Source organism: Engystomops pustulosus, chromosome 1 (genome assembly GCF_040894005.1).
Source record: "Engystomops pustulosus chromosome 1, aEngPut4.maternal, whole genome shotgun sequence".
Taxonomy (NCBI): Eukaryota; Metazoa; Chordata; class Amphibia; order Anura; family Leptodactylidae; genus Engystomops; species Engystomops pustulosus.
In genome coordinates this window covers 150,778,346-150,850,434 of record NC_092411.1, presented here as the reverse complement: position 1 = coordinate 150,850,434, position 72,089 = coordinate 150,778,346, and the positions used below count along the sequence as shown (strand labels likewise).

General features: G+C 41.9%; 1 protein-coding gene across 3 annotated transcripts; it reads left to right on the top strand.

Moving 5' to 3' along the window:
- Nucleotides 1-19,026: 19,026 nt before the first annotated feature.
- On the top strand, nt 19,027-70,837 carry SPMAP2 (sperm microtubule associated protein 2). 3 transcript variants are annotated; one of them, XM_072126560.1, is made up of 8 exons: nt 19,027-19,192; nt 33,800-33,957; nt 49,426-49,517; nt 56,829-56,875; nt 58,851-58,917; nt 59,031-59,157; nt 59,239-59,407; nt 70,402-70,837. In XM_072126560.1, the coding sequence occupies exons 3-8, from the start codon at nt 49,429-49,431 to the stop codon at nt 70,647-70,649; spliced, it is 747 nt and encodes a 248-aa protein (XP_071982661.1). In that variant the 5' UTR covers nt 19,027-19,192; nt 33,800-33,957; nt 49,426-49,428; the 3' UTR covers nt 70,650-70,837. The 3 variants fall into 3 exon arrangements, with proteins under 3 accessions (XP_071982661.1, XP_071982659.1, XP_071982660.1); XM_072126558.1 differs by lacking the exons at nt 19,027-19,192; nt 33,800-33,957 and adding an exon at nt 33,968-34,136 and having other exon boundaries at nt 70,402-70,835; XM_072126559.1 differs by lacking the exons at nt 19,027-19,192; nt 33,800-33,957 and adding an exon at nt 48,456-48,594.
- Nucleotides 70,838-72,089: the final 1,252 nt, after the last annotated feature.

Sequence of the window (72,089 nt, the reverse complement as noted above, 5' to 3'; positions counted from 1 at the left end):
GAAGCGCTGAAATAATATCCGTAAATGGTAAAAGTTTGCCAGTGTATTTTGTGGATAACACAGCAGGGTGGCGACAAAGTTAACAACTTTGATGTGGAATCCATGAAAACAACCCAACCCACGATGTATGGAGGCAGCTATATGGACGACTTTTGGAGGTAGCAATGGAGACAACGTGTGGAGGCTGCTATGGAGACAATTCAATTTGGATAGTGCCTGTATGTGGCAGTCCAAAAAATTTTTCAAACCAGAGGAGCAGGTAGGTGGCCCTCCAGAAAAATGGAATAGATTGAGTGCCTGTATGTGGCAGTCCAAAAAAGTTTTTAAACCAGAGGAGCAGGTAGGTGGCCCTCCAGAAAAATGGAATAGATTGAGTGCCTGTATGTGGCAGTCCAAAAAAGTTTTTAAACCAGAGGAGCAGGTAGGTGGCCCTCCAGAAAAATGGAATAGATTGAGGGCCTGTATGTGGCAGTCCAAAAAAGTTTTTAAACCAGAGGAGCAGGTAGGTGGCCCTCCAGAAAAATGGAATAGATTGAGTGCCTGTATGTGGCAGTCCAAAAAAATTTTTAAACCAGAGGAGCAGGTAGGTGGCCCTCCAGAAAAATGGAATAGATTGAGTGCCTGTATGTGGCAGTCCAAAAAAGTTTTTAAACCAGAGGAGCAGGTAGGTGGCCCTCCAGAAAAATGGAATAGATTGAGTGCCTGTATGTGGCAGTCCAAAAAAGTTTTTCAAACCAGAGGAGCAGGTAGGTGGAGCTCCAGAAAAATTGAATAGATTGAGTGCCTGTATGTGGCACTCCCAAAAATTGTTTAAAACAGAGGACCGGGTCGGTGGCCCTCCAGAAAAATTAAATGCATAAAGTACTATAGGTAGAGCCAGTGGGCCCTGTCAAAAAATAGCCAGTTTCCTCTGCTTTACTGTACAAAGAGCAGGAGAAGGAGGAAAATGAGGAGGAGGAGGAGGAGGAGGAGTGGATAAATTATTCAGGTTGAGCTTCCTTCACCTGCTGGAGATTGGAAATTAGGAGAAATCCATGCTTTATTCATCTTGATAAGCGTCAGCCTGTCAGCGCTGTCAGTCGACAGGCGTGTACGCTTATCGGTGATGATGCCACCAGCTGCACTGAAAACCCGCTCGGACAAGACGCTAGCGGCAGGGCAGGCAAGAACCTCCAAGGCGTACAGCGCCAGTTCGTGCCACATGTCCAGCTTTGAAACCCAATAGTTGTAGGGAGCTGTGTGATCATTTAGGACGATGGTATGGTCAGCTACGTACTCCCTCACCATCTTTCTGTAAAGATCAGCCCTACTCTGCCGAGACTGGGGACAGGTGACAGTGTCTTGCTGGGGTGACATAAAGCTGGCAAAAGCCTTGTAAAGCGTACCCTTGCCAGTGCTGGACAAGCTGCCTGCTCGCCTACTCTCCCTCGCTACTTGTCCCGCAGAACTACGCACTCTGCCGCTAGCGCTGTCAGAAGGGAAATACTGTTTCAGCTTGTGCACCAGGGCCTGCTGGTATTCATGCATTCTCACACTCCTTTCCTCTCCAGGGATGAGAGTGGAAAGATTTTGCTTGTACCGTGGGTCCAGGAGAGTGAACACCCAGTAATCGGTGCTGGAATAAATTCTTTGAACGCGAGGGTCACGGGATAGGCAGCCTAGCATGAAATCTGCCATATGCGCCAGAGTACCAACGCGTAAGAATTCGCTCCCCTCACTGGCCTGACTGTCCATTTCCTCCTCCTCCAACTCCTCCAATTCCTCTTCTTCTGCCCATACACGCTCAACAGTGAAGGACTCAACAATGGTCCCCTCTTGTGTCTCGCCAACATTCTCCTCCTCTTCCTCCTCATCCTCCTCCACCTCCACCTCCTCCGATATGCGCTGAGAAACAGACTTAAGGGTGCTTTGGCTATCAACAAGGGAATCTTCTTCCCCCGTCTCTTGTGAGGAGCGCAAAGCTTCCGACTTCATGCTGACCAGAGAGTTTTTCAACAGGCCAAGCAGCGGGATGGTGAGGCTGATGATGGCGGCATCGCCACTGACCATCTGTGTTGACTCCTCAAAGTTACTCAGCACCTGACAGATATCAGACATCCACGTCCACTCCTCATTGTAGACTTGAGGAAGCTGACTGACCTGACTACCAGTTCTGGTGGAAGTTGACATCTGGCAGTCTACAATTGCTCGGCGCTGCTGGTAAACTCTGGATAACATGGTCAGTGTTGAATTCCACCTCGTGGGCACGTCGCACAACAGTCGGTGAGCGGGCAGTTGGAGGCGGCGCTGTGCTGCCCTGAGAGTGGCAGCATCTGTGCTGGACTTCCTGAAATGCGCACAGATGCGGCGCACCTTCGTGAGCAAATCAGACAGATTGGGGTATGTCTCGAGGAAACGCTGAACTATCAGATTTAACACATGGGCCAGGCATGGCACATGTGTCAGTCTGCCGAGTTGCAGAGCCGCCACCAGGTTACGGCCGTTGTCACACACAACCATGCCTGGCTTCAGGTTCAGCGGTGCCAGCCACAGATCAGTCTGCGCCGTGATGCCCTGTAATAGTTCTTGGGCGGTGTGCCTTTTATCGCCTAGGCTCCGCAGTTTCAGCACCGCCTGCTGTCGCTTAGCGACGGCACTGCTGCTGTGCCTAGAGCTACCGACTGATGGCGCCATGCCCACGGATGGTCGTTCGGAAGAGGAGGTGGAGGAGGGGTGGGAGGAGGAGGAGGCATAGTAGGCCTGAAACACCTGGACCGAGGTAGGCCCCGCAATCCTCGGCGTCGGCAGTATATGACCAGCCGCAGGGTCAGACTCGGTCCCAGCCTCCACCAAGTTAACCCAATGTGCCGTCAGCGACATATAGTGGCCCTGCCCGGCAGCACTCGTCCACGTGTCCGTGGTCAGGTGGACCTTGTCAGAAACGGCGTTGGTCAGGGCACGGATTATGTTGTCTGACACGTGCTGGTGCAGGGCTGGGACGGCACATCGGGAAAAGTAGTGGCGGCTGGGGACCGAATACCGAGGGGCGGCCGCCGCCATGAGGCTGCGAAAGGCCTCGGTCTCTACTAGCCTATAGGGCAGCATCTCCAGGCTTAGCAATCTGGAGATGTGCACATTAAGGGCTTGGGCGTGCGGGTGAGTTGCACTATATTTGCGTTTCCGCTCCAGCGTCTGGGGTATGGAGAGCTGAACGCTGGTGGATGCTGTGGAGGATCGTGGAGGCGACGATGGGGTTTTTGTGGCAGGGTCCTGGGCAGGGGGCTGACTATCAGCTGACACAGGGGAAGGAGCAGTGGTGTGCACGGCCGGAGGTGAACGCGCTTGTTGCCACTGAGTGGGGTGTTTAGCATTCATATGCCTGCGCATACTGGTGGTAGTTAAGCTAGTAGTGGTGGAACCCCTGCTGATCCTGGTTTGGCAAATGTGGCACACCACAGTCCGTCGGTCATCCGGTGTTTCCTTAAAGAACCTCCAGACTTCTGAAAATCTAGCCCTCGCCGCAGGAGCCCTTGCCACGGGAGCTTCACTAGTTGACACATTTGGCGCTGATGCACCAGCTCTGGCCCTGCCTCTCCGTCTGGCCCCACCACTGCCTCTTCCAACCTGTTCTGGTCGAGGACTCTCCTCCGTCTCAGAAGCACTGTGTTCACCCGGCCTCTCAACCCAGCTTGGGTCTGTCACCTCATCATTCTCCGATCCCTCAGTCTGCTCCCCCCTCGGACTTCCTGCCCTGACAACAACTTCCCCACTGTCTGACAACCGTGTCTCCTCATCGTCGGACACCTCTTTACACACTTCTTCCAGTACGTCAACAAGGTCATCATCACCCACAGACTGCGACTGGTGGAAAACCTGGGCATCGGAAAATTGCTCATCAGCAACCGGACAAGTGGTTTGTGACTGTGGGAATGGTCCAGAAAACAGTTCCTCAGAGTATGCCGGTTCAAATGGCAAATTTTGCTGGGAGGGGGCAGACTGGGGGGGAGGAGGCTGAGGTGCAGGAGCTGGAGGAGTGCCGATTTCGGTGACATGGGTGGACTGCGTGGAAGACTGACTGGTGGACAAATTGCTCGAAGCATTGTCGGCAATCCACGACATCACCTGTTCGCACTGTTCTGGCCTCAACAGTGCTCTACCACGATTCCCAGTAACTTCAGACATGAACCTAGGGAGTGTAGCTCTGCGGCGTTCCCCTGCTCCCTCATAAGCAGGTGGTGTCTCACCCCGCCCAGGACCACGGCCTCTGACCCCTGCAGTAGTTGGACGCCCACGTCCCCGCCCTCGTCCTCTACCCCTAGCCCTCGGGTTAAACATTTTGAAAATGAGAGTTATAACTTGAATTTTTTTTTTAACTTTTTTTTTTTGTTTTGTTTTTTTTTTGTGTTTTTTAGTTTTTAAAACCAAACGATGCTATCCTATTGCTATGGCTATTTTATAGCCAAGTATGAAAGCACACTGCTATGCCAGATGAGATGACGCTGAGTTATGAAAAAAATAAACGTAAAATAAAAAAGGAAATGGCAGACTGTGCCTAATTGAAATACAACCCCGGGCCCTAATAAATTTTCCCACTTCGGTCTTTGCGATGGATATGTGCGTCACTAAGCGCAAAACACAGTGGTCGCAAGTCTGACTCCAAATTGCTCACAATTTGCTAGTAGATGCACTGCAACAACTACAGCCACCAGCAGATCAACCAGAAATCAAATATATATAACGCTACTGTAGGCGTAATTAAGCCGTTTGTATTCTCCTATGGCTATTTTCTAGCCAAGTATTACAGCACACTACTATGCCAGATGAGATGACGCTGAGTTATGAAAAAAATAAACGTAAAATAAAAAAGGAAATGGCAGACTGTGCCTAATTGAAATACAACCCCGGGCCCTAATAAATTTTCCCACTTCGGTCTTTGCGATGGATATGTGCGTCACTAAAACACAGTGGTCGCAAGTCTGACTCCAAATTGCTCACAATTTACTAGTAGATGCACTGCAACAACTACAGCCACCAGCAGATCAACCAGAAATCAAATATATATAACGCTACTGTAGGCGTAATTAAGCCGTTTGTATTCTCCTATGGCTATTTTCTAGCCAAGTATTACAGCACACTACTATGCCAGATGAGATGACGCTGAGTTATGAAAAAAATAAACGTAAAATAAAAAAGGAAATGGCAGACTGTGCCTAATTGAAATACAACCCCGGCCCCTAATAAATTTTCCCACTTCGGTCTTTGCGATGGATATGTGCGTCACTAAAACACAGTGGTCGCAAGTCTGACTCCAAATTGCTCACAATTTACTAGTAGATGCACTGCAACAACTACAGCCACCAGCAGATCAACCAGAAATCAAATATATATAACGCTACTGTAGGCGTAATTAAGCCGTTTGTATTCTCCTATGGCTATTTTCTAGCCAAGTATTACAGCACACTACTATGCAAGATGAGATGACACTGAGTTATTAAAACAATAAACGTAAACTAAAAAGAAACTGGCAGACTGTGCCTAATTCTACTCAAACCCCTAATAAATTTTCCCACTTTGGTGTTTGAGGTGGATATGTGTGTCACTAAGAGCTAAACACAACGGTAGCAAGTCCCCCTGCAAATTCCTCACAATATGGTACTAGCTGCAAATAATAAAAAAAAAAATGTATAACGTTATTGTAGCCCTAAGAAGGGCTGTTGGGTTCTTGTTGGAGAATCACTCCTGCCTAACAGTAAGCTAATAGAACAGCCTAACGCTTTCCCTGACCAGCAGCAGCTCTCTCCCTAGCGGCATCCAGACAGAGAATGATCCGAGCAGCGCGGGCAGCGGCTAGTCTATCCCAGGGTCACCTGATCTGGCCAGCCAACCACTGCTATCTACGTGTAAGGGTACCACGTCATGCTGGGTGGAGTGCAGAGTCTCCTGGCTTGTGATTGGCTCTGTTTCTGGCCGCCAAAAAGCAAAACGGCGGGAGCTGCCATTTTCTCGAGCGGGCGAAATACTCGTCCGAGCAACGAGCAGTTACGAGTACGCTAATGCTCGATCGAGCATCAAGCTCGGACGAGTATGTTCGCTCATCTCTAGTTGTGGGGCCTTGTGACTATATTTTCTATTGCGGGGGCACTGTTACTATACTGGCTAGTTTGGGGGCATTGTAATTATACTGGCTACTGAGGAGGCCCTCTTACTATATTGGCTACTAAGGGGTCCTATTACTATATTGGCAAATATGTGGGTACTGTTACTATATAAGCTACTGACGGGGCCCTGCAGTGCACATCTTGGTGCTGGTGCAATTTATGGTTTTGCATTTTTCATTCTGTCTCTGTTCTGCTGCTGTGTTTATCTACTGAGCTTGGTTCTGGTGCTGTATCTATGTACAGTGCTATGTTTTTAAGCACTAACCTTGATTTTGAAGCTGTAATTATGTGCAGTATTTGTAGAAAACAACTTGGTTCTGGTGTTCTGGATCTACTTAAATATTCTGTGCAGGAAAGTAAGTGAACAGTTTTATTCATAGTTAGCTGAATGTTCATTTAAAATTTTTGGCTAGAAGACTATAAGATTGAAAACATGTACCGTAAGTGTTTTTAAATTCAAAAAGGTTCATTTAAATATTATATAAATACATATTATATATTGTAAGTGTTTATTAGAGTAGGTATTGTTTTTTCACACACCTCACTGATCGACTTTTTGCTCGCAATTTGAATACCACCCCTGATATTTACCAATAAGGGGGTGTACACCAGGGACTCTCCACCTCCATGACTTTACACAACATATTTACTTTGCACTTCAAAGCTGATTTTATGAATGATGCCACATCACTGATTTTGAGCATGCCAATATGATGGTAGTGGCTTATTGGGTCAATTTCTGCTGACAAGTTTCCTTTAAGTTTAATGTAAAATAGAAAATGCCACATAAATGTCATAACTTGGGTTTCATTAATATTCAAACTGTATTTTGATGCTCATTCTATTATTGCTTTTCACCTGTAAAACTACTTGCATTTTAGAAACACAGTTAAAGTATACTTTGTGTAATAAAATGAGTGGTAGCATACCTAGAGCTTAAATTTACTGCTGTGAAATAAAACAATTACCGTAATCCTTTCCTACAGCCTAGGATTATGTGCTTTATCTGCCACTCATAGCAGAGTTATTTTTAATAAAAGGGAAAAAGCTGTTATTTCCCTTTCAGCAATATGCTCAACATGACTAGTAAATGTGGTAAATGATAATATTCTCTAAACACTTTAAGAATTAAGGTATTATTCACCTTAAAGCTACTTGTGCGTTATAGCTGTAGAATATGTGAAGCCTATAGCCTTGCCATACCATCTTCCATGTTCCCTACACAGTATATATTTACAATATGTTAGCATGTAACTTTGAACATAACTAAATGTGTTATGTATCTATGGCTGAACAGCTCGATCCCAGGCTCTGGTGCTGCGATTCTTATCATAATATAGTGTGTGCTTGGCCATCTAGTGCAGCCGGCTTGTCAGTCAGAACTGGCCTTAGTCCCAGGGACGTTGTGTTACTATGGAAACGGTTAGGATACAGGAGAGAAGAGCAGGGATGGACCCCAGAGACTGCATGAACATTAGAAAAACTGTTTGTGTGTCTATGCTGGTGTATATGTGTAGTCAAAAGTAGCAGCGTTAAAAATGAGTCCATTTCCATATGTAATAAGCCCAATTATAGCAGCTATGCCTATGTATAATTACTTTCCAAATCTGAGCTTAGAATCATTGCGAACTGTGTTACATACATTGATATTAATGGATTATTACATAGACAGAATACTTCCTGCAAATTGCGCAAGATACATCACAGACTTAATAAACCTTAAATGTAGAATATATTCTGCTACCCTACCTACAGTAATCATCATTTGATAAAATATGTTCCTATTTTTGCCAGTGCTATTAATAAATACATAGACATGGCTAAAAGTGCACTTAACCAGAAAGGTTTATAATGATATAAAAAGGTATCTCTGAGGTCCAAAAACATAATTTCCCTTTCTATTGTAAGTAAAGTGACACACAGAACAGAGAATGGACCCCATGGGGGATGGAGGGGGATGTTTCTATAAATAGATGTAGAAAGAAAGTGTGAAAGGTTGTATCCAAGCCCTTCTTATCATCTCTATTTAAGTCACTGCATCTCAATATAGCACCCTTAAATTAGCTGCCTTTGTCCACACAGTATGTGGGGCACATTGAAGCCTTAACTTCAGCTTCCACGCTGACAGTCTGCCTTATAAAGGGGTCATTCTGTGTGCACCATTTTCTTTACTGTATATAGATTTTTTTGTTTTCCTAATAAGGACAATTAATTTTTTTTACAAATGAGAATTGCATCACCTGTCGCTGCACACATTTTCTATAAATTCTACAGGAAATGAAGCTCATCTATAAAGAGTAGAAAATGTGAGCACCAGGAGATGTTGTCATACCCCTAGTGCTCTAAGAATTAATTTGCATTATGATAAATGTGTGGACTGTATCTCGGCTTTTAAAGCTCACATAATCACAAGCCTAATGTGAGGTTTATATTTATAAGATGGGATTATTATCTTTAATGTGATATCAGAAGCATTGGGGATCATTTACTAATTTACGCGTTTTTCCGACGTGTTACCCGAATATTTCCGATTTGTGCCGATTTCCCCTGAATTGCCCCGGGATTTTGGTGCACGCGATCGGATTGTGCTGCATCAGCGCTGGCATGCACGCGACGGAAATCGGGGGCGTGGCTGAACGAAAACCCGACGGATTCGGAAAAACCGCTGCATTATTTAATTCATAATAAACAATGGATTCAATGTACCATTCATTGGTCACCCCTTTTACACCACACACACTTATTTTTTTAATAAAGGAGAGCACAAAGGGGAACGGGGTTGATCAGGGCAGTTATGAAGCCAAATTTTCTATAACTAGCGCCAGAATACTGGAGGCTGTAACTGTAATACACACCTGTCCAGGGCTGGCATTGGAAATTCAGCTTTTTACATGCTTTATGCAGAACAGGTGGACAAGGCATAGTACATGTGCACCAATGCATAGGCAAACTGGTTGTTGCAAATAGCGCCCTCTCCTCCTCTCTGCTCAACTCATCCAGATGCTACCTCTAGGAGAATTTATTGATTGGCTGTAGCCACTGCCTGGTAAGGCAACACTTAACACTGATATATGTGACTGCCCAATTATGTTCTTGTAATACAAGCTTGAAGCTGATTGGAGAGGTGCTACCACCTTACCAGGGAGTATATAAACCCCTGCTGGGTGGAAGCATGAGGTTCAGTTCAGTCAGCCCTGTCTTTTGCTAGAGTTTGTAGACAGAACCAGACCTCAGGGTCTATCTGCCACAGCCACTGTCCCTATTCCAGGAACTACAGTTGTCTCAGGCCATCTGCCTAGTACCCAGAGCAAAACTGGAGACTTAAGCCCAGAGCTGAGCTCCAATACCCGGACTTAGCTCCATCTGTACAAGCCCAGCCTACATGTAACCTTCCTGTGGACCGGCTCTCCATGACTCTTCCAGCTTGCAAATCTGCTGTTAATTGTTTTGCCATTTCCTGCTGTTGAATAAAGAACTTTAAGTTGATTTTCACAACATTGCCTCTTTCTGATCCCTGGATATGGTTGCTTACCACCACGGGCTTCCACATCCATCACCCAGGGATTCATCCTATAGACACCTCCGGGGTTGCCCTGCAGGCTGTAGGTCAGCCCTCCGATCCCCATACCAAGCACTGTTACCACAGCATACTAGCCAGCCACACTGGTATTCTGGGCCCTGGTTGCCTCCAAGCCACCAAGAAAAGGCTAGGCCCTGGTGGGGGATGTTGCACATGCCCCCCTTTGTCTTCACAATAGGATTGGCTGACAAGGAAGGATGCTCAGCAAATTGCTATAAAGTTGCTACATATCCAAAAATGCTGGACAATCTAAGATCATATTCACACCGACTGGGTCAATCGGAATACAGCAACACAAAATTTATAGTATTTTTTTAATGACCTACAATTCTGCTGTGTGAGGGCTTTATTTTTGCATAAAGTCCAGTAGTTTGTAGCTTTTTGATCTTTTTTTAATGTAATTTTTTTGTGTGATGGACAATTTAAAATGTCAATTCAAGCAGTGTTTTTTTCTCTTGATCTCTTGAGTATTAATTGTAATAGGAAGCAGTATACTAAACTACCAGATTCTGAAAGGCAATTTATTAGTCTATGTCTCTTGCACTCTTGTATGGCCTAATGGAAAATGAGCACAGCCAATCTTGGCAGAGGATCTGCACCCCACAATCTCTTTAATGAAAAAAAGAGAGACTTAGAAACCATGGCCCATTTTTGACCTAAGTGTCTTAATCACCTGGGTGTTAGTGCAGGGTGATAACACTGATGAGCACCTGCTACAGCAGGATACCCTGATCTCATTAATGAGGGGTTTACTAATTTATGACTATTTTGTAAGATTTTGGTGAAAAGGTGCATTACCAGGTCCCATGGAAACCCATTTTCCATTGAGCCCAGTTAATATAGTATCATGACCATCTAAACTCAAAGGAGGCTGCAGTTATGGGAGGTGCAGAGATAGCAATCACACTCAAACATTTGCAATTGCCTGTTTTGTACCCATGCTTCAAACCCCTTAAAGTTATTTTGTCCTTAAAATGTTTGTCTTCCCTTCTCACAACTTGTAGCATCACTTGCAGACAATGCTTTGTCCTTACCTGTGTCTCCTCTAATTCCCACAGCAATGTAAGAACCTAGTTAAAATATTTAAAGTATCAATATAGATGCCCCAATAGATGCATTCTCAACTAGACCAACTGTTTCTATTGGTAAATCCAAGCCATTAGTTAGCAATTTCTCCCATTGCAATTTCCTATTATGTAACCGAAAGTTTATGAATGATGGCCTATTGTTTTATGTAGAAGATAAGTATTTTTCACTTCAAATAACCCAAAATGAAAATTCTAGCTGTTGATTTTAGCTGATAAATTTCTTTTAAGTGAACATTTTCCTTACTGCCTAACACAAGAGAAATGGGGAAACCAGTGACATAGAAAAACAAACTCTCTGGAGATTTGTAGGTCACTAGCTTTTCTCCAGACTTCCAGCAGCTTCAAAGGACAACCATTTATGCCTGCACTGAAACATGCAGCCAGCCTTGATGTGCTAAAGCTAGCTTTCATTCAACTGCAAGCGACAAAACAGCAATTATCAATACCCACAAGCTGGCAAAATAACAGCCTAGAAAAGCTGTACTGATGCCAACCGATTAAATCTAAACTCACTATCTAGCCCAAAATCCTGTGAAGATACATGTTTTATTCTTATTTGGTGTAGTATTGAGATGTTAGTTTTAGGTATTTGTAATGGCCTTTCTTATTAATTCAGAAAAGGGCGGTATTTCAGAAATCCCCACTTGACATATAGAAGGTATATATATTTTGTACACTATAAAATACATACAATATAGTATTGTATGCCATTTGGAATTCTAAAAAGAAGATAAAATAGATGCCAAACTCAAGTACAATCAAAACATCTTGTGAATGCTATGCACAATGGCTTTTGGTCTATAGTTACTTTTATGGAGTCATAGCTCAGAGGAATGTTGCCTGAGGCTGCTCTTTCCTCATTATATGCTATAGAACAAGCTCACAGTGTCCCTGCTCACCCTCCACCACCTGGTGTGTCATTCTCGCCCGTTATGTTCTTGCCTCATCAGTAGCAAAGACAGGGACATTAAAAGAGGCACCATGATCTACACATCCATATATAGTATGTCCTTGCCAGCTCTGCTTAGAGTGCTCTATAAGGATCATACACATTTCTTCACATCCCCTGCCAACAGGAATAACTGGATTAGCTTTCTTTCCAGTCTACCTGGTCAAAGGGTAGCTATGAATCCTGCAGTTAACTACAACCAGGACTGAATCTTAGTAAGGCCTCTTTCACACATCATATCACATCAGAGGCAGCACGGTGGCTCAGCGGTTATCAATAAAGCCTCGCAGTTCTGGGGTCCTGGGTTCAAGTTCCATCCAGGTCAACATCTGCAAAGAGTTTGTATGTTCTCTCTGTGTTTGTGTAGGTTTCCTCCTGGTACTCTGGTTTCCTCCCACACTCCAATACATACCTGTAGGTTGAATAGATTGGTAACCCCATGGGGACAGGGACTGATCTGGCAAACACTGTGTAGCGCTGCATAATCTGTGTGTGCTATAGGAAGGAATTATTATTGTGTGAAAAACTGACGTTTTTTGCTTCGATTTTCATCAGTTTTTTAAATCTAATTCACTAGAGTTTTGTGTTTTACACATGCTTTTTATTCATTTTAATGCATTTTAAACTTGCATAAAATATGCGTGAAAAAGACAGATGACTGCGGTCTTTCTAGGTGAGCATGCTGAGAGTCTCACATGCATAAAAAATCCAAGCATGACAAAACCAATTTAATACAATGAGACAGAGTGTAATGCCAGTTCTACACATCAAAAACTCATACAGAACAAATGCATGAAAAACGCTACCTTGAAAGGGGCCTAACTCTCTTATTCTTATCATTGGAGATTATACTTGTCCAGGAGAAGCACTGCCCACAGAGTTATTTTATTTAGCTCAATAAATCTTGTGCTCACCTTTTTTCCTAGGACACAAATTGAGAATAAGTCACACCCCAGACAGTCTTCACACTCCAATTATGAATATATGCTGCCACCGCCTACTGGATTAAAACAGAAATCAATAGGAATCACAATCTACATCCGCTCTCGCCTTTCAAGCAGTCACCTTGTTACACCACTAGACACGCACACTCAGCACTCACACAGCTAACCACACTTTACGAGGCTATGGATTCAAAGACCATACATGGACCACCATTATAGTAAAAAGCTTAAATACAAAAAGGAGTTCAGTGCTTAAAAAGATGTTAAAAAGTTACAGTGCAGCAACAGGGCCGGTGCTATGAGTAGGCAAAGTGGGCAATTGTCCAGGGTGAAAGGGTAGATTGTCCAGGTGCTGTGGATCCAGAGATATTCAGGTTTAAAGTGAGAATATCAGGCGCGATTTGTATACTTAAAAATCACTCCCAACGGAAGTTTAACAGTTATTATCTCAGTTTTCCTAATACTTGCATACAAATTCATAGATATAAAAGAGGAGACTATCTTCTTTCTTAGGAAAAAAGAAGTGAGGTTCTATGTGTCACAGAGCCAAAGATACAGCCCTCTGACTTGTCCCCCCCCCCCCAATCCAGATTCTTAGCCATCAGGCTGCAGGCAGAGTTTGCTGCACACAGGAGCTGCTGTACCTCACAGATAATGGAAATATTCACTTTATATGTTACTACATTTTGAGAAGGGATAATATCAACTAATATTTATGTTTTTAACCCTTCTCTATGCAGAACTATCTAAGAACACACTTTCTCTCTTATTGCCTTTTATTTCATGATCGTTTTTTTTTTTGGACGAAAATTGACTGATACGATGAACATTCGATCCTCTTCACCTAATGTGACTGCATGTCCATAAAGTTATATGTAACATCAAAAACACCCACATGTTCTGGAATAAAGTCTTTATTTCACACCATCCTCCATTATTTACACCTATGTTATGATGTTCTCACTCTCATTCTTATGAAGCGCGGAGGGTTCTGTTATTACGTGGCTAATACAATGCGCAAATCTAAACGTGACTTTTATTATCTCATTAGCTTGGTTTATGGATATATAGTTATTTATTTGGGTTACCATTGTGTAAGGGAACATACAATCATAGATCTGTGTGACGCTCAGTGCAATTTTCTGCAAAAATAGTTTGGTGTCCCTTGTGGATTTAACATCCCCTTTGCTGCATATTTTGGTGACTATACACATGTGGGGTCTGTATGATCTCCTCACATCTTACTGTTTTAGGAAAATATATTTTCTTTATGTCAGTATTCTAGATGTGTACATTTTTTAGAGGAAATTTTGAATGTTAATTTCCAAATACATCTCCTGGTTGTCTGCTTTCAAAATGATATATGTTTTATGGCGCCTTTACCTTTTTATTCTGTTTTATTGCTATATTTTGCAGGTTGTGACTGTCTTAAAATGTCTAGCTGAAAAGCAGATATCTAGTTACAGTTTTAGTGATATTATGTGGATTTATTCATGTGAACATATCAATAGGGCACATTTGTGAACTCTACACATGTCCATCTATTACATTTAGGATATGTGTAGGTAAATATTTTCTGTTTGGAACAAATTTTTTTGCAGTGAAATTTTAAGTATTTTTTATCAAATGTTTCAGTTTGAATCAAAATTGCATGAAGGCGCCTATGTCTATAAACTCTTTAATGCAATTTTGAAAATGGGGCAAGTGTCTGCTTTCATAAAAATTTGTGGTTTGTTGGGTATACTTTGATTCTTTTTGCTGTAATTTTGATTTTATTTTTAAACCTAAAAATTGTAAAAATTGCTCCGGTCAATAACGCGACAAAATATCCAGAAATGCCGTGGGGTGAAAGGGTTGATACGCCTTGGTTGAATTCCCGGGTGAAGATGCTTCTCATCTATCTCCTGTCTATGTATCTAACTTTCTAGTTATCCATCTCCTATAATCTGACCATTTTTATAACTCACATTTCCTCTATCTATTTATTAATCAATCTTCTATTTCTCTTCTACTGTATTTATCTATCTTATCTATCCACTGTATATATCATCTACTTTATAGTTGTTCATCTAGAAATTTCTATCATCTTTCATATTTATCTTCTATCATAATAATAATAATTAATAATTTCATTATTTATGTAGTGCACACAGATTACGCAGGGCTGCATAGAGCTTGCCAAATCAGTCTCTGTCCCCAATGGGCCTCACAGTCTAATCAACCTACCAGTAATTTTTTGGAGTATGGGATGAAACCGGAGGACCCAAAGGAAACCCACACAAACACAGAGAGAACATACAAACTCTTGGCAGATGTTGACCAGCGTTGCAAGGCTGTAGTGCTAACCACTGAGCCACCATGCTGCCCATCAATCTCCCTATCATCTATCTATCTCCTATAAAATTCTCCAATATTACAGTGTGTTTTACCATACTAAAGGGAGCCTCTTGCTGACTGTGACTGGTCATAAAATAGTTTTAATTTGGGGCCCCACTTTCAGTTTTGCCCAGGGCCCCACTTTGTTTAGAACCGGCTTTGTGCAGCAAAATAGTTAAATCTATCTATCTGACTTAATACACAAAGATGTCCATGTAATCCCTTTGTAGTGTGCAGAAATAGACTTGATGTCACAGGTTATCAAGCTGTATCCCACCATCATGTCATAAACTATGCTAACAGCTTCAGAGAGGCTAATTGCGCCATATTTGACCAATCTCTTCTTGTTCACTATTTATGATACAACATATTTGAGCAGCTTTGTGCTATTAACATGTCACCTGTGGTATTATTGTATTTACATTTGAGATCCCAGTACACTGGAGCAATAGTCTGCTAGTCAGTACAGACTATCCCTATTGTTATAGCCATGCTTTACACTCTCTGATTTCAGCTATTGCCAAATTTACAGTGTGATTTTCTCTGCTAACTATTCTGTTATGGTATGTGTTTTTCTTTCTTTTTTCTTTTACACCACTTTATTGATTGGCCACATGCAATGTCGATAAAAGTGTTTTTGTGGAATGTGAGGGGAATAGGTGAACTCCATGGCAGAGACATATGATGTTTGCCCATATTCGCCCCATATTTCGTACATATTGGTCCATTTGTTTGTAAATTGCAAGCCCTTTGTTATTTTTGGAATTTATAATCCCTTGCAGGGGCGTAACTACAGCAGTAGCAGCCATAGCAGCCGCTATGGGGCCCACAGTGTCAGGGGTCCCCATCATCCAACCTGACACAATAAAGAATGGAGGATGTGCACCATTATATCTATATTGTACTGCACATGTCCAGCATAATATGTATATATGGCGTCTGTATACACTGTATGTGAGTATGTTGCATATGGTACTGTATGCATATGGTACTGTGTACTAATATGCATATTTTTTAAGTGGGAAGGGGGGCCCCATGCAGTAGCCTGCTAGGGGGTCCTGTCTCTCCTAGTTACGCCACTGATCCCTTGTCTTCATCTCTAGATGCCCTTTATGGAAATGACTCCTCATACCACCCTCTGGGCTCTTTACCACTAAGATTTAATGCCTGCACATGCGCAAGAAGTGCGAGAGCCGAGTGACGTCACCGGCTCTTGGTCCAAGGAGGAGGAACACAACGAAGATGGGGCGTGCATAATTAAATATCAGAGGTGCGCAGAATTGCCAGGGTGACGTAAGTGAAGCACCAAAACCACATTTCTGTAGACAATAGAATACTTTTTTTGCCTAAACTATCGTTTTTTGTCCCTAAACTAAATATTTCCTGAGGTCAGTGGTAAAGAGCCGAGAGGGTCATGTGAGGAGGTTATTTCAGCTGGGATCAAGTGGTAGGTTTCCTTTAATAGTATGCTCAACCCTTCCTTGGACAAATTTTGGACTGAGGGTGCTAATACTCTCAATTTCTGCACATCGGCCCTGTGTGTTTTCCTTACATAGATAGGTTGGAGTAACCTCTGGCGTACTCATCACGCAATGTCCAAGTAATATACCTCTCATACCCCAGGTAGAGATTCCCTTTCCATATAGATTTTATTCCCCCCTCAATTTTGCAAAGTCACTGTAGATCTTTTATTTTATATAAAAGTAAAAATACATAACAATATATAACACAAACCAAACACAATATACAATATATACTATAACTTACCTGCTGGTCCACCCCCATTCACACCTAGCAAAAACAATAAGTTAAAATACACCAAAATGAATAAACACTAATTACCACAACCCCCACCAGACCGATTATCACATCCTAAACCAAACCAATAAACAAAGATAAGTCACATCCACAAATAAACATAAATGACCATAAATAGACATAAACCCACCCAACACCATCTAATAACAAACCACCCCAAACCATTTAAAAAAATTGTAATATATAAAAAAAAATTGTGACTGCGGGTGCTAATACTCTCAATTTCTGCACATCGGTCCTGTGTGTTTTCCTTACATAGATGGGGTGAAGTAACCTCTGGCGTACTCATTACACAATGTCCAGTTGGCAGATTAGCTCAATTCCTGTTTGTGTTTCCTGTGTGTGAACTGCGACTTAGTCTTTGCTGTGTTTTGATTTACTGAGCCACACCATGCACTATGCAGTTCAGCTCTGTGTAGTAAGGGTTACCCCATCATGATGCCAATAAAAGTACAACTCATCCTGCAAAAAATAAACCCTATAATAGGAATACAAAAATAAAAATGTTACGCTTCATCCATTAGTGTACCTGACTAGCTCACATAGGTAAATGGAGGGACCCCAGTGCCCACTATTTACAGAGCTAAGAAAGAACTACCCCTTGGCTCCTCCAGTGGATTTCTTTTGCTGCCATCAGCCTAAAGTGCCAAATGCTGCAACCAAGCTGGTGTCCGCTCCTCTTGTCTCATCCTATAAGGAGTTTGCAATCACCTCTCTCCTGGTTACAGGGAGCTCCCTGTCACCAGTGGACGCCTCCTGGGACCTGTCCTATCTTTTGGGGCCTACCACCAGATGCTCCACTGCTACAGAGGTACGACAGCAACCTTCAGCGAACCCTCCAGATGCTCACCAGATTAACCCCCATCCTGGGGAAACTTCAGGAAGTCACATAGTATTCTCCTTCAGTCTTTCAGGCTCACTCTCACTCTCCTAGCCTTCTGCCATTTTGATGTTCTCTGCATGGATGGCACCACTCCACCATCCCTCCTCACCAATGCTACAAAGCTAGATACAGGGGAGCATATCATCCCCCACTCCATCCTTATTTTGCCCCAAGCCAGGAATCCCTTCCATGCCCTGTCTCCTCATTCTCTGGCACCCGGATGTTCTATGGCCACCTCAGAACTTTTTGAATGCAATCTTTTTTTCTTGTGTTAGTCTTTGAATGCACTCTTTTTTTCTTGTGTTAGCCTTTGAATGCACTCTCTTTTTCTTGTGTTGCTTTCATGTTGATATTTGTGCATTGGCTCAAAAATTATTATTCTTGGCTGTTCTACACCCACCTTTGTCATTACACCTCAGAACTTTCCTGATCTTATTGCTGAAGTGAAAGATGCCAACAAAGATGTTCAACTACCCGCAGAGAGGATCAGAGGACTTGGGGCATAGACACAACATCAGAGTCCGTGGTATACCAGAACAGCCTGGTGAGGAGGATGTCAAGGGCTACTTCAGCAACTATTTAACATTCTCCTGGACTGACCTCCATGTACCCCTATCCAGCTGGAAAGAGCCCACCTTGCTCTGCTTCTCAAAAGGAGTGGCCCAACCAGAGATGTCATTGGCTGTGTGACCGATTTCGTCTTCAAAGAAGAAATTATGAAGAGGGCCAGACTTCATAAAACAACGGACTCTTTGGGTGTTAACATCCAGCTCTACAAAGACTTGTCCTGGATAAAATTGCAGCAGGAAATTGAATTTCTTACTGCTGGGACTTCCTGTTCCTGCTCACAGCAGAATAAAATCATGACAGATCAGCTTCACTACATTTCCCTGAGTAAATGCCAGCTTTCTGTGAGACTCTTGATCTCTTTTCTCCAGATCTCCCTAATTGGCCCCAGGCAACTCCCCCAGCTGACCATCTGCCGATGCATATGTTAGGTAGGTGTTAAAGACAAGGTAAAGTGCCCCTCTCCTTGTCAGGACTGTCTGGTGAGTCTGTGCAACTCATCCATGGGCTCTAACATGGTAAACTTATTAACTGCAGCTTTAAGCCGCTGCGTGAAAGGTTAAGAGTACTATCCAATTTTATGCTCTGTAATTACTGTGAAGGAAGGAGTGTGCTGGTTGGACAAGTGCCTGCCACCTCATAAGGGGGAGTTGATAAAACTCCTTGTGGGAGCATATGGTCCAGACTCCCAGAGAGTCTTCAGTCAGACAAGTCCATTCTTCGGTGAGATGAAGTCAGAGTGCAGCACATGCCTGTGCTGCAGAAGTTAGTGTTTATCTTCATCTGTACAAGCCCAACCTGAAGCTGGACTGCACTAAGTTGCCTGCTGATGAAGTTCCAATAAAGAACTGTGAGTTGATTTGCACCAAAGTGCAAAGTGTGATCCCCACAGGTTCAAGCTGGGAGGCCCAATGGCTGTGCTTCTATGTGTGTTACAATCTTGGGGTATTTCTGATTTCGATCCGTCTATAGATAATTCCCCCTCTAAACGTGCAGGAGTAGCTATTTAAATGTCCTGACATTGCCCTTTCAGGATCTTTCATGTTGGAGCTGACCCCTCTGAATATTTTTTTAAACTTATTAATGACATTTCTGTTTCTCTTATTCTACTCTATCCAGTATATGCCCCTTATTCACACTAACTTCCTTTTCTCTCTTCCTTACTAATGAAACTGTCCTTAGGTGGTGGTGAAATGTTAATTGCTGGGGCAGATTTCAGCACCCCTTTAGCTGAGCGCATGGATAGATTTAATGTTTCTCCCAGTCTAATTCCCCTGGGCTGGGAATTCCCTTGCTATAGGTTTTTGTAAGCTTGTGTGTAAATTCTCAATATATGATCTGTGGAGGGTCAACAACCCTTATGCATGACAATACACTTTCTACTCTCCCAACACTGCACACAAACTTGCATTGATAACATCCCTACACTCCCTTCTCTGGATTCCGCAGATATTGTTGGTTGGATCATGCCACACTGGTCACATTGGGGAGGGGAGACCTCATTATAACAATCAGTGAAAAGCCATGACTGAGGGGCTTTGGAAAACCCCCCGAGTTCCCCTTGTGCTCATTATCATAATTGTAGAAGTTGATTTTAGAAGAAAGGAGGCCATGGATAACAAATATAAGATTACCTCAGTCACAGTGCCTGGATCTATGTGTAAGTGCCCCTGTTTTATCCTGATTGACTTTGATGATAGATTTTGTTCACAGACTCTAAACATAGTTTCATTTCCCTTCCTGATCTACAAATCGGGTACAGCAGCCTTCTAATCATTAGTACATATGGCTGTTTCTTACAGAGGTATTTTCCACTACAATGTATTATTAGACCTTATTCATAGAATATTTATACAATGTATAAAGGGGGAACTACTGCACTAGCTGAACTCTTCCACTAAGGCCCAAGAGCCTTTATCTGTAAGGAAATTGCTTTTTATGGTTAGTGAATTTAATTTATTATGATTATATATAAATAATGTATTAAAGCGCCAGTCACTTCTATTAGAATTTCTTTAAAGATGAAGGAAAATACCAAACTTCAACTATTAAAGAACAACAATTAAAGTTTCTGGGTTGAGAAACACAAACCTCTTTTTGTAATCTCATTCAGACTTGCTCAGGTTTTGTTATGTACAGTCATTGGGTATGATTGAGTTTGGTCTTATATTTACGGTAGAATTTTAATCATTTTTTTAAAGCGCCTGATTACAGTTGGGAGATTAGATTATAATAAAGAGTTAATATCTTGCAAATATGACTATATTTATGCAAATGCCCTGTAGTTCTGCCTTTACGGCATTGGGTGTATAAAGCTTTATTTAGCTGACCATTACACAGCAAACTGCTCACACCCTAAACAAACAGTAAATCGCTGTTCTCATTCTTTATTCTTCTGCACCATAACCTATAGACTGCTGTCACCTAATGGTTTAAAAGTACATTGCATTCTTAGGCATTTTGTATATACTGTATTATATATCCAAAACCGAGCAATAAAAATACAAAATAAACTGAAAAACAACCTCAATTCTACCATATGGAAGTCCTTTGCATCTTTTATATACATCCAGCCTAGAAACTTGGCACAGACCAAGATCTTTTAACCTCTGCCATGAATGTCCCAGATTCAACAGGGTTGGAAAGTCCTCCTTACATAGACCACCAATTGTCTCGTAGATGTGTGGAGACTTATAGCCATCGACGCTCCACTAGGGTATTCTGGGAAATATGTGCAACACCCCTGCCAATGCATAGGCTAGGCTTGTCAGGAGCTATCTGGTGAGCCTGCACAACTCAGAAGCTACTGCCCCGGTTAACTCTGTGTTGCAGCTGAAAGTCACTGCCTGGTAAGGCAAGAGTTAACATGTGAAATGTTATTAACCGATGATATTCTTTATACTATTGTAAAGCAAGCTGGAAGATGATTTGAGAGTGCTGTCACCTAACCACGGGAGTATAAGTCAGGCCACTGCCTGCAGGATTAAGCCCCAGAGCAGAGGTCCACTGTGCGGACTCGGCTCCATCTACCAGCCCAGCCTGAAGCTACTATGAAGCTGTGAGTAACCCTTCCTGCAGACCACCTATCTCCTACCAGCTTTCCAGCCTGCTGAACCCGCTGTTGATGTTAGGCCGTTGCCTGCTGTTCCAGTTCAAATAAAGAACCATGAGTTGATTCGCATAACATGCCTCCGTGTGATCCCTGGATCAGGCTGCTTCCTTCATAACCCAGAGATTCCCGTATACACCTCAGGGGCTGCCCCAGGGAGAAACCAATGCTTCAGCCTCTTCCTCTACTTTTCTTGAACACACCACCTGACCAGGCTGTATGCTCGTCCTCAAGTGCCAATACCAAGCACCGTGACCATAGCAGGCCCAAGGCACATCACTCCGCTTTCTTGGCCCCATCTGTCTACAACCACCAAAGAAAGGCTAGGCCCCGGTGGGGGATGTGAAAATAGGTTTTCCTGGATGACATAAGGAAAACCCTGCCTCTTTAAGCTACAAAGTAGGGTAGCTCCCTTACCGAAAAGCATGACTTTCAGGAAGCATAATGACATGATGCAGGATTAATACCAAACCAGTATATCTATTCCAGAAGGAACAGATTCCCAACTGTAGACAGCACTGTTTCAACAGGAGAAGTGTTACTTCCCGGCTAAGTTAAAAGCCAAACCAGATCCCTACGCTGTACTGAAGATACCCAAACAGGTCAAAACAGTTCTGGAATAGATATGCTGGTTTGGTCTAAATGCCACATCATGTCATTAGGCTTCCTGAAGGTCATGCTTGATGTCAAGGGAGCTGCCCTACAAGCTATAAGAGGCAGGGTTTTCCTTATGCAATCCAGGAACACCTATTTGCGGACAGCTGCAGCTTTTGGATGGTGTCCCGCTCTTCTAAACTAGTGCTGTGTGCCCCAAGCTCAGGACCCAAATACAGCTGGGTAAAAAAAAAAAGGTGAAGTTTGAGGTCATAACTCCCTCAATTCAACCATCATACAGCTTTTATTGTAAGTTATAAGCATAACAAAATATACATATTTTGATATTTATAATGAATTATGGTTTTCTAATAGGCCTCTATAAATGTTCTGGAATGGGATGCTGCTTTGCAAAAGGCGATTTGAAACTTGGGCCCCTACTGTGTTTCATCGGGACAGTTTTTGTTCGGCAAATCGAAAGCGTTTTGTCAAAGTTAAAGCAACTAGATTTTGTTTTGCAGCTTCCCAGTACATGGCTGAGAATATTAAATGGTTCCTCTAGGAAGTACGGATAAGATACTATATTAAGCATGGGACTGTATTTGGACTAAGGATCTTACTCACAGCCAGATGTGTTTTTTTGACCTGAAGAATATGCTGCTTTGGTGTTGAAAAGAACTTCTTAAATAAAGTCCCTTGATCCTAAAGTTAGCCCCTTTGTTTTTTTATTATCTGAGAGCTGGGCACCCCTGTCATTGTCTTCTGGAATCTTCCAAGCTACACACGTGGACAAAATTGTTGATACCCCTCATTTAATGAAAGAAAAGCCCACAATGGTCACAGAAATAACTTGAATCTGTCAAAAATAAAAATAAATTAAATATCTATGAAAATGAACAAATAAAAGGCAGACATTTCTTTTCAACCGTGCTACAACAGAATTTGAAAAAATAAAACTAATGAAACAGACCTGGACAGAAATGATGACACCCCTAATAAAAAGGTGAGCAAAGGGACATGTTTTTTTTGGCCATACATATTTTAGTGGGTATCATGTAAATCAAGCTTAATATCATCTTTGGAAATGGAAAAATCCTATAAATACATTGCAGGCCAACATTCTAGAATCTGCATGGAACTAATCGTAGAATTCTTATCACTACAGCTGGGCTCCAATTGATACCAGCATCTTCTCTAGCTCTTCACTGCCATCTAGGGGTACCAGGTCAGAACAGCCTCCTTTGCATTTTTCTCCAATGAAGTAATCTTGCACAATGTTCATGATATCCAGATTAGTCATTTTAATGATCTTCAGATTTCCCTCCTTGAACTTGCATTTCTTCAGAATTCCTATCACTCTGACATAAAAAGGGCAGGAGTTCTTCTCGAACATGGTCACTTTGGAGGCAGAGAGTTTGCCCTGGACAAAATTCTGAGCCATTGTTACAGAAGGAGAACTCCTTAGTTAATGAGTGAAGACGAGGTGAAAGCAGAAGACTGAGCAAAGGGACATGTTTAATTGTGGTGTGTCCACTAATTAGCATTACAGGTGTCTACAATATTGTAATCAGCCACTGTCCTGTATATAGGGCCACTGTGCTGTTTGGTGACTTGGTCTGTACCTCTCTCAACATGGCCCAGAAGGAAAGAGCTGTTTCAGGAGCTTAGAAAAAAAATTAAAGACAAGCATGTTAAAGCGAAAGGTTATAGGACCAACTCCAAGCAACTTGATGTTCCTGTGACTACAGTTGCCCATATTATTTAGAAATTTAAGATATATGAGACTGTAGCCACCCTCCCTGGATGTGGATAAAAATTGATGACCAATCAAAAATATAAATAATATGCATGGCAACTAAGGAGCCCAGGAAAACTTTTAGAGATTAAAGGTGGACAGTGTCAGATCGCACCATCCGTTGTCGTTTCCCCCACTATGGACTTAATGGGAGACAACCAAAGAGGACACCACTGCTTAAAACAAATCATAAAAACTCAAGACTTGATTTGCAAAGCTACATGTTAACTGTCAGGATCAGGGGTAGTGGACCCTCTGTACCACCGCAAGCGATGACATAAGCCGGCACCTTGGAGCGGAATCTAAATGGCACCTGGTTTTCACCAGAGCCCGCCGCAAAGCCGGTTTGTCTTGCTGCAGCAGGATACCACCAGGTCACTCCACAGGCGCAACTTTGCTTGCAGTGGTAGCCAAGGCAAAGTACAGAGTCGTAGAGCAGAATCGAGATTGGGGACAAGCAGGAGGTCAGGACAGGCAGCACACGATCATAGTCAATGGCAAAGCAGAAGGTCAGGGCTGGCAGCAGAGGAGCGTTGTAAGGAATGGAACTAGGGTCACAACGGGAAATCAGGATAAACACACAGAGAATCAAATACAGCTTTTCACTAAGGCACTAGGCACAAAGATCCAGCGGGGTATGTAGGAAGGGGGCGGCTATTTATTAAATTAAGGGAAGGCCAGTGCTCTGGTCCTTTAAGATCCAGAAAGCCGACACACATGCGCCCTAGGAGATAAGGGGCATGTTCGCCGAACAGCATGAGACACAGCAGGAACGCGGACAGGTAAGCTAGACTGCCGTGGAGAAGTTGGGGAACAGCTGGGTGTACAGGTTTGCCTGCGACTAGGGACATGAGTTGCAGGAGCACCCGTGACAATTACAAGTCATTAACAAGTCACAATACTTCTTGGAAGAATGTCCTATGGACAGATGAGACTGAAATCTTACTTTTTGGCAGTGCTCATTAGCACATTCACAGATGGAAAAATTGCCCCTATTGTGAAACATGAAGGGGGTGCTGGAATGTTCTGGGGCTGCTTTTCTGCATTTAGCACAGGTTGTTTTGAATCAGTGCAAGGTACAATGAAATCAATGAGACTTGGTCTCAGTCACAGGTCATGGTTCTTGGAACAGGATAATGACCCACAGACTTCAAGCTCAAGGAACATCAGTGTCAGTAAAAAGACCCAATAACTCCTGAAAGGGAAACATTGGCCTATTCTGAAGTCGCCTTCTAAGAGCCCTCACCTAAATCCTATTGAGCATCTTTGAAAGGAGCTGAAACATGGCGTCTGAAAAAGGCACCCTTCAAACCCCAGACAACTGAGAGCCGCAAAAGTCTCATTGACAGTTACAGAAATCATTTGATTGCAGTGATAACCTCAAAAGGTTGTGCAACAAAATATTAAGTTAAGGGAACCATCATTTCTGTCCAGGTTTGTTTCATTCATTTTATTTTTAAAAAAATTGGTGGAAGCATGGTTGAAAAGCAATGTCTGCATTTCATTTCTTCAATTTCATAGAAATGTAATTTAGATTCAAATATAAGTTATTTTTGTCACCATTGTGGCTTGTCATTTCATTAAAAGAGGGGTACCAACAATTTTGTCTACGTGTGTTTATGTACTGTACCATACACTCTGGAGTGTAGGCTGGATTGCACGGAAGATAAGAGCTGCCATAATATTCATAGTTTTAACAGCTCAAGTACCTAATCATTATCTCAAGGTGTGAACAATAACCACCATGCTTTTAATAGTTTTTTAGCCTTAATATATATTACATTATATATTATATTACACCAGGGTCTGTGCCTTTGTCTTTTCCTTTTGACTCAAAGGGCTATTTCAGCTTGGAAGCAGAATGGAACCAGTGTCCCATTATAGCACCTGTCCATGTAAATGATGATGCCCTTGTTCAACGCCTCTTGAGTCGCCTTCAAATATGTATGGCATTTATATTGCACCTTGGAAAATATGTATTTGGATTTTTGTTTATTATTTTCACATGTAGATGAAGTGGATTTTAATGCTAAGGACCCTAATTCATCCGCTATGGCACAGTTAGCAAGTTGCTTGACACATTTGGTGTTGGATTAGCCAAAATGTGTATGTTAAACACTTTTATAGCAAAGCAAAAACAAAGAATGTTCTGCTGTCCTTCAACAAGAGCCCACATAACAGTACCAGGAGTCATTCACAGGGGGGTCAGTGTAGATTGAACCACTATTAGGTGGATACTGGTTATGCAATAATGGTACCTGAGCAAGTTGTTGCATAAACTCTATGGAAGCAATCCCTATCACCAACAGAAATACACATTGAACTGATCCCTCTAAGATGGTTTGCACTCTGAAAGACAGCAATTTCAACAGTGCATCTGTGTTGTCCAAAATTGCCGGGTTACATCTATGTCTTTAGCCGCTAATAAAAAAATAAACATTTGTACTTTTCTAGAGGTGGGTCCAATAAGGCATATCTGACTCATCTCTGGTTCTCTTAGAAGCTGTGCAGTGACCGAATGAAGCCAAGATAGTACATGCCGGCTTAATTGCACATGTGGCTTCTAAAATAGTTTAGAAGTTCAGGGCAGTTTGGAGTTGCAGTTTTACTAAATCTTGAGAGAATATTATGTATTATTTTGACAGCAAGTTTTCCACAGATTTTAATGAGGGAAATTTTCTGCAGACTACAGTGACTTGTCTCTTTTTTAAAGGTTTAATTCATGCATTTTCACAAATAAAGATAAAACAATGAATCTTGTGGCAATAAATCAGTACATAGCACGCACAGTAGGAGCAAAATATCTCAACGAGGGAACTCCAATTATAAAGGGAGAGCGAATAAAGTCAGGAAAACCAAATTCACCGGCAGCAAGGTGGATACAAACCTGATACATACCAACCACATACATATCACCACTGATACATATTACCACGCTCCTGCCAAGCCAACCCAACAACTTAAGGAAGGGCTAAATCACAGTGGCCTGCATCTCTAAATATCCTGCCCTTATCTTGTCAGATTTATGGGGACATTATTAAGGAATTGAAATTGGCATACCAGATGAATTAATATACACATTTATTAAACAACAACAGCCAGCACTGCAGGGGATGTTTCCTTCCATTTCCTTACAGAGCAGCGTCACATGTCCTGATGCCATTACAAACAGGAGACAGAGATAGGGAGAGGTTGATACTATTCATAGAGTCTGTGAGATCAGTAGGGACTTCTCAAATACCAATGATTTCCTTATTTCAGGGGACTTAGACAGGAGGCTGCTACGATTAGTGACAAGTGGAAATCTGAAATGCCCTTTTTAGGGCACTTAAATTACAAAAAACAAAATCACCAGCATCAAGATGTATACAAACCTGATACATACCCACCACATACATATCACCACGCTCCTTCGACCCACAATTTCCCTTTTCAGGGCACTTAGGGAGAGAAGACTTCTGTAATTAGAGACAAGTGGAAATCTGATTTGCCCTTTTTAGGGCACAACTAAGAACTAAATTGAGCTACTGATTAGTTGCTGTAGTGCAGGACCAGACTTCATACAATGTGCCGAGGTGCAGTGGTCAACATGTAGCCAGGCTGTTGCCAGCTATTGTCCAGCATGCCTAGGGAACTAAGCAAATGTTGTCTTCATTGTGTCTTCAGCATGGCCTTTTTTCCTCCGACAGTGAACACTGTTCCACAAGTCCATAAAGCATGCCTAAAGCCTTAAAGGGAACCTATAACCTCCGATCAGCTAAAATGAAAATAAGGAAACTTACAGCAGAAGAAGAGTGAAAAAATCAGGCAATACCTTTTTGAGACCAACTTAGTATATTTGATGAGCTTTTGAGAATACTAGTTCTCTTCTTCAGACATGATGTTATGCATGAAACATAAAATTCACAGCATTTTAAACACACTATGCGGTGATCATCGCTAGCTTCATGACCGCTTATCATGACCTGGAGGCCACAAGCAGATAAGAGTCAGGGCTCTCTTGTCATGCTTCACAGGTTAAAAGAATCTAAGAGGTTCTCTGCTCAAGGACTAGACAATTCCTCTAGTTTTTTGGCTGCATTGGCCTTGATTAGAGAAAAGACAATCAAAGAGGGGATCTCCATATTTTCAGCAGTCAGTGGTCTATAGGGGCATATGGAGAGTTTTCTTGCATCTGCCACCCATCAGTATCACAAGGACCACAAGCCCAGAACAGCCTGCCATGCTAGAAAATAAATTACAGGAGAATTATCATTGTCACAATTTAAGGAATCACAACTGAGGGCCAGGTAAAGGAAAGTAAGAAACAGGTGAGTGTCCATAATCAGAAGAAATTCCCCCAGAGAAGGCAGCAGACGGCAGCATTCCCAGAGACAATCCATGGACAGGCACCCAGAGACAATCCATGGACAGGCAGTGAAGATGGTGGACAGGAAAACAGGGTAGGAGGGAGAAGAAAGATGACAAGCTTATTTCTGCACCTAGAGGGTGATTATATCCAGCAAGCAACATTCCGCTCTGTAGTATCAGTCCAGAGGTGAGATCACATTTCAGGAGCAGCTGCTGCAGTGCAAGTGGTTGGGGCCTATGCTCATCACTCCACCTCCATTCACAACCAAGCTCTGAAGGGCCAGTCAAGAAATTATCAACCGCAATGTAGGGTCCACAATCACTAGTCTAATGTTTCCCTTGAGATGCCAGGTAGTATGGTCAGAGTATCGGGTGCCTTACAAGACACATCTGATCAAATGAGATGCATGAGGAGGAGCACCATAGATTTTGCGGAGGCTACAGCAAGATGGCAATATACAATACACCAGCAGGTGGGGTCAGAGCTGGAGTGAAAGCATTGCTTTTGATATGAAAATGAACCCTAAAAAGGACATTTTAGGGCTAATTTTATACAGATTTTAAAAACAAAAGGCGATTGAGATAAATGTTGATATAAAATTGTATACAGGCCTAATAAAAGGACCTGCTACTTTATGACCATATATTAACACAGTAAGATCAAATCTCTGGCTAAGGTCCAGTTACACTTGTAAATGCATATTACAGTTACTTTGGTAGCAATATTTGCTATAAAAACAAACAAACAAGGACCCAGTGGAAGATAGCAAGTAAGACACAACCTGTTTCAACAGCTGCTGTTTTATTGGACTCCTTTATACTATCATTAAACCTTACACAAAAAGACAATTTACAACATATTACATTGTAGTTTTATTTTTATTGACTCACTGGAGCTCTTTAATGGCAATAGCAAATGCTATTAAGGCTAATAAAATCAATATGAAGCTTTTAAGACCAACATACGCCTCTGGTTTTTTTCTTCATATTTTTTCTTCTCTAACATTACTTTGCAGTGGTCTTCAGCTGTTTAATTAGAACGCCATTATGGTTGGATACATTCTTTAAGACGTCACTCTTCGATTTGTTTACACCAAGCATGATGTCATAAAATTAACCTATAACTGTGCACCCTTAAAATCTAGCACACATAGGGAAGAGGAAGTGCTCCTGTTCAGGGTAAACAGCCTACAAAGCTACAGTATGGAGGGGCACTAGTAATGCCCCTCAGAGCCCTGCTGGCTCATTAGTTTTAAAAGTTGATTTTGGAGGAAAGAAGGCCATGGACAACACATATAGGAGGATTATCATAGTCATTTGTGCCTAGCTCTATAATTTTCAGGGGTGGATAAAGACTGCCCAATGATTCCAATACAGCTGTTATTCAAAATTCCTTCAAAGATCATCAATTATATTCTACCGATGAGGAAAGTTTTGCAACAAGATGTCGGTCACTATTCAGAACGTCCTTAAGGTGCAGTTTTCTCCTTAAAGGAAACCTACCACCTGTAGTGGCAGGTTTCTGATGGAAATACCGGGCACCAGCTCAGGGTGAGCTGGTGCCGGAGCTTATTTTCGTTAGTGTTTTAAATCGCGGTTTAAAACACTTTTTAAACTTTATAGCCGGCGCAGGCAGGTACGCGCTCGGCGCTTACCATGCGCGCGGCTCTCATTCACTTCCTATGTAGCCGCGTGCACGGTAAGCGCCGAGCGCGTACCTGCCTGCGCCGGCTATAAAGTTTAAAAAGTGTTTTAAACCGCGATTTAAAACACTAACGAAAATAAGCTCCGGCACCAGCTCACCCTGAGCTGGTGCCCGGTATTTCCATCAGAAACCTGCCACTACAAGTGGTAGGTTTCCTTTAAACTCACTCAACCGTGTGGTAGCAAAAACGAAAAGAGAAAGTAGGCACCAAATTGCATAGTACGTTCTTAAAACTTTGGATTTTATTCTTAAAAGTTATACTCACAAGAGTATGTTTAAAATGCGCATAAAACAGTATACAAAACGGGACGCCAGCTCTGACTGTGGTGTTAGCTCCTGTGGTATGGAAATGTGCTGCACTGTGTTTTTATAATTTTTGCTGGGATAGAGAAGAGTTAAATATTCATGTAAATAGTAAAGTTTCAGGCCCAATTTGTAATATAAACATCCTGTTAGATGAACAGCCATTTCTGTATTCATACATACCAAACAAATGTTTGTCAGCCCAAAAAGAAGCATAAAGTTACAAAGATCATGGATCAAGTGTTGTCAGGGTAGCTACAAGGAATTTTCAGTTACCTATGTAATGTTTATGATGTGGTGTAAGACTATCACAGGCCTGGGCAGACTGTGGCCTCCCCATTGGTCTAGATTTTTTAAATGATCTGACGTTTAGTGCATAAAAACAGTAATGTAACAAAACTTGTTGTACAAAAGCTATAACAACTAAGCATATTACATGTGGGTAGTACCAATAACATTCTTATTACATAGCAATTGCAGTGGAAGGTTATTACATAGAAATGTTACCAAAATTAATTCCTACACAGATAGTTTACTAGAACTAAGATTACAACAGATACAGTACCAAAACCAAGAAAACTACATAGATACAGTAACAGAATCAAGGTTACTAAATACATACATCACATATAGCCTGCTACATAGACACAGTCCCAAAGCCAAACAGGGTGAGACAGAAAGCTACATACTACATAGATACAGGGCCGGCGCTATTGGTAGGCAAAGGTGGCAATTGCCCAGGGCCCCTGGGAGAAAGGGGAGAATCTCTTCTTTCAAATGAATCTTGAATTTTGTTTCTAGGTGCTCTGGATCCAGAGATATTCAGGTTTAAAGTGAGAATATCAGGTGCCATTTTTATATTTAAAAATCACTCCCGATGGCAGTTTAACAGTTAATATCTCCGTTTTCCTACATTTTAGAAACACAAATTTAGATTCATATAAAAGAGGAGACTCTCTTCTTTCATAGGAATAAAGAAATAAGGTTCTATGTGTCACAGAGCCAGAGATACAGCCCCCTGAAGTGTCTCCCCCCCTCCAGATTCTTAGCCATCAGGCTGCAGGGAGAATTTGCTGCACACAGGAGCTGCTGCTCTCACAGATAATGGAAATATTCACTTTATATGTTACTACATTTTGAGAAGGGATAATATCAACTAATATTCATGTTTTTAACCCTTCTCTATGCAGAACTATCTAAGAACACACTTTGGGCCACATGTATCAATCGTTTTTTTCTGTTGTTTTTGCGCCTTTTCATTCAGGCGCACCGTTTTTGTGCCATTTTTGTGACTAAACGCCAAACTAGCTGCGCAGCAAAAATAACCAGCTTTCCCTCATTTATCCTAGCAATCCAGATGTTTTGCTGCGCCTAATGATATTCATCACTTGCGACTTTTCATTTAGGTGCAAAAACGGGCACAAAAACACTCCAGCCCGAAGGTGGCGTTAACTGAGAAGAAAGCACTGAGCCCCTTTGCAGAACAACTCATTTCTAGTAGCAAAGCTCAGCCAGACACGGCAGACACTAGAACAGATCATACAGACATGAGATACTGTGCAGGCAGGAGCTGCAGACTCTATTTACAGTTCATTACCTTCTATTTACAAAACATTCTGCAGAATCCTGAGCTCACAGCAAGAGAGAAGAGAACGTTACAGAATGTTGCACATTGTACTGACAAGTGTCCCCCATGTAATTCTGCACAGTATCACCAGTGTGTCTGAGGGGGATACTGTGCAGAATTACAGGGGTGCAGCAGGAGACCAGCACTGGGGGATCCCCTCCAGGAGAAGCCCCTGCTGAGGAGGTCACTGGGTGCTGGGTGTCACACACCTGGGTGCTGCTGTGAGTGTTATCTTCATTCTGGGCTGTGGGAGAAGCAGAGAGGAGCTTGTAGCAGGATCACATGTAACTGCCCGAAATTGCGCATAAACTGTGTTAAAGTAAAGTGATTAATAAGAGGCAGGAAATTAACTTATCACAGATGGTTGTAGCTTGTGATAATTCTGGAAAACAGTGTGCCAGAATGTAGGCGCAACTACTACACTTAGGCGCACAAAAGTGATAAATGTGGCCCTTTCTCTCTTATTCCCTTTTATTTTGTGTTATTTTTTGTTGGGAAAATTGACTGATACGATGAACATTCAATCCTCTTCGCCTAATGTGACTACACCGCGTCCAGAACATGTCCATAAAGCTATATGTAACACCAAAAACACACACATGTTCTGGAATAAAGTTTTTATTTCTCATCATCCTCCAATATTTACACCTATGTTATGACGTTCTCACTTTCATTCTTATGAAGCGCGGAGGGTTCTGCTATTGTGAAGCTAATACAATGGCGCACATCTAAAAGTGACTTTTATTATCTCATTAGCTTGGTTTATGGATATATAGTTATTTATTTGGGTTACCGTTGTCTAAGGAACAGACAATGGTACATCTGTGTGAATTTTCTGCAGTTCCCTTTGCGGCATATTTTGGTGAATATGCACATGTGGGGTATGTATGATCTCCTCATATCTTACTGTTTTAGGAAAGTAGATTTTCTTTATATAAGTATTCTGGATTTGTACATATTTTAGAGGAAATTTTGAAGATGTTAATTGCCAAATGCAACACCTGGTTGTCTGCTTTCAAAATTATAAAGATTTTATGGCACATTTATTTTTTATTCTGTTTCATTGATATATTTTGCAGGTTGTGACTGTCTAAAAATGTCTAGCTGAAAAGCAGATATCTAGTTATTACATATTAGTGATATTATGTGGATTTATTTATGTGAACATATCAATAGGGCACATTTGTGAACTCTACAAATGTCCATGTATTACATTTAGGAGATGTGAAGGTAAACATTTCCTGTTTGGATCAAATTTTTTGCCATCAAAGTCATATTTTAAGTATTTTTAATCAAATGTTTCAGAAAATATCGGGCCCTCTCCCCAATGGGCCGCACTGTCTAATCAACCTACCAGTAATTGTTTGGAGTGTGGGAGGAAACCCACGCAGACACAGAGAGAACATACAAAATCTTTGCAGATGTTGACCAGCGCTGCAGGGCTGTAGTGCTAATCACGGAGCAACCATGCTGCCCATAAATCTCCCTATCATTTATCTATCTCCTATAAAATTCTCCCATATTACAGTTTGTTTTACCATACTAAAGGAGCCTCTTGCTGACTGCGACTGGTCATAAAATAGTTTTATTTTGGGGCCCCACTTTTAGTTTTGCCCAGGGCCCCACTTTGTCTTGAACCGGCCCTGCATAGATACAGGACCAGTACTAAGCTTACTACATAGATACAGGACCAGAAACAAGCACAGTGAAAAAGAAAGTCTTATACTGCACCAGATTTATTATAGTGTGTGATGCTGAATGATACATCTGACATAGTATGAGACTGTCTCTATGTAACTCTCCCTAATAGGAACAGATTACAGATAGTCACAGCACAGGTGAGATGCTGCAGAACTGTGTGATCATGGGAACCAACAGAATTTCTGGAACAGGTCATTTAAACGTAATTAAAGATGCCTGCAGAAATATTCAAAGCTGGCAAAGCTGTTTTATCATCAAAATCTATTTCTGCAGCTTGCTAGCACAGACCACCGAGTCAAGCGGGTGTCTCCGTTCTGCAGGCAAGTTAATGCACCACCAGGAAAACATTTTGCACAGCACCGACTTCCCCCCCTCTTTTCTGGTCATGGATTTTGTTCATAAATGATTCATAATCTGCCAGTAACATAAATGTAAGTATAAGAAAGCAGAGTGTTACCAATTCTGCGGTGTCACCTACTCATTACACAACGCCCTCATCCCTGCCATGTGACACGCTTTGTGAAACTCTCCTGGAAACCAGAGCATTCTGAGTATCCCAGCAACAGTGAGGTCTGAGACATGACATGAGAGCTGTGCATTGATGCAGGAGGTAAGTTTACATTACTATCTATTATCATATAGGTTTTTTGGACACTGTATCGATGGTGGTTACCTCTGCATTTTCTGTCATGTAGTGCTCATCTTAGAGCACATGATGTGTTGCAAGATAAGGAAGTTACTGTGCAAACACCAATATTGTTTGCTTTCTGCCTCAGACAGCTGAGCAAACAAACTCTTGTAATGTGGATTATATATACTGAGAAATGTGAAGGTGCCGAGTTGTGTTTTGGTCAAAAGCAGCACATAATAAAGCAAATATGATTGGTAAAAATACTTTGTGTAGACATGAAGAGAACAATACATGTTTTGGTTAACACTACAGAAGGTGCTCAGGGTAAAACCCCATTCACACATTCATATTATATATATTGCTTGAGAATGGCTACATGAAGTTAGCTGAAACGTTGCAATATTCCCAAGTGTGAATAAACTTGCTGGATCCGTTGGATTTTATGGGTCTTGAGCCAGACCTTTTTAAGCTTGCACCCACATTGAAATTTAATCCTCCCTTTCACAGTGCCACCCTTCATTTTTGTATTTATATAAACAATACATATATGTATATATATACACTCACCTGCCACTTTATTAGGTACACCTGTCCAACTGCTCGTTAACACTTAATTTCTAATCAGCCAATCACATGGCGGCAATCAGTGCATTTAGGCATGTAGACATGATCAAGACAATCTCCTGCAGTTCAAACCGGGCATCAGTATGGGGAAGAAAGGTGATTTGAGTGCCTTTGAACGTGGCATGGTTGTTGGTGCCAGAAGGGCTGGTCTGAGTATTTCAGAAACTGCTGATCTACTGGGATTTTCACGCACAACCATCTCTAGGGTTTACAGAGAATGGTCCGAAAAAGAAAAAACATCCAGTGAGCGGCAGTTCTGTGGGCGGAAATGCCTTGTTGATGCCAGAGGTCAGAGGAGAATGGGCAGACTGGTTCGAGCTGCTAGAAAGGCAACAGTGACTCAAATTGCCACCCGTTACAACCAAGGTAGGCAGAAGAGCATCTCTGAACGCACAGTACGTCGAACTTTGAGGCAGATGGGCTACAGCAGCAGAAGACCACACCGGGTGCCACTCCTTTCAGCTAAGAACAGGAAACTGAGGCTACAATTTGCACAAGCTCATCGAAATTGGACAGTAGAAGATTGGAAATACGTTGCCTGGTCTGATGAGTCTCGATTTCTGATGCAACATTCGGATGGTAGGGTCAGAATTTGGCGTCAACAACATGAAAGCATGGATCCATCCTGCCTTGTATCAACGGTTCAGGCTGGTGGTGGTGGTGTTATGGTTTGGGGAATATTTTCTTGGCACTCTTTGGGCCCCTTGGTACCAATTGAGAATCGTTGCAACGCCACAGCCTACCCGAGTATTGTTGCTGACCATGTCCATCCCTTTATGACCACAATGTACCCAACATCTGATGGCTACTTTCAGCAGGATAATGCGCCATGTCATAAAGCTGGAATCATCTCAGACTGGTTTCTTGAACATGACAATGAGTTCACTGTACTCAAATGGCCTCCACAGTTACCAGATCTCAATCCAATAGAGCATCTTTGGGATGTGGTGGAACGGGAGATTCGCATCATGGATGTGCAGCCGACAAATCTGCGGCAACTGTGTGATGCCATCATGTCAATATGGACCAAAATCTCTGAGGAATGCTTCCAGCACCTTGTTGAATCTATGCCATGAAGAATTGAGGCAGTTCTGAAGGCAAAAGGGGGTCCAACCCGTTACTAGCATGGTGTACCTAATAAAGTGGCCGGTGAGTGTGTACAGGAAGTCCCCGGGATACTTACAAGATAGGTTCTGTAGGTTTATTCTTAAATTGAATTTGTATGCAAGTCAGAACTGTATATTTTATAATTGTAACCCCATACAATTTTTTGTCTCTGTGACAAATGGATTTTTAAGAATGTTGCATTGTCATAAGAACCGGGATTTACAATAAAGCGTAACTGCTGACACCTTTGATACCTGTTATAGCTGTTTATTGTGGCCTAAGTTTAAAGTACAGTAAATTACCATCCAGAGGTTCGTTTGTAACTAGGGGTCGTCTGTAAGTCGGGTGTTCTTTAGTAGGGGACCGCCTACACACAGTGGGGTAGATTTATCAAGCTGTCAAAATGTCAGAATATTCTCAGTTACATCTCAGCTTTCATTTTACCAATGCTCATGAATATTTTAAAGGGGAGCTGTGATTTGTTGCAATCTGCAACTAAGATTATTCTGACATTTTAGACAGCTTGATAAATCTGCCCCAGTGGGTATGAAAAGTATTCAGACCCCTAAAAGTCTTAACTCTTTTTTTCATTACAGCCAATTAGTAAGATCAAAAAAGTTATTTGATTTTGCTCATTAATGTATGCTCAGCACCCCATCTTCACAGAAAAAAACATAAATGTAGATATTTTTGCTAATTTATTAAACTGAAATATCACACCCTGTGACACTCATATTTTACTCACATGTTGTCCATTTCCTTTGATCCTCCTTGAGATGGTTCTACTCCTTTATTGGAGTCCAGCTGTGTTTAATTAAACTGATTGGACTTGATAAGGAAAGGCACACACCTGTCTATATAAGACCTTACCGCTTACAGTGCATGTCAGAGCACATGAGAAGCATTAGGTCTAAGGAACTGCCCAAGGAGCCCAGAGACAGAATTGTGGCAAGGCACAGATCTGGACAAGTTTACAAAAGAATTTCTGTAGCACTAAGAGCAAAGTGGCCTCCATAATCCTTAAATGGAAGAAGTTGGGAACGACCACAACTCTTCCTCGATATGGCAATCCATCCAAACTAGGCAACTGTGGAAGAAAAGCCTTGGTGAGAGAGGTAAAGAAGATCACCAAGATCACTGTGGATGAGCTCCAGAGATGCAGTAAGGAGATGGGAGAAAGTTCCATAAAGTCAACTATCACTGCAGACCTCCACCAGTCGGGGCTTTAAGGCAGAGAGTGCCAACGGAAGCCTCTCCTCAGTGCAAGTCATATGAAAGTCGAATACAGTTTGCAAAAAAACACATGAAGGACTGTCAGACTGTGAGACAAAGATTGAACTTTTGCTGTTAAAACCAGACACTGGTCATCATCTGCCAAATACAGTCCCAACAGCTAAACATGGTGGTAGCAGCAACATGCTATGGGGGTGTTTTTCAACTGCAGGGACAGGACGACTGGTTGCAATTGAAGGAAAGATGAATACGGCCAAGTACAGAGATATCCTGCATGAAAATCTCTTCCAGGGTGCTTTTTGCCTCAGACTGGGACAAAGGTTCACCTTCCAACAAGACAATGACCCTAAGCTCACAGCTAAATTAACAAAGCAGGGGCTTAAGAACAACTCTATGACCATTCTTGAGCAATGTGGCGTGCCTGATCACATATGTGTTTCTATGGACATTTATCACAATTCTGGAAACGTGGAGTTAACACATGCATTTTGAAATGCATTATAACAGCTAAGAAGAGGGGATTTGGCTGATTACATTGCTGTTAACATATTGTCAACAAAGGCATGTGTTACTATTGCATTAACACATGCATATTGTAAACGCAATGTTGACAGCAATGTTATCAGGCAAATCTCCTCTTCTCAGCTGTTGTGATATGCTTGAAAATGCATATGTTAACGCCACGTATGAACGCACCCTCCTGGCTTGCCTGAGTTGTCTTAGTGGTTGATAAACGAGGCATGTCGGACTGTTGCTTTTTTGAGACTTTTGTCCAAAAAGTCGATTAAAAGTCTCAAATATTTAAACCCTTTCTGACATTGGACATAATACTACGTCATGGTCGGCAGTGACTTGCCTACACATGATGTATCCAGGACCCCCTCGGTGTTCAAAAGACAAAAGAGATTTTGTCTATATTAATTTTTCTTCAGTAAAATCGTTAAAATATATTAAAAACTATATAAATGACAGATCATCATAATGGTAGTGATCTACAGAATAAAGATAGCAAATTATTTTTATGGTACAGAGAACAGACCCCCTCAATGAATACAAAACCAGAATTGACAATTTTATTTTCCTCCATACATTCAAGAGTTAATAAAATCTCATCAATAAGCTAAAGACCCACTAAAATGAAGTATTTGTAAGGTGCTTCTAATCTTGTGGAAAATAAGCCCTTATATGTCCAAATTGCCAGAAAAAAATAAAGATTGTATAGACTTTACATATTGACAATGCAAATCTGCTCTGAATGACGCACCTTCCCTTCTATGCCCTGGTGTGTGCCCATAAAGCAGTTTACTACCACATTAGGGGTATTCACATGCTCAGGAAAAATTGGGTATCAAACTTTGTGGAGCATTTTGCTATTTTATCCACTGAGAATGTGTACATTTTTTGAAAAATTTAATGAATCTCTAGACCGCACTCACAACCTATTGGACAAACCCCTAGTGGAAAGTGTGCCCCTCGGTAAATTTAAAAGAACTAGATAAAAATGTGTACCATGCACTACTTACTGTTTTTACTCAACATGTGTTTTTTGCATAAAATAGCACATCAAAAACAATTGTTCTGCATATCATAAAATGAACCATAAAATCATATTGTTATGTAAAATATCAGTGGGACATCACCATAGATGGAATTGGGTAAGTAATATGAGATCTGGCATTGTATTGTTATAGTATTGGAGTCAAATGGAACCTTTGGCAGAGTGTCTGGCTGTAAGCTGCACCGCTACTAATGCTATATATGGCTGCGTGTGAACACTAGATAGCGCAGTACATAAACAGTTGGTGTCACCAAATAAAACCAAATAGATAAACAAAAATAGTCAGTGAATAATTGAGATCCAGACCAGGATATGGGACATATTACTACAGTACTTCCAATCGTTGGTAACAATATAGATTGTTTCACACAGCTTAGCATTTGTCTCTTAGGTCACTTGTGGCTATTCCAGTTGGGTAATATCCTTATAGGTTATGTATTACCTGCATCAGGTTTTTTTTGCTGCCACAATGACTCCACTGTGCTATGTTACCACTACAGACTTGGGACGCTGTGTACTCATGCTCTCCTTCCTATTCCTGCGTTCTGATAGACTGCATGTGTGTTGGAGCGTGCTGCAGCATACAGCTGAATTCCTCCAGGTCCTAGCGCTGGCTTCCTTTTGAGATAATTGTCTCTCACTTGATTTACCACATCCACCGTTACTCGGAAACGGTAGGTAGGTCTGTCTGTATTCGTTGCTAGCCGCGTTTCGGATACATTTTTGCATCCCTTAGTTAAATTGACCCCTAGTTACATTCGGCTACAACACAAATCGTGGATATTTTGGTGAAATTGCATTGGGAGAGGGAGTGGCATCTAGGAACACTGGATGTCAGTTCCCTCTACACATGCATAGATCATGAAAAAGGACTCATAGCTATGGAATATTTCCTAATAAACAAGTGTAAATTAAAAATGGCTCAAATTAATTTCATTTTGGAGGGTATAAAATTTATACTCACCCATAATTATTTTTATTTGAAAGGAGATTATTATTTACAACGTCTTGGAGCCGCCATGGGAACCAGGTCAACATCAACCCAAAACTGGGTGCGGGCCTGGTTTTCTGGCGTAGGTTCATAGACAATATCATTTTTGTTTGGAATGGATCAGATGAGTATCTTACAGATTTTGTAGCTAATTTAGATTCCACAGAATTTGGACTTAAATTCACTCCCACAATCAGTAAAAAACAAGTGGAATTCCTTGATTTATGTGTAACACCTTTGGAAGACCGCATTATTTGTAGTACATATCATAAACCAGTAGCCAAAAATGGATACATTTTGTTCAACAGTTTTCACCTGCCAAGATGGTTACTTAACATGCCCTATGGGCAATATAGGAGTTTGTGTAGGAACAGCACAAATATAGAAGAGTTTGAGAAAGAAGCTTGTGTCCTTACCCAACAATGTAGGGACAAAAATTATCCAGAGAAGAAATTAATGGAATCTTGGGAAAGGGCAAGACAATTTTTCAGAGATGCAATAGAAGCAGGAAGACCCACCAATATTGTACAATCCACCATAGACCAAACAAAAATAATACTCCCATATAATTCAAAATACAAACAAATAGAACGAATCATGTCACATCATTGCCATTTCCTCCTAGAGGACAAAACAATAGGTCTGTTACTGCCGTCAAAACCACCTATAGTACAGGCGGTCCCCTACTTAAGAACACTCGACTTACATATGACCCCTAGTTACAAACGGACCACTGGATATTGGTAATTTACTGTACTTTAGTCTTAGGCTACAATAATCAGCTGTAACAGTTATCACAGGCGTCTGTAATGAAGCTTTAGTGTTATTCCTGGTTCTTATGACAATCCAACATTTTTAAAATCCAATTGTCACGAAGACCAAAAAAGTTCTGGCTGGGATTACAATGATAAAATATACAGTTCCAACTTACATACAAATTCAACTTAAGAACAAACCTACAGACCCTATCTTGTATGTAACCCGGGGACTACATGTATACACAAAGGCACCAAACCTCAACAGCAAAATAGCTCCTACTATTAAAATGAATAAAAACCAAACATCACACACTTGGTTGAATCTAAAAGGGTTTTATAGATGTGGACAATGTGGGGGATGTCAAAGTTCCAATTTTGCACGTAAAACAGACAAAGTCTCTTCAACGTTGAATGAATTTACAGTGAACATTAATGAACTATTAACATGTAATTCGGTTGGGGTTGTGTATTTAATTAAATGCCCTTGTGGCAAACAGTATATAGGCGCAACATGTAGAGCACTCAAAGCAAGAATAGGAGAACATATTAGGAACATAACTAACGGTTTCCAAAATCACACCCTCTCAGATCATTTCTCAAAATTTCATAATAAAGATCAAAAAAAGTTACAGTTTTTTGCGCTTCAGTCGTTCAAAAGGGAATGACGGGGAGAAGATTTAACCTCTAAAATGTCCAGGATGGAATCTAGATTCATTTTTGAATTTTACACACTCGTCCCAAAAGGAATACCTAAATGCTGAACTTGAATTATTTGGTTTTCTGTAGAAAGGACCATGAGTGGATATCCACTACATTCCCATCAGGCTGCATACCCAGCACGGGAACCACTGGATTCCACTCATGACCCCGGATCTAAACATTTCTGTAAACATTTTGGGAATTTCTTCTAAACTTAAGAAAAATGACTCTGAACAGTGTACAATAGAAATATAACAGTAGTTTAATAAGTAGTATGTAACAATGTAAAGGTCATCTGAATGTTATTTAAATTGTTCAAAGTATCCAAATAGTTCAAATACCTAAACAATCATTCGAAAAACTATATTGATATATATCTAAACAACACATATTGACATCGACTATAATATATTCATATAACAACAGCACCCATCTCCTTAAAGTTATCCATTCGGTTAAAATAGATTTATATGGTAGCAGGTACTACTATTCGAGAGGTGGACAAGACATATCAACAATCACAATGTTGAAACTGAGTACGTCAACTCTCTACATATTATGGACAATTGGGTTATATATGTTAGAACCACACTAAGTATATAGAACTGAAACCCCTTTAAAGATTGAAAGTCATAAGGGAAAATGAATGTTTTATTTAATTTGTTTTGTTGCAATAACCCAGGATGCACATAGCTATTGAAAAAAGGGGTTCGGACATCTGGCCGGCATGACGCGTGGAGGAAGAGGAGGAGCCACGTAGAGTCCGGACCCGACTCCCCCCCCCCGCGTCCGCGTGCCAGATGCCGCGAATGCTGCTGCCCCTGCCGCTACTATCCCACCTCGTACCCTGAACGTCCCCTGCCGTTACAGGGGGGCTGACCTCTCTGATCCGCAACCAGGGGGTATTGGGTATTGAGAGCAGGAGGGGATCAGCCCTCCCGCGTGGTGAGCGCCGTATCGGTGCGCCAGAACGTTCCTGCCGCTGGCCGGTCCTGTGCAGCCGAGGGGACACATGCACTCAAGCAGAGACGGAGACGATCGTTGCTGATCACAGTTTTGGAACCGGAGGTAGGCGAGCAGGAAGGCGAATATGAGGGTGTCGTGGCCGGAGACGGACCTGAGTGTGGACCGCTGAACTGGATGTGACATCGCTCCGCTGAACGACACACGCTTAAGCAGGCACCATGTTTCAACTAGGCATACTGGGATGGTCCTTTTTGCAGTCAGCAACCCCCTGCCGGGGGTGCTAAAGGTATCTGTGTATCACAGGGACACTGTTCCCAGAAGGTGGCACTCTATAGCTGGCTGGCTATGGTAATTTGCTTGTCTATAACCAACTAACATCTCTGCGCTGGGTGATAGAACTGCAATTTGGTTACACTGCATTAACCCTTCTAGTGATGCCATGGTGCTTATGTATTGATTTATCTGCCTGATTAACTCTTTGAATCTTTTGCCCTAACGCTTCGGACTTGGGACTAATTGCATGAACTATCTGTCGCTCCCCCGCCTGCCAGCGGTAGCATCTTTAAAATAACTAATATTACTGCCCAACATTATCGGACAGTGTATAACCAACTAACAATTCTGCTTTGGGTGATAGCGCTCTGGTCTCTGGACTAATTGCATGAATTAACTTTTGCTTCCCCGCTTGTCAGTGGTATCATCTCTGAAATTACTAACATTATTGTCCGACATTCTTTCTCTGAACTGTTTGCCCTACGCTCTGCTTTTTGGACTAATTGCATGAACTATCTTTTGCTTCCCCGCTGGTCAGTGGTATCATCTCTGAAATTTATAACATTATTGTCTAACATTATCTTGGGGTTTTTGCGGGCTTCTCTAGTATGTTCATAATTCTTTGTCTGGTCATTTAGAGAGTATTGTGCATTGGAGTTTTGTGAGGTATTTTCTTAAGGTTTTGTTGAAATGCCACCGAAAAATTCGGGCCGGAAATCCGGCGGGGGAGGAGGCTCTCCTAAGGAGGGGAAAGAACGTGGTGGCAGTAAAAATGACCCTGCTGGGAAGTTGGAGAAACTATGGAGCTCCCCTATAGTTAAAACTCGCCAAACTGGTAAGGCAGGTAATCCCCTCCCCACTGTGCCTTCTGATATACTTGAAAGGCCCCCGCAGGAGGGCGAGTCGGAACACTCTGAGGACTCTAATACACCAATTTGGATAGAGATACTGGCGACTGTCCAAAAGACCAGTGTGACAGTGGAGGGGTTAGATAAACAGGTGGCGGCCCTTTCCTCCGATATAGCCCTGGTTAAGGAGGATATCTCTAAAACTAGGGAAAAGGTATCCATGGTGGTCGCTCAGGTAAAAAGCCTTGAGGGAGAGACCAAGAGTTTAAGGAAGGAGGTTGGCGCACTGTCTAAGGCTCAAATGTCCCTTCGGGACAAAGTAACGGATTTGGAGGATCGATCTAGACGCTCCAACCTCCGTATTATAGGCCTTCCAGAAGAAGTAGGGGAGAATTCCCTTACAAAATGGATCCAGGAATGGTTAATAGAGCAGGTGGGCACAGAGTCCTTATCATCTGTCTTTATGATAGAAAGAGCCCACCGTGTCCCCAGTAAACCTCCTATTCCAGGGGCCTTACCCAGGGCCATACTTGCTAAAGTACTCTGCTCACAAGACCGTGATGCTATTATTAGATGCTCCCGCTCTAGGCAGGACATGATGTATAATGGGGTAAAAATTTTTATATTTCCGGACTATTCACAGGCCACGCAACAAAAGCGAACCAAATTTAAAGATGTAAAGTCGCGCCTGAAGGAGGCAGGCCTAAAATTTTCACTGTTATATCCAGCAAGACTGAGAGTGATTCATAATGAACAAACTGTTTTCTTTGATAATTCCATAGACGCCTCTGAGTGGCTGGAATCTAAGGGTTTCTAGGTGGTGCATCGGTAGGTGGGGGTAGTATAGATTTTCTGGAAGTTTATAATTTAGTGCACGCGGACGTGGGACGGGCAGGGGGGACGGGGATGTAGGAGGTTAGAGGCCTGTTCAAAGTGATGGGCCAAGAAGGGGTCAAGGTAGGGGGAGGGGGGGATGGGGGAGTGGTGGGGGAGGGTAACTGCCGTGGGGAATTTATTATTGTTTTATTTGTTACCATCCTCGATTTCTGCTTCTGCTTCGCTAAAAAATGGTTACGCAAATTTTCTGCTGGAACGTAAGGGGGCTGAATGACCGCCGAAAGCGGTGCATGGTTAACGATGTGGTGATTCGACATCTTCCGGGGATTATTTGTTTAACAGAGACACATTTAACTCACGATACGATTGGTTGGCTAGATAGACGCTGGGCTTCTATGTCATTTCACTCATACGGGTCCGCATTTTCCAGGGGGGTCTCGGTCATTATTCATCAGAAGGTTGATATTAAGATTTTATCACAAAAGATTGACCGGCAGGGAAGATATATTTTTTTGTATTGTGTATTAAATCAGGTACAGTGCATCCTCGCATTTGTATATCTTCCTCCCCCATTTTCGTTTCAGGTATTGAATGCCTTAGTTAATTTTGTTATCGATAGGGAGGACAGCCCAATGATGATCATAGGGGACTTCAATACAGTGCTGGATCCTGCGCAGGACAGACGCAATATGCGAGGGTCTGGCCCTCAGAATCAACGGGGATCCTCTGGATTGAGATCTTTTTGTGAGAACTTGGGCCTGAGGGATGCCTGGAGGATTAAATGTTTAGATAGACCTGCCTTTTCCTGCTTTAACCGCACCCATTCCACATTATCCAGGATTGATATGTGTTTGGCCAATGATGCTTTTTTGGGATTCATAGTGAAGATTAAATATGAATCTATTGTAATTTCTGATCATGGACCCATCTCCCTTCAGATAAGGACAGAGCGGGGCCCATATCTAGATAAGAAGAGCTTTTTCAGGCTCAATCCTCATTGGCTTTCAGTCTTGGATAATGAGGAAAAGGTTATAAATTTGGTTGAGGAATTCTGGAGGAATAATGTTCCCGAGAGGGACCCGGGCTTAGCTTGGGATGCGCTGAAGGCCTTTCTCCGAGGCCTGCTCTTTTCTGAAATTGAGTGGGCCAAAAAGAAGTTTAGATTGAGAGAAAATATTTTAAAGAAAAATTTGGCCACTACACAAGAGGCGTGGGCGGTATCAGCTACAATGGAAGATAGGGAAAGATTTCTCGAAGCACAGGCTGCATACAACTCTTATGCGTCCGAGAGGGCGCAACACAAAATTTTTTTTGCTGGGCAAAAAAATTATGCCGAGAGAGGGAGACCGGGTAAAATACTCGCGAATCTTCTCAAAAAGAGAAAAAATCATAACGGGATTCATTTGATTATAAATGCGACAGGAGAGAAGATACAAGGTCAGGGGGCAATTCTGGAGAACTTTCGGCTTTTTTATCAGTCGCTATATAACTCAGAAGTAGTGTTTTCAGATACTCAATTGGAGAATTATCTGGAATCAGTCTCGTTTCCCTCTTTGTCAGTGCCACTCTGAACCACCCCATAAGGGCCAAGGAGATTATGGAGGCGATAAACAACTCCTCGGGGGATTCTGCTCCAGGGTTAGATGGCCTGCCAATGGCATTCTATAAACATTATAGTAAGATGCTTTCTCCTATTTTAGAAACGGTTTATTCAGCAGCTCTCACTGCAGGGACAGTCTATGGATCAATGACGGAAGCCTCTATAGTGCTGTTCCTCAAAAAGGATAAAAACGAGTCAGAGATGGGTTCTTATAGACCCATCTCTTTGTTGAACTCGGATGTCAAGATCCTGGCCAAGATCCTTGCGACGAGGCTGAAGAAGGTTATCTCTTTTATTATCCATCCTGATCAAAATGGTTTTATTCCGGCCCGGGGGACAGCCTACAATCTTCATAGACTGTTCTCCGATATGCAATTGGGGGTAGGGGAGGACCGCTCCATTCTGTCCTTAGACGCTACTAAAGCGTTTGACAGGGTGGAGTGGCCCTTCCTATGGAGGGTGCTAGAAAGATTTGGGATCGGAAGGGAATTTATAGATTGGATAAAAACAATGTACCATTCCCCAAGTGCACGAATGTGCATAAATGGAATTTACTCAGAGCCATTTCGGTTATATAGAGGCACTAGACAGGGCTGCCCCCTCTCCCCCCTTCTATTTGCCCTCTTCGTAGAGCCTTTAGCAATTAAAATCCGCGAAGCAGAATGGATTAAGGGATGGGGTTGTGGAGGGGTAGCAGAAAAAATATCACTTTATGCCGACGATATCCTGCTGACTATTCAGAATACAGGTAGCTCAATACATGACGTGATACACTTGGTAAACGAATTTGGCTCTTTCTCAGGTCTGAGTATGAACTGGGAAAAATCCATTCTCCTCCCTTTAGATAGTATTGTTCAGGAGAGAGGGGTTCTGGTTAAGGTCCTCAGGAGAGATGAATCATTTAAATACCTGGGGATTTATGTCTCAGCGGATCTGGGACGCTTCGCTGAGTTAAATATTATCCCGCTTATCACTAAAATTAGACACAGTATTAATGGCTGGCTTAAAATGCCCCTTTCCAGAGCAGACAGGGTAGGGATTGTAAAAATGATTCTACTCCCGCAGCTATTGTACCCTCTTTCGGTCTCCCCGGTCTGGCTACCCAATAGACTATTCAGATTAATGGAAGGATTAATTAGGGATTTAATTTGGGGGAAAAAATGCCCCAGGATTGCGCTGGCGTCTCTCTATTGCCCAACAGAAAAAGGGGGGCTGGGGGTGCCATATTTTTTCGGGTATTTTATCGCAGCCCAACTTGCATTCTTGATTACAAGGAGGGAGTGTAGCGCCTTTGCGAAATTATTACAAATAAGCGAGGTTACTAGGGATTCAATTTTTAGTCTTTTGGATAGTGGGGAACTTGGGCACGATAGGTATAGAGGCACGTATATGGGGAAATTGTTGGATAAGAGTTGGATTGCATACAAGAAAATTAGAGGTATTCGAGGGATATTTAATTTCACACCAATATGGGGGAATTATTATTTTGAAGAGTTTAGGTCCATTCCGGATAGCAGATATTGGATGATAAGGGGGGTAAAATTTTTCACACAATGCACGAATTTAGATAATTTACGGAATTTATTAGACTTTTGCAGACTTTTTGCATTAAACAGAAGAGTTGATATATGTTTTTTAAGATTTTTTCAACTACAGCACGCATATAACTCGGTTGAGGACAAAAACAGGTTTAAAGTATGCACAGATGCAGGGGTAGAATTTTTATTGGGATCTTCCACTGGGAATAAGGTGGTAGCACATGTGTATAGATATTTGATTCAAGGTCTCGCAGAGGGAGTTATTCATCCTTGTAAAAGAAAGTGGCAGGAACATGTGGGTGCTCTATCGGAGGCGGATTGGGAAAAATGCTATATGAGTATTGGGCTGTCCTCCCCCTCCTGGAATCATAGAATGATACAATTTAACTTCGTGCACCAACTGTATTATTCCCCGTATAGTTTATTGAGAATGAAACTGAGAGACAATGGGTGCTGTCTACGGTGCAACCTGGAGAATGCGGATTTCGTTCATGTGTCCTTTTTATGTAATAAAGTATATGTCTACTGGTCTAGGGTATTCTTGTATCTAGAAGAAATGTTTAAAGTAAAATTACCCCGCACTGTCCGGGTTGCTCTGCTTAGCCTTCACCAGCTTTGTAATAGGGAAAGGGGGAAAAAGTTGGTAATTAACAAGGTTCTCCTGTTGGCAAGAGTGGTTATTGCTCGAAAGTGGGGGAGTCCGACTGCCCCGTCCCCGGAAGAATTCTTAGGAGAAGTGGAGAAGTGCAAAAAATTCGAAAGATTGATGGCAGTTAAGGGAGGACATTTGGAGAAATGGAAAAAGATCTGGTGTATAGAGACTGAGAACTAGAGGAAAACACTAAGACAGTAAAAGATCAGGTGTAGGGACATCAGAGTATGTCACTTCCTTTTTTCCTCACGGCAGGGGGGATGGGTAGGTGGGTGGGAGGGATGGATGTGGGGATTTCGGGGTGGTCAATTGGGTCGCAAGCTCTTTATTTCATTATACCATGACTGTAAAATGAAAATTTTAATATATAATGTTTTGTAACCCACGATATCAATGTAAATTTATTGCTATTTTCATAATAAAAAATTAAAAAAAAAAAAGAAAAAGGGGTTAGACACCCCGAAATGCGTTAGCAACGAATACAGGCAGACCTACCTATCGTCTCCAAATACCGGTGGATGCGGTAAATCAAGTGAGAGACAATTATCTCAAAAAGAAGCCAGCTTCCATTACACCAGACACCAGCACTAGGACCTGGAGGAATTCAGCTGTATGCTCCAGCACGCTCCAACACACATGCAGTCTACCAGAACGCGGGAATAGGAAGGAGAGCATGAGTACACAGCGTCCCGAGTCCGTAGTGGAAACGTAGCACAGTGGAGGCATTGTGGCAGCAAAAAAAACCTGATGCAGGTAATACATAACCTATAAGGATATTACCCAACTGGAATAACCACAAGTGAGACAAATGCAGATAGCAAATATATTGTTTACCAACGATTGGAAGTACTGTAGTAACATGTTTGTTATTATTTATTTTTGTTTATCTATTTGGTTTTATTTGGTGACACTGTTTATGTACTGCGCTATCTAGTGTTCACAGGCTGCAATATATAGCACTAGTAGCGGTGCAGGTTGTAACCAGGCACTCTGCCAAAGGTGCCATTTGACTCTAATACTATAACAATACAATGCAAGATCTCATATTACGTACCCATTACCATCTATGGTGATGTCCCACTGATATTATAAATAACAATATGATTTTATGTTCATTTTTATGTTTAATTTTATGGTTCATTTTATGATATGCAGAACAATTGTTAGTGATGTGCTATTTTATGCAATAAACACATGTTGAGTAAAAACAGTACGTAGTGCATGGTACACATTTTTATTTTTAAAAAAATACATTCATACATTTTTGCCAACAAAAATAAGAATTGCAACAGATTGTGCTTTAACCCTTGTAAAACAATTAAAGGGTTAACAAACTTCATAAAAGTTGTTTTACATACGATGAGGGGTGTAGTTTCTAAAATTGCATAATTTATGGAGATATACTATAATTTAGGCCTCTTAAAGTGACTTGAAACCTGAGCAGGTCCCAGATCGCATGCGTGGCATACCCCTGTGCACTTGCATTGTATTGCTAAACGTAACGCAAGCGGCATGTGTGACTGTCTATGTGATCATTTTTAATCAGAAAAAAATAAATTTTATTCATTTATTGTTACTTATCAGACCATGTGTGAAGCTGAGATCTCCTTGTCACCAGGAAGTCGACTTGATCTTCTTGCTAATCCTAAGAGGAATTTCTTGCAACACAGAGACAGGTTTGTACATTCAAAGACAGTCTCAAGCAAATTAAGAACACAATATAAACAATAATAATAAACTGATTAAAGATACATAAAAAATTCTCTAAATAGTATTCCCTACCTATGTTTTGTTACTTTTTGCTCCACTCATGTGTAAAACCAACAGGTCTCCTATGAGCAGAGAAATATTTTTTGGGAAAGGTCTACGATGATGTTCCTGCGTAGTGGCTTCTCTGAAACATATTGGGGCTCATTTACTAAGGGTCCGAATCGCACACTTTCTTCGAGTTTCCCGACGATTTCCAATTTGCTGCCGAATTTTGGCACACACAATTGGATTTTGCCGCATCGGCGCCGTCTTTCACGCAAAAGAAATGGGGGGCCTTGCCGTCGGACAACCCGGCGGATTCGGGAAAACCGTGGAATTTAAAAAAGAATTTGTGTCGTAAGATCAGCACTTACATGCACCGGGACAAAGAAGGTGAACTCCGGTGGACCTCGGTGCAGCAGCGACACCTTCTGGATATCGGGCGCACGGACCTTAGTGAATCCTGGCAGACTCGAATCAGCGTCGGACAACGCCCCGAGGGATCGCGACTGGTAAGTAAATGAGCCCCATTGGAGCAAATAAACAGTTTTATTCTTTCTGTAGAAGTGTTTTGTCCTGGTGTCATATGTATTCATTATGCCAGTGTGACACAATTGTGTCAAAATTGCACTTTGTCCAACACTTTTTAATACTGTGAACCTAAAGGGGTGGTAGTGTATGTTCATAGCTCCCAGTGTTCCCCAGGATGGTAAATAACAGCTTTTAGCTTTTTAGCAGTGTTCCCCTGAGAAAGTCCTCTTTGACGACGATATGTGTGGGTAGCCTCCCACTTCCTGTCTTGCCTTCCCTCTGCCTGTATGCCAGCTCTATAGCCGTTTCTACACTTTATCCATCTACCTACCCAGTAAGATTTCGGGGAAACTCAGCAATGTTTACACATTGTTTCACATTGGCACTTTATTGATTGATTACTGGATACTTGTATGGTTATTTACCGAGTTTGGATTGGAGCACTTGCACTTTGATACGACATTTGTTTTCCTATTGATTCTATATTTGGAGTTTATTATTGGGACAAGAGCAATTAGCAGCTCACTTTTGTGAATGCTCCTGTAGGCCTGTTACCTAAGGCTATTTATATCATCCACTTTGACATGACTTAGCACTATCAAACTACTGTTGTGGTCTACATTGAGTGAGGCTAAAAGACATTATCCAGTGTCTGGATAGAGGTGTTATGCACATAAGCACAGTGAATAAAATCTTTAGCATGTTCTCAAATAAGTAAACATATGTAATGCCCCGCCCAACATGTACAGCGCAGAGAAAGAGACTCCTACCGCCTCCCTTGTACAGGAATAAAGCTTCTTTTTTAAAAGAACACAACTTAATACTGCTTTATATGTACAAAAAAAGACTACTACTATAGTATTGCCCCTAAGTAAAATATATTATAATACTTCATTTTACGTACAAGAACATAACTGTATACAGCCAGCCTGCTCCCCAGTATATAGCCAGCCTGCTCCCCCAGTAAATAGCCAGACAGCCCCCAGTATACAGCCAGCCTGCTCCCCAGTATATAGCCAGCCAGCCCCCTCCCCCAGTATATAGCCAGCCAGCCCCCTCCCCTAGTATATAGCCAGCCAGCCCCCTCCCCTGGTATATAGCCAGCCAGCCCCCGGCAGTATATAGCCACTCAGTACCCCCACTATATAGCCAGCCAGCCCCCTGTATATAGCCAGAAAGACCCCCAGTGTATAGCCCGACAAGTATATAAGCATCCAATCCCCCCAGTATACAGCCAGCTCCCCAGTATGTAGTCAGCCAGTCCCCCCAGTATATAGCCAGCCAGCCTCCTGTATATAGCCAGAAAGACCCCCAGTGTATAGCCAGACAAGTATATAGCCATCCAATCCCCCAGTATACAGCCAGCCCCCCAGTATATAGCCAGCCCACCTCCCCAGTATATAGCCAGCCAGCCCCCCAGTATATAGCCAGCTAGTCCCCCAGTATACAGCCAGCCCCCCTGCATATACCCAGCTAGTCCCCCCAGTATACAGCCAGCCTGTCCCCTGTATACAGCCAGCCTTCTCCCTGAATAAAGCCAGCCTGCGCCCCCCCCCCATGTATATGGCCAGCCTGCCCCCCCCCCAGTATAAAGCCAGCCAGTCCCCTGACCAGAACATAAAAATAATAAAGGCTGTACTCACCTTTCCGATGCTCACCCATAGCTGCGCTTCTTGATGCAATCAGTCCGTTGAGCAGTACCAGCTCCGTGCATTCTAGCGGCTCAGACTATGACATCAACTGCTTGCCATCATCATAGTCTGTGATACACTGGGGCGTACAGAGTTGTCACTGCCAGCCGGACTGACTGCATCAAGTAGTGGAGCTACGGGGGAACATCTAAAAGGTGAGTTCATGGCTTTTTATTTTTCGACTGACCGGGATTTACCCCGGTGGGTCATATGGCCAGTCCGCCCCTGCCAGAGCCTTAGAGCATTGCTATAGCAGTTCCTCATCTCTCCAGCCTGAAGATACCAAAACCAGACTGTAAGCACCCTTTTCCAAACACAATGGAACCAATGACCTGGGACCCAGATCAGTTAGAATGTTACCTTGGACTGTTGCCTAAGTCAAGTTGATGTTCTCAAATAAAAGAACTGTGAGTTGATGTTTCACATCCATTGTCTTAGCGTGAAGCCGCATAACAACATGGGCCTCTCCTCCACCAACTACCCAGGGATTCTCACATACATATATATAGGGAGTATCAAGGGAGAACTGTTTCCATCAATCTTTAGCATCTTCCTCGTTTTCTTGCAAACCACCTGTCGGACCTACTTGCCGTGGACAAGGCCTGTTCCACCTGGACCAGGCGACTGTGACCCAGTCAAACACAAGGCATCAATCAAGATAGACAATCAGGTACCATGAGTATCCAGCTGCCCCAAGGCCAAAAGGTCAGAGCAATATGTTATGCATATTACAATATAAAAGATAATACCCCTAGAAGACCGCTTTAGTTAGTGCAACTTGAGATATCCAGCAAATAAAGTGCTACAGATTTGTAGTCTTGTAGGTGCCTTTGTATGTTTTGCTATGCTTTACACGCTTTATTTAGCCAATGTGAGACAAAATGAAAACTGGGTTTTATAACAGAGCCACAAAACAGCTATTCTTTGGGTTGGTAAGATTACGGGGATACCAAATTTGTATAGATTTTATAATGTTTTTATACATTTACAAAAATTGAAACCTCCTGTACAAATTTATTTTTTTTATTTTGCCATCTTCTGGCGCTAATAACTTTTTTATACTTTGGTGTACAGAGCTGTGGGTGGTGTCATTTTTTGCGACATTTGATAATATTTTCAATTATATCATTTTTTTAGGGCTGTACAGCCTTTTGATCACTTTTTATAGATTTTTTTTAAATATTTTTCAAAATGACAAGAAAGTGCCATTTTCGACTTTGGGCGCTATTTTACGTTACGGGGGAAAACACAGTGAAAAACCGTTAATATATTTTGATAGATCAGGCGTTCTCGGATGCGGCGATACCTAATGTGTTTATGATTTTTACTGTTTATTTATATTTCTGTCAGTTCTAGGGAAAGGGGGGGTGATTCGAATTTTTTGTTTTTTTATTATAATTTTTTTTTTAAACTATTTTTATTTTTATTTTTACTATTTTTCAGACTCCCTAGGGTACTCTAACCCTAGGTTGTCTGATCGATCCTATCATATACTGCCATACTACAGTATGCCATACTACAGTCAAGAATTATAGCATTTTTTGAATTTACACTTTTAAAGTGATACATCAATCTTAATACATTGCAGAAATTATGCTAGAATAGCGCCACCTGCTGCTTTTATTGTACAACTTTTCAGTGTTCATATGAGTTAAATTCTAAAGAAAATGCTACAAATGCTCAAATATCAAGTAAATCAGAAGGATATGTTTCTCAGGATACCATGCTGCACAAACAATGTTATATTTTCTTACCCAGTGTCAAATTTTATAGCTTTTTCACCGATGAAGCTGCATTATGGCGGTGAAACGGCTGTAGGGTATCTTTAGGGCAAGGTGCAATATGTGTAAAGAGGGATAGTTAGATGATCAAATCTATGTTATGTGGTGATTCATGTGTGTGATGCATACAGCAACACTGATGTGCTTTGAGAATTTGTAGCGAGATCAATAAGTAAGGGATGCTTACTACTTGGCATGGCATACATGCTTATGATAAATGTGTAAATGTAATATCGTAAGGCAGCCTACGTACATAGACATAACCACAGATTGAGCACAATTTTCATAGCTAGTGTGAATAAAAACTGTAAAACAATAGCTTCCATAGCAAGTCCGAACCCAACCTACTAAGCAGTACCTTAATTCTAACATCGCAATGTTGAACCAGAAGTATAAAACAGTTACCGCAGTAAGTCTGAATAGGATGTAAAAATCTGAACCTCTCGTACAGACACTGCATGCACAGCACACGAGCTGTCTATGCTTATGTTAATATGTAACACTGTCTAATTAGTGAAATGTAAACAAAAAGAGCTACAAGCACAAAAGTTATAAACACACTAAGTGTTACGATGATACGATACGATGTGATACGATGTGCAGAGTCTAACACACATCACCACAAGGAAACAGATGAGTAGCGCTAGTACTCTAATGTTAATGTGTAACAGTGTCTAATGAATGTATTATAAATAAAAAGAGTTACAAGCAGACAAGCTAGATCTACACCAAGCTGAAAACTATAATACCAAGTCACCTGAGTGAAGTTGGCCCCCCCACCTTCTTCAAATCAAACAAAATTGGTGTCAATTGGTGCATTAAAAATTTTCGTTTATGACACTATAGTTTTTAAGATATTAATGAAAGTTTCCAGAGGTCATCAGAGGTCAACCAGCCCCCCCCCCCCACATTGCCCAAACCAAACAAAACTGGTGCCGTACAATTCTGCTACATTTGTGCTGGTTTGTGCTGCTGAAATTTTTGTTTTGAATATATGAACAAAAAATGAAAGGTCAAAACTTCAAGCAGCCCCCCCCCCACATTAACCAAATTGAACAAAACAGGTGTCAAACGTTAGTGCTAAGTTTGTGCTGGTTTGTGCAGCAAAAATTTTCGTTTGTGCTGCTTGACACCAATTTTGTTTGCTTTGAACAAGGTGGGGGGGACAACTTCACTCAGGATACAAAGTCAGCTAGACTGACACAGTGCTGACTCAAGCAATTACATAGGATCTGACAATCTGACTTATCCAGAACTATACCCTCTCACAATTCTCCAAGAAACTTGTCCAGAAAGAATTATCAGGGGTCCATTTCTGCAAATGAGGGGAATAACCCTCATCCCTTGCCCTTTTAATTCATATTTTATTTTACTGTGTGTATATATAAGGATTTTTTCCTTTTTTTTAATTAAAAGTTATATTTTATTGCTCCCTGCTGTGTAGCCTAACATGTATCTGCTGAGCCATAAAGGCCCCTATGGTCCATGGAGCTCATGTAAATTATTCCTGGGATGTTGTTAAAAAAAAGAGAAGCAATTGAGCAAATATTGCTACTCCATAGTCAGCAAGGAAAATTTACAAAACATAAACTGTCCGAGTATTTTATAATAATGAATAAATATATAGGCAACACATTCCCTTTTATCTTCTAATTACATCTAGTATTTATTGTAATATTTATACTCCATTTTATCATTATGATCCTGAACTGTTTGTTTCCTTCATGAAATTCTTTGTATTTTTCACCCCAATTTTATCAGTATTGTTCTTCACACTATTCAGCGCTAATCACATTTAGAAGCTGTGCTTGTAAATATAAATAACAGCTTCCAGATTGACAATGGCACTTATTATTTGCCATTTAATTGCAAACTATTAATGGCAAATCCCTTGAAGAGCACAATGGGACTGTAATTACAGGTGACCCTCGCTAACAAGCAGTCAAATGTCAGAATGCTGGGAAAACTAGTAATTACCGTGCCAATCTCTTATGTCTATGACTACCTCCACATCGCTCTCAACAAACACACACAAATTGCTGTTAGCACTTACTGGGAAAAAAGCAACAAAGAAATATCTTTTTATTTTGTGATCACCATAGTACCAATAGTTTAGCAAACATTTCCTTGCACTGTTACAGACAGGACTTCAAGTTACTTCTAAGGCTTTATATACTACAATCATGGAACGTTCCAGAATTATTACAGTCTGTAAACTTCCATGATGTCCGCTGATATTACATGAAGACACCCCGCTAGCTAGTTTCATGTTAACCTAGATTAATATTTTTTTGGAGTTGGGATCAGTCAAAGCTCAAGTAATTAACTGCATGAAATAATCATATTCAAAATAAATAAAAAGATCCTGAAAAATAGGAGGGCACCATATACCACAATATACCAACTGGCTTGCTGTTAAGTTGCATAGTTATATCATACAAAACTGTAGAAGAAGAGAAAGCATGCAACCATGAATGAGCCATACCTTAAAGAAGTATCACCAAAAATATAATAAGGAAATACAGACAGAAAATATTCAAGATTACCCCTCAGGGCTTTTTACCCCTTAGGAATCCATCAATAAAGTAATACACATGGGGACACATGACCACCCTGGACCACCAATTTAGGTTGTTGTGTACCAATACATTATTGACTTATCTAAGTTATCTAAAGATTTTTAACTCTATCTATTTTATATGCAGTATTAATGTAGTCTTTGCTACTGCTTGCAGTAGTGGATTTTTTATTATTGATCTGAACCATATCCATTTTAGATTATTATATTTTGAGCTCATACTGCAATTTAAGTGCTTATTGCCCCTTCATAGACATTCTTAGAGATACAGCTTTTTATCTATGCTATCATAAATAGTGGCTTTTACGAGTATATGCGTTAATATTTTAAAAATAGGGTTTTTTTTAATAAAATTTGCTGTCTAATAGACTGTCCTATTACTAAGGCCATGACTTAGTCTTAGCTCGTTAAAAAGGTCGACACGAGCTCCAGACCACTATTCTGTAACCCCCACCACCACTAGGGGCACCAGAAAGAGGGTACAATGGTTTTTAAATGCATAAAGGTGTTATCTTTGTGTTATTAATGAATGTTATTTTTATCTATTGAATTATGCCATTATATACATTATGCCAATATATACATTTCACCCTACTGAATTTAGTTTATGATTTATATCATTATATTGTGACCAGAATGTCACTTTATGTATTTCAGGCCATCTGTATATTGGCTGGACAAGGCAGACGTAACATCTACTTGTAGTAAGTTTTTACAAAGTTTTATCACTCATGTTACAGAATTTATTTTCAGGTGCAAGATATTTTTAGAGCTTTTAAAGCACATTGGGGCACATTTACTAAGAAACTGCACTAAAAGTGCTCTGCCTGTATATAATAATATGGTGCTTTCCTGCACTGGCGCAACAGAGTTGACCAACTTTTTGTGGTGCACCTTTAACATAGAGCGTGTGACAGACTTTGCATCTTAAATTTGGCGCATGGTCCGACTGTGCACCAGAACTCCCCCTAATATGTGCCAGAAAACGGTTACGTTTGTGGTGCAGGCACTTCTTAAATATATACCTGTGCAAGCAGTTTCCACTAGAAAGAACATGCAAAGTCTGAAAGAAAATTGGTGCAAAGCCCTTAGTGAATGTGTCTCATTATATATATGCTTGTTATCTATGGCTCAGCTAATCTTTATGTACATGAACTAAGGGCTGGACATATATTTTTGCTATTATAAGCAAGTATAGCAGGGCAAATTGTGTTTGATCTTATAGAAGGCTGTAAAACATTAAAATAAATGCTTACCTCCCCAAACTTCCTCTTTCCAAAGTCCCCAGCTACCTACTAATCTTTGTAGGGTACATTGGAAATTATAAATCAGATAATCACTGGCTGAATAGGGTGACCTGTTTGTAAACAGAGACTTCCAGGGCCAGATTATAGGGTTGGTGTTTGCCCCCACTGCTTTTCCCTTAAATGGGCCTCCACCAAGTATGGGCGATTTGGGTGGTTGCATAGCCATCCAAATCGCCCCTTACCGAGATCAGGTCCCCGCACAGGGCGGTAGCCGGTAGGCTTGGAACAATACGTTCCCTGCTCTGCCATAGAACACAGAGCGCACAGGACATTGGTGTGCTGGTGGCGTAGCGATGTCATACCCTGCTCCGCCTGTGCCAGAAAACTGTCATCCCATAAAAAGACGAGATCAGTGCCCATTGGGTATAATTTTATTATTTTACAGGGGGCTGCATATTTATCAATTTATTTATAAATATGTCAATGCATTGTATCCTGGGGGAAGGGTGGTGCTGTATATATCTATGAATTCCTGGGGGTTGCGCTGTTTGTATATATATATATATATATATATATATATATTACGACTTAGAGGTGAGGCGGCACTCATAGGAAAGCAAATAACAGTTCAGGTGCACATCCCAGGACCTAGATCTATCCTCATGTAAAACAAATAAACAAGTACCTTTTTTGTCACATTCAAGCCTCGGAGCGCTGCCATTCTTTGCTGTTTTATTTATATGTGTGTGTGTGTGTTACTGTTGGTGTCTCTGTCTATATATCTGTGACTGGGGGTGTTGCTGTTTACAGGCGGTCCTCTACTAAAGGACACCCGACTTACAGACGACCCCTAGTTACAGACGTACCCCTCTTCCCACTGTGACCTCTGGTGAAGCTCTCTGGATGTTACTAAAGTCCCAGGCTGCGATGATCAGCTGTAAGGTGTCTGTAATGAAGCTTTATTGATAATCCTTGGTCCAATTACAGCAAAAAATTTTGAAACTCCAATTGTCACTGGGGCAAAAAAATTTTTGTCTGGATCTACAATTATAAAGTATACAGTTTTGACTTACACATTTGATGTACACATTCAACTTAAGAACAAACCTATGGAACCTACATTGTACATAGCGCTGTATGTATGTATATATATATTAGTGTGTTACTAGGGGTAGCAATAGAGGACCCCACAACCCCTAGTCTGACCATGGAGACTACTAGTGTTGTTCAACTAGTATAGAAACAGGGGGACCATAGAGTTCAGAATAGAAGTGGCAGGGGATGGATAGGGAGGATCTGTTTCTTTTAATGTAATTTTGACAGCATTTTCAGTATGACAGATCTATTTAAGTGATGGAAGGTATTATTGTAAATATGTGATTAATGAAATATGCAATATGCCTAACTCTTTTCATTTACTTCCCTTTAACAGGTCTTACTGAAAGGCAAAATGAGTTGGCAAGGCACAAAACCGTGAACAAGATGTACAAGGAAGACAGGTGACTAGTTGGGTATTTATCAGTATAACTGGGGAAAGGTGTAACGATTTCCATTGGAATAGAACAATTTATGATACTAGGCAAATGCTGTTTATTATATAATTTACTTTTAGGCCCTCTCCAATTTGGCCAGTCAAACAGAGTACTCTACAGGCAATTCCATCCCCTCGGTTAAAGAAACTGGCAGAAGCAAAAAGTGTTAGCCCGGACTGGGTGGAAGACCGGCCTGTATACTCTACAGTGAGTTGTAAACCTTGAGATCTAAAAAACTGTGAGAACAGGTTTCACAGATGAAAATATAGCATTGTCTCTGCATTTCAGGTGTCTGAAGCAGCTAAGAGAGCTTCTGCAAGTCCACGCACTGCACAGCTAGCTAAAGCTAAAAAGGATCACGCTGTCCATTTTATATCCAACCAACTTAAAAGACCCCAGGAGGACAGCATTTCTGAGAAAGTAACAGCTCCCACAGCTAGAACAGAGGCTTTAGCAGGTATGGACAGCTATATCCATGAGATGCAACATTACTGTGGCATTATTGTGAAAATTATACGCTAACTTAACCATCAATAACAACAGAACCAAGAAGGTAACAGAGTAGCCAGAAATCTGCTGCTGGTGTTAAACCTACCAAGATGAGTCATACTGAGAGGCTGAAGAAGCAGATCCCTGCTTTTGGTATCATATTAAAGATAAGATTCTCATCAGACTTGTTGTGCTTTGTGCTTAACCTGTTGATGCTCCATGATGCAATATTACGGCATGCAGATTGACAGATAGCGTTCCAAGCCGTAATAGTACGTCATGGAGTTGATGTATCAGAAAAAATGGGGGGCCAGCTGTAACTTACAGCTGACATTTCTGTGTAGCACCCACAGACAGATTGAGCTCTGATCGAGGGTGTTAACCCATAAAAATGCTGAAGTCAACGCAACCATGGCATTTAAATGCTTCCAGGAAGATTCCCTGCCCTATCATTAGTATGTCAGCCCCTGGGTCTGATATAAGACCCCAAGGCTGTCCGTAGTCAGCTGTCCGCTGTCAGCCTGTGTGATATGCGAAAGTGATAATACCCTGCAATAGATGAGTACTGCAAGGTGTTTTAATGAACAAGAAATCAAATGATTGTTTGTTCATGTACCAAAGTGGAACAAATAAAAAAGGGAAAAAATGTTTTGAAATTAAAAAATAAACTAATAAATTAATAAAAAGCGCCTATATAAAAAATGTTCATATAACATAATGTTAGAGATTTTTATCCAGGCCCCCAACAAGTTGTAAGGTGATCTCCAAATTAATTGTTACAGGGGAAGATAAGACGGCCGCCAATACCGGGATGACAGAAAGACACAGACACTTGGTCATAAGCTCAACACAAATCACCCTTTACTTAGGGCGTGCAATCATGTATATAGAAACCAGAAATGCTTTGCAAAGGGCATGAAAAGGTTATAAAATACTTAAATGCTATAGGATACCTTGAATAGACCAGAACCTCCCATTAAGCTATTTTCCCAAATGAATAAATGTTATCATCAAATGTTAATGTGCAGGCTCCTCAAAAGTCAATACATGACCTTCGAGTGCTGTAGAGAAACACAAGAAAAACAACAGCAAGGACAAAGTATTTCTAAACAGATTACACAAAATGGTGTCTGAATCATGAGATGGCTGACAGTGAACAAGATGGTGTCTTACAAACACCACATATATGGTATCATTTTGTCCGCATTGACTCCCGTACAATAAAACGCAATCATTATTGAGCCAACAAAAAAAAAGAGAAACTCACTATTACACAAGAAAGATGAGTAAAAAAAGCTGTATCTTTATGTAATACATATAAAAGATGTTAATGGTAATATCACAAAACATTATCAAAGGGAGATAAAAACCTACATGGGACACAGCCCAAAATATCGGCACAGCCGAATAGGAATCCACACAGTAGCTTGTACACAAGTATAGTAGTTAAATATAAATTTGATACATCCCATGCAAAAACGTCTTGTGTAATATGACAAATGAATAAATAATCAATCGGGCAGGAGTAAATAAATACACAATAATGAGTCTAAACAAAGATAACATGCGGTTTACACCAACATCCAATCCAGCCACAAACAATGGGGCGTAAACACGGTCCTAAATAAAGCGCACCACCCAACGCACGAGAAACTCCTTTGTCACATTGCCCATTACATCCTACAAGGCAAGACTAGCTTATGCACGGAGCTCCCTCCGTTCTGCGCTTTGCTGTACACCCATACAACAGGTAATGTCCACATGTGGGGTGTCTCCGTACTCGGGAGAAATTTCCCTTTTTATTTTTTGTGAAAGTGTACATTTTAGGGCTAAAATAACTTATTACTGACAAAATCAGACCATTCTAGATTTCACCTCCATTTTGTTTAAATTCCGTGGAAGATCTCAAAGGGTTAGCAATCCTTCTAAAAGCTGTTATTAATAGTTTGAGTGGTGCAGATTTGAAAATGTAGTGACATATAGGGGGTTTCAAATACTGATTTGGCAAAAGCTCTGTGTAGCACTGCGAAGTCTCTGTGCGCTATATAAATTATTAACAAAACCCCTGTCTGACACGGGTGACCACGCGACCCACGTCCCGGTTGGGTTCCCAACTTCCCCCCATACTGCCTTACCTCTATAAGCTCCTGCTCAGGATTCTGCTCGAAAATTTAAAGGGCCAGCACACTGCTAATTGGTGCTGGCCATTTCAAGGAATTTTATAAAAGCCGGCGACTTTCTGCATTCCTGCCAGATCTTTGTGCTTCATGCCTCTGGGAAAGCTCCCCTGCGATATTCTTGAGTGTTCCTGCTCCTGGTCCTGTGTTCCGTGTTCCTGGACCTCCCGTCTACCCTGAATGGTCTAATTTCCATCTGGCTCTGGTTTTCTAAAGATCTCCTCTGTCATCTCCTACGTTTGCTACCGAAAAGCCCTTGCAGTTGGGTAAAACCCGGCTAACACCCCAAGAGCGCTCCAGATGTAGACAGGGAAATCTCTGCATCTACTGTGTCAACCCAGAACACTTTCTCAAGTCGTGTCCAGTGCGTCCACAGCGTCTAGAAAATCATTCACACCTAGGGTTCCTAGGAGGCACATCCCTAGGTGAGAGTAAAGCTTCTCCATGCCTTTATCTTCCAGTTCTGCTCAGCTTTGGAACCCGTGATCCTGTTCCAGTCTCGGCCTTTCTGGACTCTGGTTCTGCAGGGCATTTTGTGGATGCTGCTCTGGTCTCTCGGCATCATTTCCCTGTGGTTCGTCTGCAGAAACCTCTAGTCATCTCGTCAGTCAGTGGGCAGATCCTCTGTGACCCAGTCCAGTATTGCACCAAACCACTGTGCCTACAAGTTGGTGCCTTGCACAAAGAGAGACTGTTTATCTATGTGCTATCCCCGCTCCACATCCTATGTTCTTCCGTGGTTGCAGCAACACACACACCTGTCCTCGACCGGCAGACTGGGAAGGTTCTTCGCTGGGATCCTGAGTGCCAGTCTCGCTGCCTCGAAAGCACCCCGACCAATGCCTTCTTCTGAGTCTTCCAAGCCGTTGGTGGGTCTTCCGGCTGTTTATATGGAACTTCCTGAAGTTTTCTTAGAGAAAGAAGCCGAGATGCTACCTCCGCATCGTCCTTACGACTGTCCTATAGAGATGCTACCAGGCACATCTCCACGTGATTGGGTATATCCACTCTCCGTGCCCGAGACTGCGGCTATGTTGGCCTATATCAAGGAGGATCTGCAGAAGAGGTTCATTCGCAAATCCTCTTTTCCTGTCGGTGCTGGATTCTTCTTCATGGCCAAGAAAGATGGCTCCGTCTGCCCGTGTATCGACTACTGCGGCCTCAATAAAATCACGGTAAAAAAACGCTACCCGCTTCCCTTGATCACAGAACTTTTTGACCATTTACGTGGTGCCAAAGTTTTCACCAAGCTGGATCTACGGGGGCATATAACCTCATCCGCATCCGTGAAAGCGATGAGCAGAAGACCGCCTTCAATACTTGTGACAAGCACTTTGAATACCTGGTTATGCCCTTTGGACTGTGCAATGCACCTGCAGTGTTTTTGTGGAATTTGTCTACATGGACTCCCAATGCATATTGTCTCGGACCGTGGGGTCCAGTTTGTTTCCAGAATCTGGCGTTCCCTCTGCAATCAACTACAGGTCAAGCTGGACTTCTCCTCCGCATATCATCCCCAGACTAACGGGCAAGTCGAGAGAGTCAACCAAACTCTGGGGTGTTACCTTTGACACTTTGTCTCTGCTCCTCAGGACAACTGGTCCACCCTGTTACCATGGGCAGAGTTCTCCTAAAACGCTTTGGATTCTGAGTCTGCTGGAGCTGCCCCGTTCTTTATTGTCTTTGGACAAATTCCACAGCCACTGCTTCCTCTGTCCCTGTCCTCGGACGTCCCTGCAGGACCTCAAATTAATCTGGGAACAGACACGTCAGTCTCTGCTTCAGGCGTCAGTCCGCACCAAGACCTAAGCTGATAGGAAGCACAGGCCTCCTCCAGTTTTCTCTCTGGGTGACAAGGTGTGGTTATCATCTAGATACGTCCGCTTGAAGATTCCCAGCTACAAGCTTGGTCCACGTCTTCTGGAGCCATTTGAGGTTATAAAACTCATAAATTCTGTGACTTATAAACTCCTTCTTCGTCCCACTATGTGAATCCCAAACTCCTTCCACGCCTCTTTCCTGAAGCCTGTCATCTTGAACCACTTCTCTTGGCTATCTACTCCTCTGGCTCCTGAGGCGGACTCCACTGATGTCTTTAGGTAAAGGAGGTTCTCCACATGTAGACAGTGAGTAGGAAGCGGTTCTTCCTTGTTGACTGGAAGCAGTCCGGGCCTGAAGAGAGATCTTGGGAACCCGAGGACAATATCTTGGACAGTCGCCTCCTACAGAGGTTCCTCCAAACCAAGAAGAGGGGGAGGCCAAAGGGGGGGGATACTATTAAGGGTGTCCCCACGACCCACGTCTCGGGTCGCGGGTACACCTGTGCCTCGCTCCGGTCCCCGACACCTCTGTGGCCCCCATCTTACCCCCGTACTGCTTCACCTCTCCACGCTCCTGCTCAGGATTCAGCAGCCACCAAGGGTGCGCGTGCGGCAGCACTTGAAGATTTAAATGGCCATCACACAGCTAATTGGTGTTGGCCATTCCAGGAATTCCGGCCACTTACTGCATTCCAATGCCGGATCTTTTCACCATCCCGCTTTGCGTCGGGCTCTTGTAATGATCAGGTGCCTCTTAGATTCTGGTCCCAGGTGTCGGCTAGTACCACCTCTCGCGGTGCTCCAGAGGATCCACTGTTCCTGAATCCTGACAATGTCGATCGCTGTGATTGGCCCTTCTGTAGAGACTGGCCAATTACAGTGATCAGTGACTGTGGGGGGCAGATTCAAGCCTCTCCATGCTCTCCAATGCCATTCAGCGTTTGGTAGTGTTGGAGAGCAGTGTCTCTTGTGATCTATCCATCATCCATCCCCCTCCCAGTGTGATCCCACTTCCCTGCACTAACCCCCCATGATCTGTATTTCCTTTCCCTCCAACCCACACTTTTAAGTGCGAATCGTGTGGAGGGGTAGTTCTGTGGAGTAGGAGTAGGCATTCTGTGGAGTAGGAGTAGGTATTTTGTGGAGGTGTGGTGGTTCTGTGGAGGAGGAGGCGTTATGTGGAGGAGTAGTGGTGCTGTGGAGGAAGAGGAGTTCTGTGGAGGAGTAGGTGTTCTGCAGAGGAGTAGGTGTTCTGTGTATGTTTTGTACTATCCCCCCCATCATCTCCCAAAAGACATATACTGACTTGGAGGTATATAACTGTATGGCCTCCAATACGGAGTCAGCTAGTCCCCATGTGTGTACCTCATCTTCCCAAAGTGACTCTGAGGAACCCCCGAGAAGGCGCTTTCGTATTAGTGCTGGAGTGCACAAGACTTCTGGTGGAGTCCCTGGGACTTCTGACCCCACATAGATGACCCCCAGTAACTATGCCACTCGCCACTACGGCCAGTCCTGGGATACAAATAGACACGGTATGAAGGTATCCCAGATCTCTACGCTGCACAATTTATTTCCCCAAACCCCACTTTTTATGTGCAACCCCACAGCTGGTCCCTGTCAGTGCAGCAGAGAATTTTTGGGGCAAAGTACTTCTCATGGGACTGGTCAAAAAGCCTGCTATCAAGGACTATTGGAGCACAGGCATACTGTACCACACCCCGATGTTCCGCATGGCGATGAATAAGATGCGCTTTAAAGTCATCCATAGGTTTTTGCAATTTGCTGACAATGCACAGTGCCCACCCAGAAATGACCCCAGTTATGATGATAGTCTAATATGGGCCGGACCTTATACAACCTATCTGAGCGCCTGATTTATGGAAGTGTATACTGGTACTTTTCAAAAGGAGACTTCAGTTACGCCAGTATCTGCCCAGTAAGAGGGCAAGGTATGGCGCAAAGATGTATAAGCTGTGTGAGAGTGCATCAGGGTATACTTTTAGGTTCAGGGTATATGAAGGGAAGAATACCCCCAGAATACCCCCCCTTCCTGGGAATTGCTGGAAAGATATTTGGTGGGGATTAGGTGCAGCCATTATTGGACCAAGTCTACCACCTCTACCTGGATAATTTTTATACCAGCACTACCATGTTCAAGTGCCTCGCATCCAGACAAACTATGGCATGCGGCACTGTTGGGAAAAATCAGAGAGGTCTCCTGAAGTCGCTACTAACAACAATACATGGAAACACCACCACCCCTGCCCCTGTGTGAGGTACCAGTGCAGAAGCCTCCAAGCCAGACTGTATTCTGGATTGCAAAAGGTACATGGGAGGTGTGGATTTGTCAGACCAGGTACTTCGGCTGTATAACGCCATGCAGAAGTTGAGGGCGTGGTAGAAGAAGGTGGCCATGCACATCATGCAGATAGCACTGTATAATGCTTACGTGCTACATCGATGTGCAGGCCAAAGGGGAACTTTCATGGAATTCCAAGAGGTGGTAGTGAAGCAGTTGATTTTTGGAGACGAAGGGGGGATGTGCTAGCACTTCTGGAAGCAAGGCCATATCACACATTGAACCAGGGCAGCACTTTCCAGGAGAAGTTCCCCAAACTGCCAGCAAGGGAAGGATTAAAATAATGTGCAGGGTGTGCTCCAAAAGGAGAATAAGGAGGGAATCCGTATAGCAGTGTGATACCTCCCCCTGAGAAACCATGGTTATGCATGAAGGAGTGATTCAGGATTTATAATTGTACCCTGGTGCACTCACACACAGCTTATACATCCCTGCTGAGCTCTGCCATGTGCCCAGACTGTAGATTATTGCCACATACCCGGGAGAACCTTCATCAAGATTCATGTTTGTCTCCCTTGGCAGGAGCTGGGCACAAGTTGTCATAATGGATATTTTGTACTATGCACTATCCATTATGCATCATCCTTGGGGTCCACCTGTGGGATTAAAATGTTCACTACACTCCTAGATTTATTCATGGAGGGGTGTAGTTTCTAAAACAGGGTAATTTTTTAGGGGTTTCTACTGTACTGGTCCATATTGGCATCTACAAATGTTTCATGATGCCAAAAAAGATAAAAAATGTAAAATGTCTGTGCTCCAAATGCTATTCTCTTCCAAACCCTGCCGTGTCTCCATCCTGTAGACTATTGCCATACATGAGGTATTAACATACCAGTAATAACCCTCAGAATTAGTTTTGGGGTGTTTATCCACAATGGAATGAGTTGGTCTGATTTCATTTGTCACTACAATGGCACATTTGAGAAAACAATGCAATTTTTACACTGCTCCATTCACTTTGTTTTACATTTGGGCCAGCATCTCGGGGTTTAAAATGATCATACAACTCTAGAGGGGTGCCCTTTCCTAAAACGGGGTCACTACTCAAGGGTTTCTGTTGTACTGGTACCTCCGGGGCCGCCAGTCTAGTGAAAAGGGTGCTCCAAAAGCTAAATTTTACTCCATCCCATCTCAGCCCTGCTGTGTGCCCAGCCTGTCAATTATTAGCACATGTGTTGCATTGTCGTACTCGGAACAACCCGCAGAATGATTTTTGGAGTGTTTGTCTAAAGTGGCATGGGTTGGGCACAACATATTAGGCACTAAAATGACATTTTTGAGATAAAAACCCAATTTTTACTCTGCACCATTTACTTTGCATTAGATTTTGGCCAGCATGTTGGGAGTTAAAATACTCACCACAACCCCAAATAAATTCTTTGAGGGGTCTAGTTTCCTAAATGGTGACATCTTTGGGAGTTTTCTATTGTACTGTTACTTCAGGGGCTCTTCAATGACACTGTGGCACCACAAAACATTTGCAGCCAAATTTGCCTGCCAAAAACCCAATAGCACTAACTCTGTTCTGGACACTGCTGGATATTTACCTCAAATTCCTTCTCAATGGGGCAATAAAGCTGTCTGAAAGTCAGAATATTTCCAGTTTCCCATGGCAATCAATCACAGCTCCCCTTTAAAATATCCATGAGCACTGGTAAAATGAAAGCTGAGCTGTCATTGGTTTCAACTTTTCTGATCCCTGAAAAAGTTGAAAAACCCGACGGAAATGCGGCCATGTGACCTTAGTAAATAAGCCACAATGGGGGTCATTTACTAAGGGCCCGATTCGCGTTTCCCCGACGTGTTACCATAATATTTCCGTTTTGCGATGATTTTCCGTTAATTGCCCTGGGGTGCATCGGCGCAGGCATGCACGCAACGGAAATCGGGGGGCGTGGCCGAACGAAAACCTGACGGATTCGGAAAAACCGCCGCATTTAAAAAAAAAAATGTGTTGCGAAAATTGCACTTACCTTCACTCAGCCCGGCTCAGTGTATTCCAGTGCGTTCCGATGCTCTTCAGCGCAGCAGCGCCACCTGGTGGACGGCGGAGGAACTACCTTAATAAATCCCAGCCGGATCCGAATCCAGCGCAGAGAACACGCCGCTGGATCGCGAATGGACCAGGTAAGTAAATCTGCCCCAATGTGTCCATTTTAGGGCTAAATGAGAATAATCTTAATCAAAAATTTTAATTTCAAAATTTCTAATCCCTTTTTGTTTGCTTCCAGAGAAAGAATTAAAGGGTTAACAGACTTCCCAAATGCTGATTTTAATAGTTTGAGATGTTAGGTTCATAAAATGGTGTTATTTGTGGGGGTATATAGTACATAAGCCTCTGTAGGGCACTTCCAAACTGAATTGGTCACCAAAAATGTTGCATTTTTTCTACTAAAACTTGAAACTTTCTCACATCCGTAAAAAAAAATGGAAACGTAAAACAAATTATGGAAATAAAAAGAAGACACAAAAATTTGTGTTGTGACTTTTTGTCTAAAAAGTAGAACATTAATTAGAACAAACTGATCACTGAAATGACACTACTAACATAAACTACAATGTCTCACGAGAAAAAATCTCAAAATCACAGGGATATCTTAAAGTGTTGAAAAGTTATTACCACAGGAAAAGACACTGGTCAAATTTTTTTTAAAAAGGACTGAGCCTTAACGCACACACAGGCTGCGTCCTTAAGGGGTTAATATTACTATATATTTCACAGCTCGTTAAAAATAATAATGATCACCTAAAAAGCTAATTCTGAAATCTCTTTGAAAATACAGGAAACCGATGTTGATTTGTAAGCTGTGTGACATCAAATAAAATATCGAGACATTTTAAAAATGATGAAAACATAAAGCAAACATATAGGAAATGTTCGTTAGTAACTAACTTTAACCCCTTAGCCAGTTAGTCAGTTTATAGCTTAAGGCTTAGCCCCATTTTTTGGATTCTGACTTTATATGGTTATAACTTTTGGCCACTGTTGCTTATCAAAACGATTCTAAGCTTGTTTTTTCCCCACATGTTGTACTTCATTTTAGTGGCAAATTTTGGCTGATAAGTTTTTAGCCTATTTACAAAAAAAAAAGGAAAAAATTATGATTTTTTTGAAATTCAAAATCATCGCACTTTCAGGCACATAGATTTACCACTTAAATAAATTACTTTACATTTTCATAATTTTTGAAAAGTCATGCTGCTTACAAATCTGTTTTCTGTATTTTCAGAATTGACTATTTTGGGGATAAATACTGTTTTGAATGAAATTTTAAATATTTAACATTTAAAAAAAACCTATATATCAACCTATTTTCCAATCTGCACCCCTCAAACTATCAGAAAACCTTTTAGGAAGATTGTTAACCCTTTGAGATCTGGAGAAATGGAGGTGAAATTTATGTAATATGTCTCTTTGTATGTTATGGGGCTTATGGGCATTTTTATTGATTTATCAATTTATTTTTTATTGAATAACTTTTTTTTTAACTTTTTTATTAGATCCACCATGCACCATGGGACATCAATTGATTGCTTGTTCATGAAAATACCCTGCAATACTGATGTATTGCAGGGTATTAGCTGTGTCAGCCTATGCACATGCATAGATGGCATCTTACAAGCAATGCCTGCGGACAGTCCTGGGGTCCTGATCAGACCTCAGGGCTGCCATAGTAACGATCGGCGCCCCCCCCCCCTCTCCCCACAAGACGGCACGGGGGCTGATCAGGCAGTTTAAATGTCGTGGTCGTGCACCCACTCTGACCATGCGTGTTACTCTGGAATGTCGGCTGTATATGTTGCTGAGCGGATAGATCTGCTGCGGAGCAGGAAGGAGTTTACGGTAAAACTATAACCATATAAAGCAACATGTCAGATTACAAAAGAAGGAGCTGAGCCTCAAGTAAAAAAATGGCTGCTTCCTTAAGAAGTTAAGAATAAGAGATACAGTTAAAGATATAGTTGGGAATAGGAACCTAAATCGCATCCTCAACTAGATTTTTAACTGCCCTTATCTTCTGCACACAAAACCATTAGAGTGATGTGATGAAAAATTAAGTTTCTTACCTTTAATATTATACCAAACCTTGTTTTGTGTGTTATAGAAACCCCCAGCTTCTCAGCCTGATTCATCTCAGGGAAAAGTGACTCTTTCCATTTGGGTAATGCCTTGGTTGCCATTTTATTTATAGGCAAACAGGAAAGATTTTACATAAAAGATGAAATACAAAAAAGCATATTCTATACTTTACCAGATTACTTGACACCAGGAGCCTAATCTGCTGGTATCAAGCCGGAGAAAGGTAATACAACTCTCTGTACAGCGGATATCCTGGGAATTGCAGTGCAGCTACTGCTCACTTGAATGTGAAATGAGCTGCAGTTCCTGGAACCAGCCACTTCACTTAAAATAGTGGTCTCTCAAGCTCAGTTCCCCATGTTGATTCTGGTATCAGTTTTGATTGGTGGGGGTCCCTAGTATCAATCTGATCTTGATTACATGTCCTGCAGATCATTTATCCATAAAACTAATCTTAAAAACCTTGATAAATATTAGGAAAAAAGTAAACAATTCTAATCATCAATGTTTCTATTGTAGTGCCTAAAATGGAGCACCCCCAGCACCAGCATGACCTGACAGTTCTGCGAAATGTTCCTGCATCTGCTCTCCACACTCAAGCCTCAGACAGAGTTTGCCAGCTGGCAAAACCCAAAACCCGAAAGGCTATCTTTGAGGGGTACGATCCATACCGAATCTCTCTTGCAGCTAAGCATGCTGAAGCATCTCCCCGTATTATTGAGTTGTGTACACCACCAGCTCACAAACAGCGTCATAAAAAAATCTAGAACATGTGCAACTGTATTAAAAATAACTATAAATTTGTCTGGTTTATGACTGACTGAAACTGGTGTACTTTTTTTCATTTTATTAGCCATTTCTTAAAAAAGCCTAAAAATTACAAACAATGCTTATTGAAGGCAGTTAAACAGCACCACAACCACATCCCAGTCCCTTAATTCCTGTTTTCCTCATCATAAGACCAGCAGTACCAAACTATACTGTGACAGTGCCTTTATGATCAATATATTAGTGCACGATATTCACTGACAACAGCACCATTATGATTTATGTATAAGTGTGTGCTATATACTAATGGGAGCAACTTTACAATCAAGGAATTGCTGGACGCTATTCACTTACCGCAGCAACTTTACAATCTAAGCACGATTGATAATTATTTTTCGGGAGCTGAAAACTACGCATGGAAAGGACCTTGAAGATCTTGCTGGATAATGCAATAAATGCTAATATTCCTGTATGTTCTTTTCAAGTATTGCTGTATAATCCTCTATAATCATTATAGCAGCTTATGAGTAGCTTAATGTAGTTCTTTAGAGTGCCCTAAAAAGGGCAATTATTTTAGATTCCAATCCGTCCCTAATAACAGCAGCCACCTTTATACACATAATTGCCCTGAAAGGGCATTTGCTGGTTTTTGAGAAGTGCCTGCCTATCTGACTGACTCTATGAAGAGCAGAAACCTCTTCCTAGCTTCCTATGTGTAATGGCATCTAGACATGTGACCCTGTTCTTATTCTGCAGAGTTACATGTCCAGCCCAGCCAATATGGACATTTTAGTAATTGGGGGCTCTGCTGTGGACATTTTATTAGTGAGGGGAGGATACTGCTGGACATTTCATTATTGAGTGGAGGCTGCTACTGGAAATTTCATTAGTGAGAGGAGACAGCTGGCCTTTTTTCTAATGAGGGAAGGCTACTGGACATTTTATTACAGAATAGCGGCTACATTTCCCATCCTAGTCTTATACTCTAGTAAATAAGTCACTGGTCATGGAGCAGTCACTAATACTCTGCCATAACTCTCCTAGCTGAGATTCCTTGGGCCATCCACCTGCCCTTGCCCAAGTTGCAGATACAGAGTTGTTAGAAACCCAACATTTCTTCAATGTGGAGACTGACAAGGAGGGCAATGGTTTTGGGCTAGAAGACCTGAGGGGTGATGACTTTGTCCTAGACCCAACATGGCTTAAGGCAATGATAGTTCGGAGGTAGAGGCGGTGGTCACAAAGTCATAGGCAGCCAATAGACAGCATTTCTGCTTTTTCTGCTGCTTTGGATGTGTAAGCCTCTAACACTGCCTCCTGACTGACAAGGCCACCTATCTCGCCACAAAGGGAGGATGTGACACCACCACCACCGAGCCTGTCCACACCATCCAGGGAAAACCACTCAGCTTCCTTTCCCCCCAAACAATGGACAAAAA

What these genes read in the sequence shown, in the direction of transcription:
- SPMAP2 (XM_072126558.1), top strand. An exon ending in AGACGTAACATCTACTTGTA is followed by an intron (nt 56,876 to 58,850) that starts GTAAGTTTTTAC and finishes TCCCTTTAACAG; the next exon opens with GTCTTACTGAAAGGCAAAAT. An exon ending in AAGATGTACAAGGAAGACAG is followed by an intron (nt 58,918 to 59,030) that starts GTGACTAGTTGG and finishes ATTTACTTTTAG; the next exon opens with GCCCTCTCCAATTTGGCCAG.